Below are 72089 nucleotides of genomic sequence, written 5' to 3' on the forward strand. Positions count from 1 at the left end.
AGAAACACAGCAGGAAAATGTAAGAAATACTACTGTAACACACATTATTTACATCTAATTTAACTTCATCCTAAATGATCTTTGTGTCTTTTGCAGAGAAATTTTATGCAAATCTGTATCCGCATGCATCTGTAAATCACTGATATTAAATATTAATTCTTAAAACCACCAATAGTTTAGTCATAAATGAGATTAAGTGTGAAAGTTGTGTTGTGTTACTGTAAATAAAACGTGTAGTGTATTTACTGATGACTTAACAGACTCCCGAGGGTTAAGAAATATGAAAAGTACTCTGCTTTGAATAATAATTTGTGTCTAACGTGGTTCTTCCAGTAAAAAACCTTGTTTAAAAATCTTTTAAAACATCTAATCCCTCTCCTTCATTTACAGATCATAATCTATGAATATGTAAATGTTTATTTCAAAAGTTTGACTTCACTGTCCTCAGTATACAGTATGTGCAACAGGTGGAAGTTACATATTGGACCATGACTGGTTTCCAAACTTGTTGTGATGTTATAAAATCATGCTCAAAATAATGTGAGATTAAGATGAGCAGAGAGAAACTTTCCCCCCCTAACAACAGATTTATAATGTCAAACTTTGCTCATAATTCTGCTCAGTGAACCTCAAACAATTAATCCAAGTCAAGGAACAAGAAGAACAGCATGTTTTTGACCTGTGGAGGACTTGAAGGCATATTGGCTTTCTAATTAAAATTAATTAATCGCAATTGTAATGTACATAACACAATTATATTTCATCTTAATTTGCAACCAAGAGGTTACGCAATATCTTAAATGCAAAAAGATCATGGCATTACATAAAACTATTTGTGGCATAAAACAGTCTCTCATGAGTGTAATAATAATAATAAGTGAATAAGTATGAGCATTTGTGTCTGCCAGGTGGAAATCAAACAAGAAATTAGTTAATTAGACCATTAATCTTTAAACCTAACTCATTAATTTCTGACTCTGATGATCATAATCCTATATCTTATTTTCAGTGAGTGTCATCTCTATGTAAAGAAAGTAACCATGTAAGGTGTTTGCATCATGATTTTACACTTCAGAATTATTGAATTAACCCCTCAGTAAGTATAGAGTAACCTTTAAAACATATAAACATTCTGTGTATGCAAGATATTAAAGTAAAAAGTTATCTCTTGTAATGATGGAGCTAAAACCCTCAGTCTGTTTATAAGGACACCAGTAGTGGTGAAAGTTACTATATAATGAATAATGATCTCCCACTAAAGGGAGATCCCCCTGTAAAGGGAGGTCATTATAACCAATAAGTAGAGTGGATGCACCATTCATGATAATTTCATTTCAGCCATGGCCACATTCTGGGCTGCATAAACTGTATTAATGATATTAATACAAGGAATGTGGCTTTCCTTTTGGTGAGGAAAGTGTATTTAGAGCATAGAATATGAATGATGTGCTCAGTTTAGGAATGTAAAAGAGAGCAGACCTGAAAGTTCTCTAGGTTAGTATTACCCCACTGAAAAAGAGGCTGCTCCATGGATGACACAGTAAGATAATCAGACTAGAATCTCAAGGCTTTATCCATTTCTCCACCTCAAGTATAATGGCCGGTAATAAGGATTACTGTGAGCATGCAAGCCTCAGTGAGCTTCAATGCCAGCCATTGGTATCATGGAGGGACCAAGGGTTTTCTCCATTTAAAGGACCATATGTGAAGAGCACTGTGAATAAAATGGCCTCTGAGAAATGTCTGAGAGACAGACGCTTGCTCTGCTGTGATTTTTAAAGAATATCTGTGAATAGCAAAGTGTCTTATTTTGCTGAAACAAATCTTTTTTCAGCAAATAATAAAAAGTAATAAATGGTGGAAGATTCAAAAAATTGAATGCAGCAGAGTGGGAAAAGATCCACCGTGTTTTTTGTATGCGAGTTCAAAGAAATATTTTACTTTTGTTCTTTTTTTTTGGTTACTTTGCTGATGTGTGACCTTGCAGATTGTTAAAAGAAAAGGACAGAAAAATAAAGAAACCTCCTCCCTTGTCCCAAGTGTAGGAGTGTAAGGCTTTGGGCTGTTTTCTGGCTTCTTGCCGTTGCCATTGCCATGGCGCAGCTGCCACCTGAGATATTCCACACATGACATTTATCCAGGGGAGGGCATTGACAGATGCTTCAAAGCAGCTTTGTGGCACGGCCAAGAAAGGCCCCTCGTCACATTAGATAAGGCAGGGGACTATCATATTAACCTGCGTGCGGCGCTGCCATATTGAAAAGCACGTAGGACCAGCCAGTGCACGACTGCCTTGCCTGCAGCAAGATGCCTCATGGCACACAGCGCCCTGACAAGGAAGGAAAAGCATAAACAGCTTGACAAAATGCTCATTGCTACACGCAGACGTGTGTTTATATGGACAGGTTGGCTGTTATTGTCCCACTAACGTGTGTGCTACAGGCTGACAGGCTGCAGTCTCTGAGGTGTGGATGAAGTGTATAAGCTTGATGATGCATGTTCTCCTTGCAGTGTTTACAGTGTACAGTACAGCTGCCCCCCTTTGTATGTGGCTTTGTTTGCCATTAAGAGCTTCTGTTTCCAAGGATGTGCTGTTGAGTCCAGATATGTTTCTGTTGGGTCTGTAACAGTGTTTAGGTGGATGGTACATGTCAATGTAACAACCAGATAAAGGTCAGAACCCAAGGTTTCCCAGCGGACATTGCATTGTTATGAGATGATTGATGTTATTCACTGTCAGTGGTTTTAATGTTGTGACTGATTAATCTCAAAATCTCAATTTATTGCTGACTATAGAGTAAAATATTCTGTCTGTTAGATAAGGAGAAGTGAGCAACTTTCTACCTGCAGGTGCTCACTCTGCAGAGCAGGATTATGTCAAATTGGAAGATACGCAGTTCCCTTAAAGTTGTCAGGGTGGTTTGCAGTTGGTCAGTGGTGCAAATGTAAGTGTTTACCAAAGAACCTGAATTCTAAGCAGAGTCACTGCACAGATGTATTTTGCCATGACAAACTACTCCACAAATTAAGTGATTCCACTGAAATGAACTGAATTCAAATAAATGATGGAATGACTAAGGTCTGAGTTCATCACGTGACCCAACAAACTGAACAGAAAGTCACAATTATTTTTTGTTCTCAAAATTACATTGATTTGAAAAATATTCCCCACATTACAACGCAGAGTTAAAATAACCAATAAGACTGATGTTTCTTTCTCAAATTGTTTCCAGAAAAGGCTAAAGTATCCAGCAATGAACAAAAAACAGACAGAAAAGGAAAAAAAAAAAGTGAAATTTGTGCAGCAAAAATATGTTTTTTTCTAATGAATTTCTTGTTAATCATTTGCGACCCCTCTGAATTATCTTTGGATCCCTTGTGAGATTTGGAACCACTGTGCTCAAAAGTATAAAACCACAGTATAAGCTCTTGATCCGTCCCTTTCTCTCTTACTTAGACACACACACAGTATCTGGTACAGTAATATTATTAAAGACATTAGAGGAACGGAGTACAGTTAAGCCAAATCTAGTTCACACACACTACTCTTTCTGACAGAAACTACATCTCAGTCTAAATCAGCAGACAGACAGATAGGGTGTGTGCGTCCATTCAGGCTTGCTGCTTTTCTGGCAGTGGAGGTTTGGGTGGTGTGGGGGGATGCTGGAGGTGTGTCAAAGTAAAACTAATCAATCTTGTCTTTATTTCCTGGCATTGCCTCTGTCTGCCCCGCAGTCATGCTCCAACCAAGCGGCACAGAAGCGCCAACAACTATCCAGCAACGCTGCAAACCGCTCCCTAGGCACATGCACCAGGCGAGCATTGGGTGCTGATCAAGAGGCAAAGTCAGGGCTCATCACAAGTTCCACTTCAGTGTTTATCAACAGCTCCACCTGACTTTTACAGGCAACTGTCTCTATTGATCACATGCATACAACCTGTCGCACCGTTAAAACTCTGGTTTGTTCAGGTGTGTTCGGCATGCCAGCTCGTATCCTCCTCCCAGAAGGAGCTCTGCCTGCATGTGCAGGAGGATGGTGAGGCGACTCGAGCCAAAGGTCAGAATGACATTACTGCTGTTTCATAATGTTCAACAGCAAAGGTGTGTCAAGCCGAATCCAAAACTGCAGAACTTTGAAGCACTACTATTATATATTCTCCCTAAACTGTTTCTTTTTAGCTCTGAGTCGTGTTTATTTGTCATTATTAGAAGATGTACCCTGTAGGATGGAGACTGTCAGCAATAACATATTTTTTCCTCTTTTGCAAATGTAATACAGCCATTTCTTCACTGGCGTAAAATAACTATTGACAACAGTGAAACCTAAGTAATCTATATTGTTATAGTATCATACTATATGTGTATCCAGAGTTCTTATAGGCAAGACTTGCCACTCAGTAGTCATATTGGCAATGTCTTTGGGCAGTTATTTCAGACTAACAAGACCAGGCTCCTGTCTAAATAAATGGTGAGAAATACATAACTTTGTTTTAAATGGTCACTGGGACACAACAACTGTATGTATAGAATCACCAGTCAAATCTGATTAAAAAAAATATATATACTTTTGCTGACTCTGCTCCAAAAAGGATTAATGTGCCTTTTTTTTCATGTGCAGTAGACACCGTCTTGTTCAGATGGTGGAGCATACGTGTTGTTACATTAATATGGTGCACAGGGCATGGTTTTGCCATTCGGTGTGGTATCAAGGCCCATCCCAGGTGGTTTCACCATGTATATATGTAAAATCGCAGTACGATATAGCTGTATTTTCCATCTGGCAACACTTGTTACATGTAGCTTAACTATTCAATTATATACTTTGATCAGGACAGATTGATTTTTCAATGCATTTCTGGGAAAAAAACAAGAAAAAAAATCTAATTAAGAACATGTAATTGTATTTTAAATGCATTTCATTCTACTTGGTCATCATAGTGAATTAAACATAATTTACGGTTTATGCTCCAAGCTTTGAATATGTATTTTCTGACCTGAAAACAGGATACACACACAGGCATGAATACCTTATCAACCTGTAAATAGCTCCAGACAGACAGTACAAATAAGACCTTGATTTTTCTCTTTGTTTGAGGCAGGGTGCTGTGCAATATTGATCATTCAGGTTTGCCAAAAAGGAGAGTCAAGACACCTTATACATATTTATCACCAAAACACTCCTTTTCAGCACGCTTCTCTCCTGTCTCAAAGTGTTTTTCTTTCAGCCACACAGCCCTAGATTGTTATGCATAGAGTGACACGACCTGCAGGCGTTGCTCAGATTCTTATCGTCATGCTCTCATCTGATGGGAACGCATGCTCTGACAAAGGCCGGTCCTCCTAGATTCTGCTCATATCTGCTTTTTAACAATTCCATCAGTGCCGGATAAGCCAGCTGGCAATAAAGAAGAAATGGCAATACATAGAGGGATCTGGGCAGCATCTGCTCACAAGAATGACCGATAGCACAGTGCGGTTTGAATCATCAGAAAGTGGTTGAAAAAATGATGAGGGAGAGATAATACAGGCCATCCTGACATAGGCTTAGGACATGTCAATGATGTGGTCGGTCAGGTCAAAAAGCATGAATTATATTTAATATGACATTGCATAACTTAAAGATTAAAGCAGCCTAAGTTGTTTTTGCATACATGTATGAACATGTTTTTTAAATATCTCCATCCTTTTCAGGGCAAACTGGAGTTGTATTTCCACAACCATTGGGAAGTAGACTGTCTTATCACTTATTAGATAATATTAGAGTGAAGCCTGGTGAAGAAGGCCAAAAAAATTGAGGGTTGACATAATTGAGCCACATTTTAGTTTGTGCTAAAACCAGTAACTTTAGATTTACTATATTGGGATATTTAGGTTAGACACAGTTAACTAGCCTAGAGCTGACATTCCAAGCTATGGCCTCTGCCACTCAAGATAGTTAAAGTTAGTTAAATAGCTGCTGACCTTTTTTTAATCCGCAGAAACAAGCTGCCAACAACATTATCTTCGGGAAGTATGGCTTTTTACCAACTACCAACTTGCCAACTTGTTCCACTATGTTCACAAGCTAGTTGCTAACTGTTGCTGCCTGCTGTTTGGCACTGGACAGTAGGTTTATCAGATTGTTCACCTTCTGTGGCTGGAGATAGTGCAGATGAGAGTGAACCTAAACCTTAAAGCTGTAGAAACAAACTGAGAAGCTCCATAGAGCCGAGAGGGACTGCATCTGCCACTATGAGCGAACCCTTTCAAATTACATGTTGTCACTTGATCTGTTGTTAATATATAGATTAGAGCAGCTTTAAAGTCTTTCTTGTTTTGTCATTTCTTCTCCTAACAATATCTGCTTCTTGCTTTTTATTTTTTATGGTTATATTTCTGTGACTCTTAAATCCTGTCTCATGCTTTGTAGGGTTAAAACCCTAAGACATCGCCTCTGATACCTCAGGCAGTTTGTGATATGTCTAGGTCAATAAAATCCACAGTTGCACAGGCTCAACATATTTATAATACATAATTTTTTTTTGGATTTTTTCTTCCTGTAATTTTTCTAACCTCACTGTAAAACTCTCTTTCTTTAACTGGAGCTGGTCCCAAACCACTATTTTGTTACAGTCAAACATTAAAAAATAATCTGCTTTTTTTTGTTGTTCTAGCTTTATTGATTTACATGTTCTCCTCTAAAGAAATCGTTTTAGATGTTAGCACTGAAGCTAGACTCAGAGCCAAATGCTCCCCAACCTTTTGATGTAGCCTGTCAGGCAGTGCAGATGTGCGTTTTTTTTTTTTTTTTTTTAAACAAGTCTACGTGCATGCCTTTGAGTGTGCTAGTAGTGTGTTATGGGTTGGCCTGCTGCTGTCCACTGGTGAAGAGTACCATACTATAGCTTTTGACTCCTCCAGTGAGAGCCACTCTTAGCGCCTGGTTCCTCAATGCCCGACACACACGAGCCGCATCCTGAGTGACAGGCCGCTCCCTGCAGAGCTCGGGAGGGTAATTGGCATTCAGGATCATCTGGATGATAGGGAGGGTGGCGAATTCCATGAGACGCCGCTCCCTGCCTTTTATCCCGCGCCACAAAGTTCCCCAAGACCCGTACCCCATTTGCACAGAGAGAAGGAGAGATTGAGAAAGAGAGAGAGAGAGAGAGAGAGAGAGAGAGGAAGAGGGAGAGACTACTTTGCATGCAGTGAGTTGGCAGTAGCATCCCCGAGGGAGACATTGTCGGTGAGGGGGAAACAGCTTTCTATGCATGAGGAGAAATCTCCTTCAGGTTTGTGTTGCAGCTTTCCCCCCACTCTCCTCACAACCACCACCACCATCGCCGCCGCCCCCATCATCCTCATCACCCTCCCTTCCCAGTAACCCCCCACCCACCACCCCCATGAACCCCCCCCCATGTCTGTAGGGATTTATGACCTGTCACCTCAGCAGCTCGTGGGGATGGGAGGGTGGAGAGGAGGAAGGAAGGCACGGTAATGGCTGTGATGGTATGTGAGGGGTGGGGTGGGGGGGATGCCTCTTCACGTCACTCTGGTGAGCACGATGTATCAATCTGTCCAGGGATTTTGTCCGTTCAACCATACCGCAGCGAGAAGAATTAACAGGAGAGCGACAGGCGGGGGGGTGGGGGGTACAACGACGACAAGGTTATTGTGATAGCTACCACACCTAAACTGTCTCGCAAAACAGATCTTTCATTTCACACTCAGAAACCAACAACGAACTGACAGGAACACTCAGCCCCCATCAACATATCATTTACTTTGCTGTCAAGTGGCATGTGGTATTTAAAGAAAAAAAGATAAGATAATAGTGTGGCAATCACATGATGCAGTTTTGTTTAGAGAGGAGTGCAAAGAGACATATATACGCAGTGTGCTCTACTGTATATTTCCTCTGTGGACATTTGATGGAGGGCATTAACCTGTAGATTTCTGCCAGCTCCCATAAATTACTCGGCTGTACCTGTGCCCCTGAGGTAGATCATTAGTGTGCTTGATAGGTATAATAACGTAGTCCAGTGCATTGCCATTCCGAGGCCGTATAGTCATGACTAAAGAGCTCTCTGTGCAAAGAGAATTGAATTATGCCTTCTGTCATACAGTTACCGTGAATTTAATGCATACTGAGTTGAGAATCAATAATTTGTCAAAAGCTGCTGATACATTATTGTCAACTCTGCCAAGATGAAATTATATGGAGTTATTGAACACAAGAGACAAAACTGATTTTTCTGAAGATTGCAAACCTGCCTTTCAAAAAATATTAAATCGCACCAAATATACAGATTTAATCCTTATAAACTCCTTAGGATTTACTCCAGAGAAACCCTTTTACCCATAATCTATAGCCTGACTGCAGAAAATTCTAATAACATAACATAGACTTGCTGGTTCTTTGTAGAACCCCCCTGATAAAATGATAAATAAATGAATAATATTAATAATAAGAATAATAATTGAGACCTTGTGTGGCACAGTGGTATGTGCTGCTGGCAAAAAGACCTGCAATGGTACGTTCAAAGCCTGAAGAGGTGAGCTAATTAAAAACTGTGCTGTGTGGGCTTACTGTTTACTGGCTACTGATATAGTAACAGTTTAATGTAACTTTATCTGTGAACTTTCAGCTCAACACTGAGATGCATCAGCCTCCAGATAAACAAATAGTTAAATGTAGCTTTAAGGAGAGAAAGTCCCCAACTTAAAGGGACACTCCAACAATTTAAAATTCAAAGGACATAAGACTATTGTGTTGTCAGTATGTTGTCAGTGTTGTATTTAAGGACTTTAGCCATGTTTTATCTTAAAGTTTAGTTTTATCTGTTATATATTGATGTACTGTTGAAAAGTTTATTTTCAGTTTAGTTTCACATAATATCAGTATAATATTAAAGAGACTGTCAGTCTGTATGTCCTGTCCAGTGGCTCTCCAGATAACAGCGAAGATCTACCAGTTGTCTGTCACAGATTCCACTGCACCCGTCAAACCTGAACTGGGTGCGCGAAATATTAATGACACTCCTGCATCCAGGTCAACCAGCAAATGAGGGCTTCATATTCAGTCACCACACGTTTACCACTGTGAAACTACAGGCCAAAGAAGAAATTACATTGCCAGTTATGTTTTGGGTCTTTGGTCGTTTTATTTGTCACACTGTTTTTACATGTTCAAATTAGAATCCTTTATGGTTTGCTTGTTTTATTAAAAAAAGGCACACATTAAGTCTTCGACTAAGTGCAGAGACAACAATTATACAGTTTTGCATTGACTCATTTGTCCTCTCAAAGTTTTAAAATGAGATTCTCGGAATCTCAGAATGAACACAACCTCAGAATAAAACTACACTCTGAGACCATATTAATAAGGTGAGCTAATAGCAAATAACAGCCAGAAGAGTAAAGGGCTCAACCTTCCTTCAACCCTGAACGTAAGATAGTGAATTGCTGGGGAAAATGCTACGAGGTTAGATAAGAGCACGGTACAGATGAACAGATGAGGAGGGTTGAAGAGGGGAGCAAGGAGGGGAGAAAGACAGGGAGAGGGAGATATGATTCAGGACGGGATGAGGAGAGCGTGTATTTCTCGAAGAGATGAATTTTCAGCTCCATACCAGAGGAGCAGGAGTTACCTCTGCTGTCCTGACTTGAGTGGGAAGGTCACTCCAGTGCTGGAAAACTGGGAGGGAGAGGAGTTGAAAGTGGAGCAATGACCAGGTAGCTGCGGGGAAGAGGGAGCTGAGCAGGCGGCCGTAGCAGAGTGCAGAGCTGGTGTGGAGGTCTGTGACCTGGAGGTAGAGGTGGGGGGTGGGGGGTGGCGGCTCCTTCAGCAGCCTCATGCACCAGCAGCAGGGGCTTCACATTCAATATGAGTTGCCAGAGGTATAGCGAGCGGAGAGAGTGCAGAAGGGGGCTGACACAAGAGAATTTTGTGAGGTTGAAGAAAACGTGGGCTGAAGCATTGTGAACAAGCTAAAGGGGTGAGAAGACCTTAGCCAAAACCAATTTCTCATTCAGAGCAGCTTACAATGGGTTTTCTTACAGCTCAGGCTCACGCAATTTTGTGAAACAGAGCTTTGTGAGACAGGGTTTCTTTGTAGTTGTGAAATGCTAAAATGCCACGTTTTGGACAAGAATTGAAGATTATGTTCCCACACCACGAATTATGTCATAAGGCAATTAAGTTACACTGCAGATTAGACAGCCACAACAGCTTGTCCTCACTAAAAACAATAGCATTAGTTGTTTGTTCAACTGATTTTTTTTTCTCTCTCTGGTATGAGTATTGGGCAGTAGTAGTGTTAGAAAAACTCTGGTACCACTTGCTAATGGGGCACCTTTTATACAGGGTTTATAACAAGGTTTTATTAACACAAATAAGCAATTTAATAATGCTTTATTGATGAATAATAACCCATTAATTAGAGCACTCCCTGTATTGCTATGTTAAAAAGTATCAGTGTGGCTGGTGCTTATTCTCCTCCAGCATGACACTGCTTTGTCTTCTAAATTCTTGTCATCTGGAAGACTCCTCTGACAGACTGTTTGAACATTCACCCTCCAGAAACCTGCTGCAGAACATCGGCATCAAAGGTCACTAGTTAGCAACTCAACATTGGCGACTGCAGATTGGATTAGTGTAAGAATCTTACGGTAATGACTTATTATTATGACTTATTTCAAATTTCAGATGCTTATTAACCTTTATTGAGGGCTTAATACAATGATTCCCAACCTGGGGGATGAGACCTTGCATAGGGTCATAAATGAAATATAAAGGGTTGTAAGATCATTAATAAGAGAGAATAAGGGAAAAACTTTCTCAGGCTTTTAAGAACTATTACAATAAAACAAGAAGAGAAAAGAACTTCGCTCTTTGTCAAACTACTCGCAACTCACAGACGTTATGAAACTTGTGGTTGTGAGTCGACAGACACTGTTTTGCTTTAAAAGGTCACAAGCCAAAAATGATGGGAACTTTTGGCTTAATAGAAAAGAAGAAACGCGTGACCCTTTTTAATTACTTTATTAATGTTTTTAATTGCAGATGACTTGCTCATTTTTGCTCATATCTTAATACAACGGTTTTCATCTTGGGGTTTGGGAACAGGTTTTTTGGACTTTTCTCAAATTGTTGCTATTTTATTGTGCAGAGCTGGATAGTTTTACCTCTGGAGACCTAAAAAAAATAAATCAAATAAAACATTGAAAGAACTGCTCACAACTCATGGATGTTCAGTATGGAACCTGATGTGTGGGGTTTTGGATCACAAGCCAAAACTGGTGGGAAACCACTGGCTTAATATAAAGTAAGAAAACTGTTCCTTTAATAATGTCTTCATTGCAGATGACTTACTTCCCTTTGCTGGTGGCTTCAAACAACCCGGGGGCTGAGACATAAGATAAATCAAAAAGTAGCAAGATAAATCTTAAAGTTAAACTTTGTAAGACTGGAGATTTATCCTTTTTCCTGAATAGTTTTATTTCTTCAGGACTCTAAAAACTATTCAAATAAAACAGTCTGAGAAAGGCACATTGATCTTTTGTTGAAGTGCTCACAACTCAGACATATGAAACCTGTGGCAAGATTTCATAAGTAGACAGTGCTTTGTTTTAAAATGTCACAAGTCTGGTTTGATATAGTAACTTTATTTACCTCCTGTTCATGAATGTGTTATCATTATTAATAACAAGGGGCTTTCTAACTGTTGCTGGTGGCTTAATGATTCTCTAGCTCTGGGTTAAATAAATCTAAAAGGTGATTAAGATGGGAAAGAGAAAAAGAAAAAATGATGGCACCTCTGGCTTAATAGAGACTGAAAACCTGTGACCCCTCATTAATGATTTTACTGTCATTGCTATTAGTAGGTGACTTATGAACTTTTACCAAAGGCTTAATACAGTGTTTCCTGACTTGAGGGTCAAGCAAGATAAAATGGGAAATTAAAAAAAAAAAGAAAAAAAAAGATAAATGTTATTTGTCTTGATAATACAAGATTATGTCAATACGTGTCTTATCTCTGTGTCACTCCTCCAGCTTTCATGTTGGTACAGAACCTATATCTAGCCAGAGATACCCATAACTGAGTGTAAACTATCGATGGTTGACTTTGCTAGACTGGCGTAATGTCCCTCACCGGCTGACCTCTTCCGCCCTGCAAAGCAATCTCCGTGTTTGTCTGAGGAGACCATGAATATCTCCCACCTGCTCTAAGTAGAACGGCATCGACACGGGGCTGAGCAAGGAGACATCTTCCGCTTCAGTGGCCAGTGTGGACAGAATGATGGAAGCCACTAAGAGAAGCGATCCTCTTTTCTCTGCCCTCGGTGTCTGTCTGGCAGCCGGTCAATCGTCTGTGACTTTGTAATATACAATTGGATTCCCCTTGCCTGCCGCGACATCCTTTTGCAGATTAGACTCCGGATGACCCACCAAGGAGGCAGGTTCGAACATATTGACTCCTTTGCATATGCAACAGCTCCCTCTCAGCGGGGCAGAGACAGAGTGTGGTCGTGGGGGTGTTGCTGCAGGGACCATTGACGTAGAAGGACATGCAGCGTGCTCTTCCTTTCAAGAGTGACTCACTTGAGAGAACCTCATCCATTCCCCTCAGAGATAATGCATGCATCTTTGCAGACTGCGCCTGTGCTCACGGCCTGGCTGTGAGCACACACTGATACAGGATGTCCAGCGGTGCAGTAGAGATGGATTTTTCCTGTTTTACAAAACAATCCTCTATATACACGACAGTAAGAGGAGAGATCCTTTGAGTGAGAGAGGTGTTGCTGCAACAAGGCCTCCTACTGACTGATAGGGCTGTCCAGGTTTCATCTGCGAAAATGTTCCAAACACTGATGGGTCTTTTTGCATCTCTTTATTCCTGTCACAGACACATTCCCACACTGAAAAGCTGTTTCTGAATTGTCTGCAGTTATTGTTGTACAAAGGCTCAAAATACCTCAGAGTCCTCTGTTATCAGCTCCTCTGCTTTCTCAAGTATCTCACCTCCTTCATTTTAACAAACACACACTCCACTCTGTGTGCATACTGGAGAGATTCATAAAAGTAGTGATGTTTTATGCAAAATTTTATGTTTGTTTTAACCTCTTAATTATAGTCTGGAAGCAGTTTATTTAAAATACAGTTTAGGTGATGAAAAAAGAGCTAATTTTGGAGGCTGGTTGTCCCCGCCTCCTTTCCCTGTGACTTATTGTTGTAACTGCTTCCGACTCTGTTTAGCTATTTTTATTCCCACTTTTTTTTCTCATTTCTTTCATCCAATTTCCTCTCAGACACAAAAGGCGTCTTTGTTAAAGAAAAGGAAGAAGAATGACAAGTCCTGGATAGCTTGAAAAGTGTGTCAGCGTGTGTCATTTGGAAACATCATCTGAATATTGAGCAGGCGGACTGCGTTTGATGAACAACCCCTCCCAAAAAAAACTGCCACATCCTACATTTTATTCAATAACAAGGTCGATCAGAAGTTTTTTTTAACGAAGTGTTGCCGCCTAAAGAATTTATTGTCCCACTAGATGACACGACATCTTAACTTTATCATTTTCCCCCCACTGCGAATAAGACTGAAATGTTGAAAAGTGAGAGTCGAAAAATGCCTTATCAGGGTGACCGTGTGAGGCAAACAGAGGCCCAGCGTTGACACAGGGCCCTTGCGGGACTGACCTCAGTGGAGGCAGTGACGCAGAGCTGAAGCAGAGAAAGAATGGTCCAGGTGTGACCTCTGACCTCTGGGGGAAGTTATAACTAGAACACTGAGTTCAGTCGTGACACTTTATCTTAATTTAAACCCAGGTTGTCTCAGCCTGTATGGCCTGGACACTGAGTATTGTATGAAGGTGGCATAGCTCTTTGCTACTTTAGAGAAACTCCCCCCTGGTAACAACAGAAACAAGGTTACTGGGCTCGGTGGCAGGATTGTAAGTACATTTGAAACAAAGGAAATCTGGGAGCACAGTGTGTTATTATGGATGAAATGCTTGATATTGATTGACATTATTAAATATTTATCACTGCTGTTGTCATGGGAGGACCTTGTAACTTCAGTTTTACTGTTCGTTTTTCTTTCATGTTTTCACTTAAATAGAAATATTGCATTTTTGTGTTCTGATTGAAAAACATGTCCAACCTTGTGTTGTTGTGCGAATTCTGGTGCCTGGACCAAAGACAGGAGGGAGGGAGACACAAAAAACACGAACACCCAATTTTAACCTTGAGTCGATTTGAAAATTGAGAAAACTCAATTTAATTCAAATAAGAAATATCACTTTGGTCAAACACTACATGAATAAATGCATAGCTTAAGACCAGGCTGAAATTACAAAATGTACATCTAATAAGCGAACACCAGAATTGTTGCTGATCCCATCATTCATAAATGACTGTGGCTCAGGTGTTAACGTGGGTCTGAAATTGTTCATAGAGTCGGTGATTTGATCTCCTGCTCCTCCTGCCAGAGTGTCTTTGAGCAAAACTCTGAACTCCAGCTCTGCCGTGTGTGTCTGTGTGTGTGTGTCAATGGACTGGCATTGTGAAGCTTGGCTAGATAAGTAAGTTCTATTTACCAGCTAGATATAATGAACATGTTACACTATTAATAAAATCACTATAGATTTAAGCTTTAAAGTACAAAGGTAGCAGGTAGTAATCATCTGTTGCATTATTTTGCAAGTTTTGTCTCTTGGTGCAGATTTAATGATTCTCCATCCATGTTCATGAAGAGGTCCGTGGGGAAAAAAAAAAAAAACTTTTATTGACAAATTACTGTAGTGCATGCCTTGAATTTCAGCACAGCTATGATGCTGAACAGAGTAGGCAGCTACACAGAAAGGATGAATAGAATATAATTGCTGATTTACAATGGAGGAATACTCTCAGGCAGCTTTTTTTCTTTTCTGACTGAATGAATTTTGCAGTGTAATTTCTACTCAAAAAAAAAAATGCACAGTTGCACCAGATTATTGTCACCGAGTCATACTAATCACAAATAACTATCCCTAGTCCATGTAAACAGGGATAATGTTGAAATGTTGACATCTAGGTGAGAGGGAAATGATAACAGCAGCATTGCTTACTTTATGTGTGTCCCTCCTGTAGGAACGTGTTTTGCTCTGCTTTATCTACTTTTTTTTTTTAGATTTTTTTTGTCACTGAATGAGAAATAGTGGGAATTGTTAACAATAAATGTAATAAACTCTTAAAGCTTTTATGACAATAGCATGCAGTTATTCAGTTCTTTGATTTCACAAAAGCAGCGAATTAATTCCTCCCTCTGTGATCCTTCACAGTGTCAGAGGATTTCTCTGGTGTTTGTCATCAGACAAATGCTTAAGCTATATCCTTGGAGAAATAACTTCATTCAATTCAATGTCCCTTAATTAGTCACAAACATAATTCTGCTATTTTCTAACAACTTGGATGATGGGGTGAAAAAAAAAAAAAAAATCCTTTCATGTTTGTAAAGAAGAAGTCTGCCAAAGATTGTGGTGAAAATTCTTTGCAGTTTTGAAGCCAAACTCACTAGAATAAAGGCCTCATATTCTGTTATTTGTTTGCTGTCTATATCATATTTGCTGCATGTAAATTACCAAGAGATTTATGTGCATACAAGATACGAGTTGATGACATATTAATCAGTAGATGCTTCCAGGTATAGCCTACTTTTGATATGAATAAATATGTGAAAAACAGCTTGCAATGCAACGAGGAACAGAACATTTAACACTGTTGTTCCCTGCCAACACTCAAACAGGGGAAAATCCCAGGCTGATTAAAATCAAATGAAAACAAGGAAGACATTGCCCAAAGCTTACTAGATGTTAAATCACAACATTCTCTCCATGTATTTGATTCTTAATGTGAACCTACTCAGCTGGAAAATAAAAACAAAATATTGAACCGAGGCTCATCCTGCATGTAAATGAGATGCACGCAATTAAAGCTGTACAGTGACTTAGTGATGTTTTGTTGGAACTGTCACTGTAGTTCTTCTGTGTTTTCTGACAGTAAATTCCAAATGTACAGTGACGTTGTAAGGCATATGAGGACTTTGATACACACTTCTTCCAAACAAACAAATGTTAAAGCAGTGTCATTGTAACAATATCTCTGTATCAGTACCTTATTTGGTTTGCTACAAGCCAAAAAACCCTCCAGTCTTTGTGTGCCTCGTGCCTGTGATGGAGAAGAAAAAATATTTTTTGCAAGAACAGAAATTACCTAATGCAGATAAATTATCACTTGAACATTAACTTAATTTTCAGCAAACACAACTCTGTTTTTCACTCAGTAAATTTATTTGTGTGCTTTCTATTATCCAAACAAACACACAATAATCACCTCTCTCACTCAGTTTTATATCCCTGCTCTGTGTGCTGCAATCATGGTGGATCTCCTTCTCTCTCTACATCTCTGCTCTGTGTGCTCCGTTTGATAGTGAGTTTGTGTTGCTCAGTTACAATTACAGCCAATCAGAAAATGGTAATGATAATTAATGGCTTGATTTTGTCCAATCCAGTGGCTGTTAGGATTGTTGGTTACTTGGGAAGTGGGGAACCTGGGAAACTGCTCCATTTGTAGTCTGTACCTTACTAGCTTGCAACCATCTCGGTACATAGCTAGCTAACCACATGAGCAGTTGCTAACATAGTCTCAGTAGTACAATCACATGACAAATTTGCTTTAAAACAAGTCACTTCAACTGTAATTTCAATTAATTCAAACCAAAAGTGATACATTTCAATTTTAAGGCATGCAATAAGGTAATTACCCAGTTTTTTACCCAGTCACGTCAAAAATTGGGAACGGGAGAACCGCTAACCTGGGTCTAGATAACTAAATCTGCCCACCAACACTTCTAAAGCTCAATAATTAACCAGTAACTTCCTGAAGTTTCTACAGGTTGCCGTGAAATAGTCTGGTATAACCCCGATCAAAATGGCAAAATGGAATTGTTACACTGTAAAAAAGAGATACTATGTAGTGGGCTTTAGAGGTGCTGCTGGGGGGATTTTGTTAGCTTTAAACAGATCTAGCTGTTTGCCCGGTTTAGGTCATTATGATAGACTAAGTTCTAGCTAGCTTCATATTTAGCATATAGAGTGTACAGAGAGTGGTATTGATCTCTAAGCGCATATCCTAAAATGTCAAACTTCTCTTTTCCTTCAAGCCAACTGTCCTTGCAAGCCATAAATTCACAATTATTGTTAAATTAACTGCATAAATGATGATCAAAATAGACTTTTTTATGCTGGCAGTTTTGTACATGTGATGGTTTGTGTGCCTCTGACAGGTACAAACACACCCCATAAAAAGTAGGAAAAAAAAAAAAAACAACGAACATGATAACACCTCTGATGCTGTACTTAAAATGAAATACACTCCTGTTGTTCATGGGTGCATAAAATTTTATTGTCCAACTGATCTTCGAGACACAGTGGGGGCTCTGCTTGACTTGCCGCATCTTGTCCAGGCCAGTGAGTAATGACTGATATCCGCCCACCCCCCGCCCGTCCAACTTGACCACAACTAAGCCGCTGCCTTGGCCCCTCACTCTACAAACAGCCCACCGTCAGCCCAGGCCAAATGGGTCTAATTCTAGGTGACACATTTAGCGCATGATTTAGCTCGCAGATCTACAGCTGTGTCCCCAACACTCAAGACAAGACCGTTGGGGCGTCTCATGAGCATAATTAACCCCTTCATTATGGAAATAAGCAAAAACATTATGAATAATTGTGCCATGCTGGTTTGGTGGACTGGATTAAAGCAGATGTGGCGGCTTGCTTGGCTGACTTTGGACTGTCCATTTCACCAGAGCTAGAGATTATGACATTCAGTGATCAGGGACCTTTAAACAGGCAGCAAAAATGAGATGTAATGGTTCAAGGGGAAGGAAACCATTTCATACATTTAGGAAACGGCTCCCACCAAGGTCCCTCTACTTTACTCGTCTCACCACTTGCTATTCACCATTGAATTGTAAGTTTGAAAAAGAAATAAAATGATACTGTCAGTCCAAGGCAGACTCTTTCATCCCTTTAGCAGAAGGTAAAGACATTTTAAGGAATGTGCTGTGAGGCACACACCCTAGAAAAATAGAAACTGTGGTCTCAGTTGATACAGAAATTACTTTGAAAAGAGGACATTATATGGACCATGATGTTAACTTGAAAAGCTGACTGCTGGAGGTATCTTGGATTTTATGCAGACAGAAGCAAATAACAGGTGAAGAATCCAACCGCTGGTGCATCAAAGTGTGATGTTCAAGAGGCACTTGTATAGATGTCTTATATTGGATGTCAGATTCAGTCTAAAGACTACAGACTCGCTCTCCCACTCAGATCACAGCTTATGGATCTTTCTGCATTAGGTTTTTCAAGCATTCATAAAGTACATCAACCACCAGAAAGAACCTGTAGTAAATAGTGAATGTTATGAGGATGTAATCAGTGGAATAACGTGAAAACATCAACTCTCACCCATGCAGATATTTGTTTGATGCTTAAAGCAACAGTCCAACATTTTGGGAAATTTGCTTATTTGCTTTCCGCTTCAACTGGCATGAAACCTCCAGTAAAAATGCAATATGTTTTTTTTTTAAGCAAGCTGGCAATTAGTATTTATACAACTTTTTGAAAGATTGCTATGAAATTTTGTGCAGACATTCATGGTTCCTAGAGGCAATCCACTGACTTTTCGTCTGGCAGCCTCATGAGGTTGATATTTGTAGATAGATTGCTGTTAAATTTGGTACACACGGTCATTGTTCTTGTCAGGATATATTCTAATCTCTTCAGGGATCCCCTGACTTGGTTTGGTTTATGACCAAATACCAAATAAATGACAGTTGCAACTACAAACCACCCTTAGCAACTAACTAGTATAATACCTAGTCATTCAGCAGTGAAATTATTTCTCACACAAAACACAAAACATTTCATCACATTGATGAAAAATTATTTTGTCATTGCTCTCAAGACTAAAATTGAGCAGCCTAAAGTATAAATGCATATTTGAGGATTTTTTTGTTTTTGGTTTTTTGTTGCTCCTTCCCTCCACCCAATGCATGGTATAGACAAACTGTAACATAAACTTGAAAATGTTGTTTTGTCACAGAAAAGAAGCTCATGGATTTCAAAATGCATTTTCTCACTGAAATCCCTAACTCTAGCCCTGGCTTGAGATCAGTGCATTTAATGACAAATCATATATGATGCCATCACCTGATATTAGACTCAGTTACAGTTATTAGTGCATATTTGACCATTACTTTTTTCAAGTTAGAGCGTATGATTACAATGGTAACACGGTGTCTTAACTAATATTTTTCCCTGAAGCTCAGTTACAGTATGTTCCTCTTTTCTCCTCTGAAGAAATGAAGTCACTTTTGTTAACCTCTGATCCTGCATGTTGATCATTTATTATGCAAATGATGGACAAATTTGAGATTTATCACACTGAGCACAGTGTCAGTGACATTTATGAATGGGAAGACACAGCTGGGTGGTAGCCCTTCAGCATATGCGTGTGTGTGTGTGTGTGTGTTGTGTATGACACGAGTGTATTTAATAGGGAGTGTGGGTGTGTGTGTGTGTGTGTGTTGGGGTTGTTGGAATTCAATAAGGCAGATGGGCCTTTTTAGAGTATTATCTTTATTGCCAAAGATAGGGCCAATCTGTTTCCCCCTTTTGCCAACAATACACATCAATATGTACGGTACATATCCGTTTTGCTTACATTTTTCCATTGATATGCCTTGTTGTTGTTTTCTCTTTGCCTCTTGCTTCCACTGGTTACAACCGTTGATGAAAACACAATGCACCTGAACCCCTTTCACAACCAGAAAATGAAACTGAGAGATACAACAGGGTCGTATTGCTGGTTTCAAGAGAGAGGAGAAAGCGTGAACCTATAGTGCAAGGCTTTTACTGCAGGGATTACTCTGTTCAGCTTGACAGCAAAAGCGAGTCATGGAGCAGACAACCGGGGCCTCGGTGGAGAAAGGAGAGAACAGAGATGATCCACCTGTACTGTGGCTCTCTGAGGGCTGGCTAAGTCAGAGCTGTGTGGATTCTAAATGACACGAGCACCTCAGCTTTAAATACTACTAAGCATATTCCTCCTGTTCAGCCTGGCAGAGAGGATTCACACCTGCAAAGCTGAGAGCATAAAATATTACAATGAGCGCAGCGATGACATTTAAGGAGAATTTCTTCTTCGTTGATAGGGATAATGCAGGGCTGAAGTCAAGTTTTAGTGCCAGATGTAGCTGTCATGTGATGAGGGCTCCTGCAGCATCAACAGATGGATGTGATTTAGAAAGGAACAAGTAAATAAAAATAAACAGGAAATGAGCACAGAGAAGGAAAATATGTGAGTAAAGCGACATTTGCTGACATCTAGACAGACTTCCACAAAATTACTCCTGGAGCATTTCAATCAAGAATAATGTCCTCTGAAGAGAGAATTGAATGGATTACTATTAAAAGATTGTTGTAAATCCATGTATCCATTTATATACCTGTTTCTCTTGTGCAGGATTAGAGGGACATATTATATCATCAGTGGTAAATGCCATTAGGGGTTAATCCATCACAATTTAGGGCCAAGAAGTTACTTACAGTTTCACCATTTTGGACTCCTGTCGTTATACTATATATTGTAATTTATATATTGTATTGGATGCTACCATGATAAACATTATACCTGCTAAAAATCAGCATGTTACCATTGTCATTGTGAGCATGTTAACATGCTGATGCTAGCATTTAGCTCACAGCACTGTTTTAGCACAGCCTCACAAAGCTGCTGGCAGGTTGTAGACTCTTGTGCTCATTGACAATGGCTTCCCTTGTTGACATCACAAAAGTTAATTGCTCCGTGCAAGGCCCACCATCTGTGTTGACTGTAAATGACTTAGGTGGGATGGATGCATACTTCACTGCTGTTTGGTTAGGGCAAAATAACTCTCCCTGTCAATAAGAAGTTAGCAAAGATGAGCACATTGTTAGACTGAAAACTGAAGTGAAAACAAAGTCACAATTCAGTGTAGACGTATCAGAATAGTCTTGAATGTTCAGAAGCCACAACGGTAATAGTAAGAGAGGTAGAAGAAGAGGTGGCAGGAAAGTGGCCATACCAACAAATAGGATGAAGTAATTAGATGGAGTAATTAAGTAGCTGAAACACCACAACTTGTTATAAAGAATCTCCTGCATAAGATAAAACAACATGGGAAGATTTGATTAAACAGAGGTCACATGTGTCCTGTTGAAATGGAAGTGATTTTACACCCTGTAATCAAACACACAAAACACAAGATATGACAGTGTCATTTGTTGACACCTGTGGTCTTACCAGAAAAAAATCTTGTTCATTAAAACAGCTCTGTGTGTGTGTGTGTGTGTTGTGTTTGTGTGTGTTTGCGTGTCAGATGTATTAACATGCTGACACATAGTATTAGCATGTGGTGCCCATGTGCGTTTCTGCATTTTTGTAAATAAACACACGCATGTATGTGTTCGTGCTTGCAGGTCTGTGCATGTGCAAGCGTGTGTGTATGTTTGCACATATGTTTGTGTGTGTCTGTTGCACAGCTGAAATGTTCCCAGGCAGAAAATGAGTTATGAATATGCATTAACACATTTTACTGCATATCATCGTCAGGAATCTGCGCCAGTGACTCAGGCCAAATAAAGCCTATGACTGACCCTGGGACAAGCAGAAGCTAAGGTCAAGTCACATCACATTTATTTTTAGAGCTCTATGTTCATCTCAGAGCAGTTTGCAAAGCAACAAAGGGAGCAGCAGATACAACTGGTGACATTCTGCAAAACAAATGTGTGAGGCTGCTCGGCTTTAAGAAACAAAGTGGGTTAGAGTTCTGTTGAAGCACTTCCATTTTACATAATAACAACATAATACATTTTGAGCTATTACAGCTACAGTCCGTACACAGTCCCAACTGCTCAGAAGCAGCATGATTAAATGACCAACACCACATACTGTATGTCGATATGTTGTATGTTGATAACAGTTTTAACAAACACAGATAGCTGGCAGCCCAAACAAAGACTTGTGGATTTTCACATTTTTATGGAAGAAACAAGTTCAAATCTGCAAAAATGATTTATCTCACACTTCAATCAGAGAAAGAAAATGAAGAAGTTATGGCTTGTTGAATACTGTGGCCATGAAACAAGGTTTAAATCAGAGCGTTCCAACAGACTTCTGTAGCAGTCATGCATTCAGAATACAGGCACCAGAAAAAAATGGCACGCCTCAAAAATGCCTCACAGTCACTTAGCGCTGGATATTTAGTTCATGCAGTTATAAAATGTCAATTATGTCAGTAAATAATAATGGATGATGAGAAAATAGTATGTGTGCATGAGCAGCCATAATTACCCGAGCAATAAAATCATGTTTATTAAATTGATACTTAAATATTTTTTTGTCGTTTCATGCTTCACAGACTTCAGAGGATTATGTCAACAAGAATACAGACATCAGAAAAGTACATAAATAAATGAAAAAGTGACTTATTTAACAATTTATCTTAATGCCCTGATTTGATTTTTATAAGCTGTACATAAACACTACTGTTTATTGGTGTTTATATACAGTGTATAATGCATTTAATGTAGTTAAGAAAACAATATCAACATAAGGTCCATTTGTAGATGTTATGGAACTTTCAGTGGTATCACATGATCTTCATCAACAGATGGAGTTTACCCAGTTGTCATGGAATTGAAGGTTATGTTTGTGTTTTCTTTCTGAGCACTTAAGAACTCATTCATGCGGGCTTAAAAGCTGAGGTTCTCTGAAACGTGCAGTAGACAAAACAATCTCATCACAAGGTCCATGTAATAGGAGTAGCTGAAATGGAAAAAAAATATATGTAGAAAGACATGTCTACAAAAACAGACCATGTGGTTGAACAGCCACTAAAAAAATACTTTTTTCAAATGCTGTTTATAAGGTGAAGAATGAACTCTGAATGTCATAATAATGTAGTCGTAATCAAAAATGATTATATTGTTACATGAGGTAACTTAAGTTACACTGTCTATAGAGTTATAGACTATAGACTAAATATGAGGGATGTCACAGCACTCACAGTGTGGAGACAGTTCTGGCTATATGAGATAATAGTTTGAAGTTGAAATAATGAATTCTTGTTGCATTAAACATTGACTGTGTTTTTATGATACATCAGCATTAGTTAGCTAGCCAGGTTAATCAGCAGCTGATTGTCTGTATCTCTCTCTCTCTCTCTCTGATATATATATGTGTGTGTGTGTATATATGTGTATATATATATATATATATATATATACATATATATACACACACACACACACACCTTTAAACCTTTTAATTTTGTACAAATAAAGACACACTGAACAAAAGAAACAACTGCCATAACAGAAGCTTTGATACTAACTCTTTTGATTATTTTATTTATGCACACACATACATTAACATCCATACATTTGCACCCATGCAAACATTGTTTTACCACAGAGGAGCTGAAGGGAAATTCCTTCAAACACATTCTCAAGAAAGAAACAAACAAGTTAACAAGTAAACAATAGAGAAACAAAAAGAAGTGCAGCATTTACTTGTATGCTGTTGACAGCAGGGTTAGGGGGTATAAATACAAGAGGGCACTGCTACCTGCTACTGCCTCTAATAAATACCACTGTTTGTCCTCCTTTTACTCAATTAACAGATGTTTTGATCTGGGTGTTTTTACTTTCATCCGCCGTCAGTAATGAGACGCAAACTCCTGATACACTCTCTGTCTTTGAACTCTAGAGACCATTTCTGACAGAGAAAAACAGAAACATCACACCAACCACACACATGGAAAGAGAGAACAAGAGTCAGAGAGTGACAGAGAGAGAAAGAAAAAAATATGTAGATAACACTGAGATGATAGAGCATCTCAACGGGGGGTAAAACCTTGATTTTATATAAAACAAGGCAGCTCTGTCATCGCTCCTCTGTAGTGCACTGCTGTAGATGATGTTATTATTAATGTACAAAAACATGGCACCCTGCTGGTGTCAGTGCTATAAAGTGTTTAATATGCATTGGAGTGCATCATGAGAACATACGGTGTAATCACTGTGGTTAGTCTCACTGGAAATTGGAGGGCTGAAAGCAGGATGTTCTCTAAATGGAATGACACTTTCACAATGTGAGTTTAAGAAATGAGAACCTTTATTTATTTATTGGTATGTGACATATCTTAATGTTTTACTTGTGAAATGTACAACATTACAATGACCACATTTCAAATGCATTCAGTATGTGAAATAACTAAATATCATCACAACATCGTAAGTGAAAAACATCACATCACAAGTGAAAAACGAATCACACTACACTTGAATTTACACATCTGTGTGTTTAATCACGTTAAATTCCTGTTTACATACAAAGAATTTATCAATATATTACTTCATATATTCTCATACCTCATGCATATACATGTATATTTTGAACAAGTACGAACTGTATATGTCAAATTTACAATATCTAACGTGAAATCACAGGAAAAACTCAATTTTATGTACAATATGTACATTTTAAACACATTTCAGATAGATTGTGATAGATTCATGTAAGTGTACTTGAGTTTGTTGTACAATGCACAGTGTGTTATATTTCACACCTCTACTGTGGCATATTCACACGATACACTGCATATGTGTGTGCATAAGTGCAAGATATTTTATCTAAACACAATAGTTTTGTATGTAATATGGAATACAGAATGTCTAACTTCACATTCACATGATGCAGTCAGATGTGATTTTCAGACATTTCACATTCTCACATTTATTTATTATGATTTTTTTGTTCGTATGCACTCAACAAAGCCAAAGTGGGCTCAGATAGAGATACTAGATGCCTGTAACTACTTTATAACCCCTATTTGAAAGCTCCAAACACACACACACACACACATTGTAAGGTATGAAAAGGTATTCAGTTTTGCAGCTACATAACAACAGTTGCTCTTTGCTAATGCAGCATCAAACTAAGGATCCTAATGTAGCTTAATACTTCATAATCAAACTCCACATCAGCAAAGACTGTTTTTAAATAACCTTGCTCCTCGTGAAAATCACTTGCAACAGTGTAATTACTTACCTGATATATGAGCAAAAGTGTTCTGCATTGTCTGGAATATTTTTCTCACTGATGACGCCAATGAGGGAAAGCGAGCCGTTTCAAATTTATGGAGTCATTCAGTGTCATTATCAGACATTTTCCTTTTGAAATATCATGTTTACACAAATGTAAAGGCTTCATCCATCAAACACTAACTAGCAGAAAATAACACAAAGGAGAGAACAATAAATCAGCACTGTATTAATATGTGTGCTGCTTATTCACCAGTGGGAGAACCCCAATTATCCAAAGCTTGCATGAAACCTCACTCATGTTTAAAGGCAGCTGTAGCGTGGCACTGTCTGGCCAAGCATTTTCAAAAGGATCATTTATTAGTGATGTTTTTTAACTTAAAAAATGAAAATGCATGTGTGTGTGTGTGTGTGTGTGTGTGTGTGTGCGTGCTGTGCCTAATTGAAAGGTCCAGTTCTGAAGGTGTTTCAGTATTCCATATCCAACCACACTGACAATGAGCCTCTGAGCTGATGCTGCAAGAAAGCCTGTGCTCTGGCCTCTCTCTCTCACACACACACACACACACATACCATGTGATGGGGGTACCTCCCTGCTATCTGATTTCCAATGGCTCATGAAAGCATTTGAATGTCACTGTGGATTTTGTATAAAAGATGAGGGACACACAGTCTCCTCCATTTTGGAGGATGTAGATTATGGTGCTGTTGAACTATTGCATTATAGAGAGAGGTGTTTCTGTTATTTAGCCTGCCCTCATTGATATGAGGTGGGAAAATAATACAAACACCTGTCAGTATAACACAGGATTTACTGCATTACTGCTGTATTAGGTGGCATTATTTTTAGCTAGGTGTACCTAATAAACTGGAACCCGAGAGTCTATGCTGTGTTACACATGGACTGCTGTAGCTGTTCTTTCAGATACACCCTTTAAAGTTAATGTAATAACATGAGGCTCACACATTATTACCTGCTATTACCTGATTTTGTGCTACCTGCACACTATGATAACAATAAATAAAGTGGACATTATAATCCTATAAGAAATGTGATTAGAATATTCTAACTTTAAAAAAAAGCTTAAAAGAGGTTTGCATTTTAATTTGAATTACATATTGTCTTGTTTTAATCTCACTACACCAGGGCTTAAAAATGTTATTAAAACACAATGAACATAAAACCGAGCAGGAAACTAGAATTCAGGTGGCATTTTCATACATTCCCCTGTTGTGCTGTAAACTTTGTACTATGTTGTTTACTGATACTGCTCTTCCCACATAATGAAATTCAAGAATAATGGATGATCGATCCCAACTCACCATATTCAAAGGAGAGGAAGAAAACCATTGAGAGACTGATGAGTTCACACATTTTCAATGGAGATCTTAACATCTTAAATTTCAGAGCCAGTTTTGCCAGCAGACTGGATCCAGTATCAGTGTGTTCTATTTGGAACCTAGTTAAAAGCTGTTTGAGATCTCTTTGTAAAAAGAGCCAATTGATTGAAACGGGATGACACTTGGGTGTTGTAAATTTGTCTCCACACAAGGTTAAAGTCTCTGCCGATCTGAGGGACAAAGCCAGATGATGTGCTGCTGTAAAAGCAAAGTACAGAAGAATCACATGCTCACATATGTTTTCTGTATAAAGCTTTTATCATCTCATACACCAAAGTCAAAACTGTTTAAAATGCTAAAGGTATATTTCTCCCTGAACCTCAGCCAGCTTGGCTCCATGATTGATGATGCACAACATCCTGACATTCCTCATAGAAAGAGCTAATAAATCTGACTAAACCCTCTTGCAACATGTTTGCTGTGCATTTGAATTGGCAGCAACTGCATGCCTCACTAACAAAATGTCTTGCAGCTTTTCTCTCAATGTCTTTTATTGAGTAAATAATATGGACAGAGCACATGGTTCATTGCAGAGTATCTTTAATGTGTTATTTCCATGACAGTTTCAATCATAAGTACATGTTCACTTCCTGTTTTTTTTTTACATTAGTGTCTACAAGGCATTGTGAGTGGTGGCTGCCGCATAGCAGCAGCTGCCCAGTATGTTAACAGCTGAGTCAAAATGAAGGTGACTGGTAATGGTTATTGTTTTGTTCCTCTCTGCCATTTAATCTCCTTTCAGAGAGCTTCATTAGGTGCTGGAAGAGCAAACGACTTGTAGATAAAACTTGATCTGTAAGCCAGGGACATTCAGGACAAGCCAATCTTTATTCACCTGCTGGCCCAAATGGCATGAGCACTGGTCCAATTTTCTGTCATGAGTATTCTGTCACAGATGAGAGTGGTTTTATTCAGTTTTATTGGATTTTTTTTTTTAAAGCAAAGCAGATTTAGAAATTCATCAGTACATAGCAATTATTACAGAATGTTATAAAAACACACTAAATGCAGAAAAAAGACAAAAAAACACAGTCTTGCGAGCAGCTCTGTGAGGCTTTGTTTTAACCGTGCAGTGCTTTGAGCTAAATGCTAATGGCGTACTAGAGGAAAAGTCAGGGGATCATCAAAGTTGTTATGATTCATCCTCTGGTGACCATAAATGTCTAAAGCTTGGCACTAAAAGATATTTGAAATCTTAACTGATTTAGAAAAGAGACCACACACATGACAACAAATAATGACAGATTTCACTGTTTTATTCTTATAGTGTGTGATGTGCAACAAGAAGACCAGCACACCACACCACACACTAACAGATTCACCACCAACAACCACTCTGGTAATCTTGCACAGTCAAACGCAACTTTAGAGTAAATAACCATGGCGGACGACTATGTCTCTTGTTTGTTGTGCTTTAGTCTTCAGTCAGCTTGCTTCCTGATTGATCATTCAGTTCCACGTGACAATCCACAGACATTAAGATGCATTTTCTGGGGACCATAAACAAAATTCTGTGGCAATTGATCCAAAAGCTGCTGTATTTAGATACTTAAGTCTGGACCAAAATGTTGGACTATCTGTGAAAATTCTCAGTCATCCAGATCATGGTTATCCAAGAAGGGTTGAATCGAGGGGAACTGAGGAAGTCTTCAGCACTGAAGAAGCGTCTTGGATGAGAAGTGAAATGTCTTCAAGTATCTACAACCAAGTCCAGTTGCCCTTGATTCAACCCTTCCTTGATAAAGTAGTGGAGTAATCCACAGATCGACAGTGCCATCCGTACAGCCACTAGCATTGCTACAAACAAGCTATAAACTAATACACTACATGCTGCCAAGACTCAAGACTCAAACCAAAAACCAGAGGAGAAGCCAAGTTGGCCGCTTTAAATCCAATCTCTCCTTGTATCAAAGCCAGGAATGGCACTCTGAATGTAGATGAAACATGCCAATCTTGCCATCCCTATTTTAAGTCCACCACGGTGATAGAAGGGAAGGTAGAAAGCACTTTGGCTGTGATTTGTTTCATGTGAGGCACTAGGGAAGTGTGGAAATGTTCAGTTGTTATTAGGAAGGACACAGACGAGGAGGAGCAGGAGGAAGAGGAGGTGGAGATGGCTGCGGCTTTCGGCTATGGGAATGGCGTGAGCATATCAGGCCGAGCAGATTGTGTGGTCTGAGTGGCTATTAAAAGTGACAGGATGGAGGCCTTGGAGTTGGTGAGCCGCCTGATTACACCTCTCCTCCCCAGTCCCCCTATTGACTGTGGTTAGGATGTAGCTTTCCATTTCCTGCCGAAATAAATTAAAAGTCAGAAGTAATTTGCCTGATGGGGGGGATGCAGGTGTTTTCTCTATCTTCTTTTTTTTTTTTTTTTGTGCTTCAAAGTTTCTGAATAAAAATTCTCATAGCCTGGAAATCAATTGAACCTTTGGCTCTTTGATAAGGAAAGGGCTTATTTTCAGCCTGTGACAGTTTTGTGGCAGGGAAGCAAAAAAGGTAGGGATTTGATTAAAGGGGAGATAGTGAGAGATTGAGGTCTTGTTCTTGCCATAGGAAAGATCAAGGCACGTAATCATGTCTGCTACAATGCGGGCTCTACCGCCATGCTCCTGCTCCCTCATTGTCTCTCTCTCACTCTCTCTCTCACGCACACTCTTGATTTCTTTCTCGCACACTCACCCACACACAGCCACGCATGTATGCTGACATTTCCTCATGTGCACTTTGTAGTGACATCTGATAAGTAAGGAATGAAAGAGGGGGAATGTTTTATTTTCCCGCTCGGCACTGTTCTGTCCAAAATCCCAGTCGAACGCGCTCAGATCCCTGTTTGCCGAGCTTTCTCTGAGATCCTCTCTACCTGTCAGACAAGTGGCGGACACGCAGCACCTACACAACCTCTCCAGCATTACTACCTTTTACAAACCCATCTAAAGCGCACACCGTCGCCTACGCAGTGAGAATTTTGGTAGTTTTGGATAGATGCCTTGAGAGAACCAAAGTAAGGGCAGGGTGTGAAAACTGTTGTTAAACTGGTGAACTGCAAAGCTTTCAACCGCTAGCTGTATGACAGTGACGGCTGTATGTGGGTAGACTACTGCCATCGGGATAAATATTGCATGGTGCTACACTGGGGTAAACAATGACAAACAAAATTGTGAGATGAGCACTGTGAAGGTGTATCAAAAGAAATTTTGAATCATTGTGGAGCATTTCGACTGAAATGAGTGTAATTACTCAACAGATGAAACGGGTCGACTCTCTGAGGGATTCCTTGTGGCATTTTGTCCCGTTTTCACAAACGCCTGTCCACAAAGACTCAACAGCGCCACTTTGTCGCTTGTTGCTTGTGTTCGTGTTGCTGTCGAGTGTAAGGTGAACCCCTTGAACATCAAACAGGCTTTCATGTTTCTTTTATTTTAAATGGCAGTGTTTGTACAACACCAGGACTCTGCAGCCCTCTCCTGCTCATGGCGCAGGGGGAGCTTCCATACCCGCCCCCCACCCTCCAGGCTGCTCTGGGACTCTCATCCCGAGAGCCCAAGAGGGGACGCATGGAGGCGTCTGGTGTGGGTGGAGGCGGGAGGAGAGGGAGGGAGCGACGCAGAGAGAGATGGAGAGGGTCGAGGCGCGCAGGTTCCCTCTCGCTCTTTTGAGTGGCACAGATGAAATTCACATTAGGCGCACTATGATCAAAAAGCAGATGACTCAGTGTCGGGCCGTGTTTAGACGCTTGGCTTTACAGCTTCAAATGGCACACAGCCGCAGATCACACCAGCCTCCACCCCTCCCCCCTTTCAGAAACACACACTCATACACAAACATAGACAAAGACACACACACACACACACACACACTGTCTCTCTGGTGAGCCCATCTGGGAGCGAAAAGAGGCCTTGCTTGAAGTGCTTCCCAGTCGAGGTGACTACATAAATAGATGGAGGAAGGAGAAAAGGGGGGGGGGGGTTTCTTCTTCAGAAGATGGAAGAGAGAACGCGTTTGGGCACTTTCACCTTCGTTAATTTTAGATGTTGTTTATTCCTCTCCTTTAAGCTTTCCCAGAAGAGAGCTTATTGCCTCAGTACATATTTCCATTTTTCACCAGTGGCTGAGCTGCTGAGGGATAATTTCATCTGACTGTGATTCTGGATCCAGTGATCGGAGTTTGTTCACTTGGAAAACAGCAAAAAGGCTCTCTGTGTTTAGACACTTGCACATAAACATACTTGTGTTTCAGATACTTTTTTTTGTACCAAGAAATAACAGAAGAGGAAAATATGGCTGGGCAAAAATTCTGAAGAAAGAAGTAGAAACTTTCAAATGCAGATCACATGTTTTAGACACCAAAATGGATCAGCTTATTGTGTTTGCCCATAGATCAAAATGTAAAATGCAGTGACCATAGTCTAAATAGAGTATTAAAGCAGGTGATATTCTATAGTTTTCTTGCTGTAAACCAAATCCTGTGAAAAGAACAAAACCAACAATGCGTACAGCAGAGACATGGTTGCAGGAAGATTCTTCAGACAGGATGAAACATTTCTGCAGCCCGGACATTGAACTGTCAGCCACGGGTCTATGTCCATACTACATATCCAGCAGTTCACTCACACCATCCTGGTTGTTGTGTACATTCACACCTCCGCTAACCCAGTAACCGTGTGTGACAGCATTTACTTTGTTACCATGAGTCTCCACCCCAGTACTGTCTTCATGATCTCTGGGGACTTCAACTGGACAAGACTCTCTCCTTTTTTCACTCAGAGTGTGGACCGTACTACCAGCAGTGATGGGACGCTGGGCCTGCTGTATGTTAATGTTAGAGAGGCCTGGATATTTTCTCCACCTCCACTACTTTTTGCACATTTGTACATTTTTTCTATTCCCTTACCCTGTGTTTAGTATCATTACTATTTATGGCAGTTTTAATTCCTTGACTTATTACTTTCTCTTAACTGTGTTATGCAATTGTAACAAAGCGATTTTTCTTCAGGGATTATTACGTTTTTCTGAGTCCAGTGTTATGAGTTGTGATCCATAAAAACAAAAAAGCTGCATCTTTGATCTTTGTCAGGTAACTCTAACAGAAAAAAGAAAAAAAAAGATACTTTCTGGAAAGTGAGACTTCCCTCACAGTAGAAAGGTTGTTATCTCCAAGACAAGGGAATTGAACCAAGTTTGTTGTGGATGAAGGACAGTCTTACTTCTGGTTATGTGTCATGGGTGATTTCTCTCTGTCTCTTTCATACGGGGACTGAACTTTTGAATGTGGAATCATCATGCTCATTTCACTAAATTTCACAACACCAGAGAGAGACAGAAGGACAGAGGAGTGAGAGAGAGAGGGGGAAGGTGAGACAGAAACGAAGGAGAGAGAGGGAGCAGTGTGCCAGAGGGAGTCTATCTCCTCTTCAGCAGGAGCTGTCAGCCGGTGCCGTCAGAGTGGCTATAAACAAAAAGTGTTTTCTCCCTTAACAAGCTCAACAGGACCTTCAGTGGGGAGACGACACAGAAATGCTTACTCTCCAGGGGTGACAGCCACTGTCTGCCATCAATCAGTCAGGCTCACTGCGCTACCCGCAGACAATGCCTCAACAAGGGCACAACTCAGATTCATCACAGAGGGGAAAAAAAACTAAACAACAGGAATGATGAAATATACACATCAGCACTGCAAGTCATTTAATTTTAATGTGCGACGTGATAGGGTAGATTATGTGGGGGGGTGGGGATGCAATGACAACATCTAAAAATGAGGATTTTTCTCTTGTATGGCATTAGAATTACAAATGTCAACGTAAGCGACCCTCTGTCGGCGAGCATGCGCCAGGGCCTGCTCTCATACTGTATGCATGCACCTACACACTGACTCGCTTAGACATTATATCCTTTGAAGCGCTGTCAGTGTTTCAAAACTATGCTCTCTGTCACAGAAATCATTTGAAACACTTCTTTCAGAATGTCACAGCCCTGTTTGGGCTTTGATCAAAGCCAACAATGTCAATTTTAGGAGGAACTGCTGTGTAGTAATGCATGATGAAACTGTCAGAAAGTTGTTTCAGCTCGCTCCCCTGTGCATCTTAAAATAATCATTTGGTTGCTGCCTCCACATATGTCACCAATTTTTATTTTGCAAGGATTTCCTTGATGGTTTACAGGCATTAGCTGACAGGAAACAAAATGGGTTACATTTGTATGATAAAATATCCTATATTACGGCAGGTAATTTACATGTGTAACTGATGTTTGCTTCCTCTGATAAATGCTTGATCTGATGATTGTCAAGATGTCTTCCACAACTGCAGTAAACTCAAGTAAGCAGGCTGGGGACAAGATTGCGTGTTATATGGTTAATTTTACAGCCAATGAAGAGACTGCTACAAGCCTGTATGAGCAGGAAAGAGGCCCAATTAAACTCGCTTGTCTGGTTTGTACATAATACTATAAAACAGGCAGAGAACAGATTTGAATCTGTTGTTGTGATACATTTATCTCTAATGTAAGTAATACCGTTTTTAGTCAGTAATCAGTGATGACACAGGAGCTCAGGCTTTATCATAAATTGAACAAACATATTTAGCTATTCCACAGACCACTTTGGCATCTTTATCTCACAAAAGCACACAGTCCCACTGCTTATTTACAAATACTATTTGGCTATTCAATAACCCAAAGTTCACAAAAAAAAAAACAGTGGTCTATATCTACCACTTCTTGTGACGCTTTTTGTCTTGTTTCTTATTCCTTCAAGTGCCACTCAATGCTCAGGGCCAGATGGACACTCTTTTACAAATTATGTTTCAGTGCGACTATTTCATTTTATTTTTTTAATTTAATCATATTTATTTATTTTACCTTGGAGCCAATTAAGATGACAGGAAATTAGTCTTACAACTGCACCTTTCTTTACAGTATCCTTAATGTGACATTAGAGGTTTTGTCAGTTTCAAGTGTATTTTTATTATTAAGATATTGTTAAACCTTAAATAAAGTATAAAGCTTATGGCACTGTGCCAGCCAACCATGAGTGCTACCCATGGTTTTAATCTCTACTCTTATCCAAGATAATTTTAATCCAAGCTTAAACAATCTGAAGACTAATGATATCATTTGCGTTTGAATAGTTAACTAGTGTACAAAGGGCTCAGCAATGTATGCTTATAGCTAAAGGAGGTGGTAAATTTTTTTCTGTCTTTTGTACGTTATCTTGTCCTTTGTTGTTTCTCACCAGTCATTTCAAATCAGGCTAGCAGTTTTGCACAGCAGTAGTTTTGTTCTCAGTTTTGCTTGTGTCACCTCTCTGTCTTGCAGTGTGAAGCTTAGGTAGGTGATGACCACCAAAGACAGAGTATTAGAAGAAAGAAATGTTCCAGGACCATTTTATAATAAAAAAAAAGAGAGATAGAAAGGGCTAAACCACGCTGTGAATCTACCCACTCTGATTCATCTGTGAATGGCCTTGGTACATTGCAAAAAAAAGAAAGAAAAAATACACCTTAGATTTGGCATGACACCAGTCAGATCCTATCAGAATCAAAATATCTCAGTGTTCAGGAAAATAACACACACCTGCAAACCTCAATGCAGAAAAGAAAAGGGATTACTGGAAATGAACAGAATTTAATTTGCATTGGCAAACTAATAGTTTGTGCTTAATGTCTGGCCAAGGGAGCGGCAGTAAAGACACCAAAGCAGTTTTTAGCTTTGCTGATCAAAATAAGGCGACCCAAAAGCCCACTCACTTACTAAATCTAGATTGTGCTGTCTAGTTTTACACAGCACAACCTCTTGTGGATATCATGTTGTGACTAAATCTGTGAAGTGTCTTCTGCTTGTACAGTGTGTGCCGTCAGTATCTCTTAGGTCTTGTCAAGTGGAGAGGATTACAACAGAAGGTTTGGATGACAGCAAGTCTAGCTGCAGTGCATCTCGACTAGTTTGAGGAAAACTCTTGAAGGGTTGGTCAGAATTAATTTTCCCTGCCCTACAGTAGCTTGACTTTGTGGTTAAAGTGAGACTGTAGAACTTTTGAGAGAAAAAATACCATAAGAGTCGAGGGGGGGGTGGGGGTGTATGATGCTATGAGTCTTTCCGTCAAGAAACGTGTGTCGACTCACAAAATGTCTTGTCATTGTCATTACACTTTTTTTTTTTAAGCTGCCTCACAGCACACACACACAGAGCAGTGCAGGAGCAGCAGTGTGGCACACTGTAAACTTTACAACCGAGTCAAACCACAAAACTAACTGTGCTGGAAGTAAAGACAGTGATGGAAACGAAAAGCAGAGTGACAATGGGCAGCACCAGGCAGGGCAGTGCGACTTGTTTCTGTTGACCGCTCTGATACCCTCAGCTCCGGTGTCTGTCTGTCTGTCTGTCTCTCTGTCAGCAGCCCGGCAGGAGGGACTCTTTCTTTCATAACTGAGCTGTGACCAAGATGCCAACTTGTGAAAAACATCAAAATCATTACTGGGACTTGACTGGGCCCACTGGATTTTCTGATTGCCAGAGATAGTCTGTTTGGAAAAACGGAATGAATAGCTGAATCTTTGTATTGAATAGCCATACCCAATTCAAAATTCTGGGTTATGTACAGCCCTACTATCTAATGTTAGTTTTATGTTATGTTAAAATGAGTTTAGTGGGTGTAGTTTGCTGATTTTATCACTTATCACTTTTGCAGCTGTTACAATAGCTTAGCATTTTAGCTAAATGCTAAATACTAAACAGTAACTGTCACTTGTAGGCACAATAGTCACTGTTCAGCAGTAGTTACATTATGTTACCTCAAAGTTTAGTCTCTCTCTGTTGCTACTTTTACCACATCTATTAATTCTTTCTGAAACTGAAATGAAAGGCAGACTTTAAGGATGATGTGTCTGCGGCATTATCGAGCAATTACTCCCTCACATCTTGCTTGGCAGAGGATTGCCCATCTGAGTCTATAGATCCAACTGCTCACTGTGCCCTGCATTAGATTCCTATGAGCTTCTGTACATGGAGAATAATCCTTAGAGCAGCTGACGAGGCAGTATATCTAAACACAGGACAGCACCATGAGCCAACATAATTTAACAACACATTAATCTCTTCACTAATGCAGTCAATAGCATATTAAGTGAGCAACAAAAGCAAAATTAATGAGAAGTAATGCGACGCCAGTCGGCAAAGAGCTCCAGTGAAATCCTGAGCAGTCAGCAGGACTGGTCGTGCCAACTCATTTCTCAGCTGTGTCTCTTGCTCTCGCACAGGGATGTGCCCTTGGGTGAAGAGGTGCTCTAATTCCACACGTCATCCACAAATGCCATATTTCAAACGGCTGGGAAAATGATTTTCAGCCTTACTTAAAATACAGTCCCCATTGTGATACTAACAGGGCAGTGAAAAGACAAACTTAAACCCCAAGTCTCTGAAGACGGAGTAGTGTATACTGCAGCTCCATGAGATTCTCAGAATAGAACTACCACTAATATTATAATAACACTTTAAAGCTATGATCCTTAAGAAATCAGTCAGATTTAAGTATGTCTTAATATTATTAATCCCTTTTAGCAGCTGTCAGAAATACATCAGAACACCAGCAACTTGTGTATCTGAAAATGTGGTGTCTTTATAAATCGCTTTCCCTGTACTTCCCTGTATGCTCAAACTGGCTGTTCAAACTTTAAATTATGCGCAGTGTGTGCATGTGCTGGGCGTTGTCTGCCAATTTCAGTCAAATATGTGCATGTGTCATTTCCTGTAGATCTCCTCTGTACACATATGAATCCAGCGCAGGAATGGTGAACTCCACCACTGACAATTCAAGCTACAATATGGAGATATGACTAATGAGTGTAAATACATCTAATGGCTTTAGGAAAATAAATGCCAGCCACAAATAGTATGAAGAATTGGGTATGATGAGGATTATAACTTTAATTAGAGAATGGTAATTGATAAACTCCAGTGTCTTTTAGTGCACACTGGAACGACTGATACAACAAAGCATGGGGTCTTCAGTAATTGTTAGATAGCAGTTCATTTGGGCCTAAATAACATGTCTCAATTATGTGAACACCAGATATTTAATATTAATTATGATATAGTATTTTGCTACATGCTGTATGGGGGTGTCTCAAATGTTGTCATTGAAATACACTACACAGTAATCTGTCAGTGATCTGTCATTTTTAAGTAGGGGGTTTGAAATGATAAGGTTATGAACTGCTGTCTGCACTCAAGTTCACTGTAATAAAACACTGCAGGATCTCAGTTTTGTCATCAGCAGACAACTTGTGATTTCCACCTGCAAATGGGAGGTTTTTATGCGCTGTTAAGAGTGTAGCCTGTAATATGTACTACATCATAATGTTTACTGTAAGATGAGGCTTTTTTGCCTCAGAGGATTGAATGAAAGCATCACTGGGTGATAGTACAGTACAAATGGAAGCTCTAAGCTGTGGTATGCTGCAAAAATGCTGGACTTTCAATTTTATTTAGATCAAAAAATTAGATTACATTCAGTGGTTAGAGACTCATCATCATTTTGAATATGGAGAAATCTTAAAGTGGTACATATATCAGTAACTCTCCCCTCAATCACTACTTATCGTTGAGCAGGGACCTTAAAGGCACACCCCCAGATACTCTCACATTCTTACATGGCATTACTCCGTGTTCAGTATGTTTCAGGAGTGATTTTGTTTATTTGTGGAGTGCTGTAATAAGTGTCCTGTCAGGAAAATGTGAGTTACAGCCTTTAAACACCAATCCAGGATTTTTACCAATATCTGAGAAACCACTGAGTTTGTCTATATATATATATATATATATGATTGTGTGTGTGGCTTGAGGAGGAGTGGGGTTTTTTCTCTTCATCAGACAGAATCTACATAATGTGCCCAACAGCAAACATACATCAGAACAAGCCCACAGTGGAAACATTATGTTTACATTGAGGATAGAATAAGCCACCAGAATAATGCATGCTAACTGTGATATATACCCCAATTAAGCATTCTCAAAATTTACATAACAGAAAAAAAAAACAACTTCAATTAGCACATGAGCAATGACTGCTGGCATTTGATTGCAGGAGGGAAATACACAGGACAATAAACATAATTTACAAGATGTTTAATTTTGTGTTTGGAAAATTGAATCCACCGGCAGTGAGAAATACGCTGCATGTTTGTGGGAAGAAGCGGTCGTTGTGATTGATTGGAGGAAACTAATCTGTGTTTGTTTGCGCTGCACAAGCAACATAACCCAACCTTTAACTCTTGGATGGCAAAAACCAACAGAAGCAAAGTACATAGCTACAGCAGGAGGAGGCACACAGGAAGAGTGTAATTTTGTTGCCGTTCAACCTAATCAAGTCTACCTCTGTTGTATGCAGATCCCCATGGAAATATAGAGATTCATCATCTTTTATACTCCACGGTTCACCGTCCCTGAGTACGAGGAAATAATTTCAATTTCTCCTCTTGATGAGCTTCTACTCATGGGCAATTATCTCAACACAATAGATGGTACCTTGGTGAACAATTCTGCTGCTGTCCACACTATGAGAGAGGCAGACAGGGAGAGAAAGAGGGAAAGAGAAAGCGAGCTTATGAACCTCCTACTGCCATCAAAGCCAGAGAATGTGGGGTGGGACTAATTTGTGCTATGCAAAACATGACAGCATGTGAATTGTAATGACAACACACAAACTTTATTGCATTAGGTCATTTCCGATGACCAGATAGTAATAATGACGATAAGTACAACACAGAAGGAAAAGCAGTTCAATAAACATCACAAAAACCACAGTTCAGGTCATCAAAACAACCCTGCATCCGTAAAAATATAAATAATAGATGCCTGATGTAATTAAAATCTAGTGTATTTCAACTGATATGACTTGAACCCCATGTGTACATTTTCAGATAACACGACAGATAACAAGGAGACATACAATACTCAATAGCCATGCAAGAAGCTTCATCAGTGCGACTTGAGGGTTTAAATTCTCTAAGGGTTGGAAAATCCATATTGTAGAGACATATGCTTATGCGAGAGTCATTAGAGTCTTGGGACAAGGTGTGAATTGATGTCAAACTGCAGGGGTAAAGATGTTCTGACAGTGCTGTGGGTAGTGGACAATTGGTGTCAGGCGTTCATCCCACTCTGCTCAGGGTTTCTTGTACCAGTCTGACATAAATAAAGGTCCTTCAAATTATTGGTTTTCTCTGTTCTAACTATTCTCTCCTCAGAGGTGTGTCTCTGAGTGGGCTTGGGGTTTATAACATAGACAATGTGATTGCTATGCTCCTGGTTTGAGTCTGATTGGGGACTGTTGTTGCATGTCCTACCTCCTCTCTCTTTTTTTTTTTATCATTCCCTGTCACCTTTGTGGACCACAATAAACAATAAAGGTGACATTTCCAGAAAAATGTTTAACCCTGCATCGATTGATTGACTGATTGATTGATTGACTGATTTTTCACCACTTGCTGACAGAACATTGAGCAGCAAACGTACCATTGACATGATATCCTTAGGGAACATGCTATTTATACAGGTACTTTACAGAGCAACATTAGCATTCATCATTCATCAAGTCACGAAGCCAGAGGTTGGGATTCACTCTCCTTTTAACTCTTTTTTTTTTGTCTCCACTAACTCCTGAGGTGAAAATCTGCCTATTTAGTTTCAGCGCTTTCTTTTTTTCTCTCTTTCTTTAAAATGTATACTGTTGTATGTTGTCTGCTGAATATGTCAGACACATATTGTCGCTATATTTCAGGAAAATTTCCCTGAAACTGCAAGAATATATATTACCAACCTGCCCACATTGTTCTGACTTAGTAGCTTTGTGATTACTGATCTTCCAGTATTCAGACTTGGTTGTTTTAACGAAAGCCCAGTCCAGGTTTAGCCACAAGCTTTCAAAACTTGCCTCAGGTGTTTGTGCTCCTTATCCTTGGACTCTTCACTGGTTGGTACATTCTTTGCCCAGTAGTGCTACTTACACCTATAGCTTGTTCTCCAGCTTGCGGTAGAAATCAGACAGCAGATTCTGTTTAGTGCTCTTTTTTTTTTTTGCTGACCTCAATGTCCAGGCTTGCAACTTTCTACTCCATAAAAGCCAAATTTGTGGTCAATACATCTTGACAAGCGAACTAGATGCTGCTGTCCACTGATAATGTGTCTGTCAAAGTTAGAAATTTAGAATTTAGATTTCTCTCTCTCACATATCACAGCTAGTGGGTTGGAGTGATGCCAGAAAAAGCAGTGACACACTTGTAGCAAGCAGTAGTATGAGACAATTTGTGAGTTGACCTGGGATTTTGAAATTATCACTCAGTAACTAGATAAGCTAACATATTAAAATGTCAACCTTCCCCCAACAATTAAAGTGAGGTTGAATTTATGATTTACAATAGAATAATAGAAAGATTACACTTGCTCTCAAGGCTGCCCTGCCATGAAGACACTGTTTCTGGTACATTTCATCTGAAGCCACTCCAGTCTCATGTTAGAAAGTATAAATGAAGTGACAGACCCTCATGCACAGACACACATTTGTAGAGTGTCTAACTCGGAGCTTTTCCTGCACTTAACTGCGAGTTGTCCACTTATCTCCTCTGGGGCTCTTTGCTCCTGTGTGCGGACGCATACACAGAGACGCACGTGAAACAAGAAGTGGAAAGAGAGATGCAAACGTAAATTATCTTTTATTTTTTAAATTTTTTTCTTTGCTTTACCAAGACCATGGTAGGGGAAATACTGATACTTCTTACCATACATGTCTTTCAGTGCTTCATTACAAGGCATCAGAGAGCATAACGTCCCTGCAACTATAAAGAAACAAAGAACTGTTGCAATACCAACAAGTCCTCCAACTCATAGAACCATTTTGGTCACTTGTTCCTTCACTTAAATACGACTAACATGATGTTTCCTAAACTACTGATGACTACGACAGATGTATCGGAGTTTCATCCTCACAGTAACACTAATAAGCATATGGTTAACATTACTGAATGATCTCTGTTTTGTTAGGTTTAAGCATAAAAATGAACCTGGTTAGACTTGGGCATAGAGAGTAGCAGGTTACGTTTAGGAAGAGATCCTGGTTTTGGCTAAAATAGCTTAGCAAAGAAACAAAAATAACTGCGAGGTTCTGAACAGGAACCAAACGCAGGTCTCCCGTGTGAGGGTCCTGTGCTTGTTTGAGTCATCCATCCCAACCTCTTCCTCCTCCTAGCATGGATGTTTTTGCTATTTATACTACAAAAAAATACATGCTCCGTATTCCCAATTAAAACCAATATGTGTACTGTGGCTTTGAAGTAAACGTTGTGAATCACATACATCTTGTCACATGTGGAAAATAAATAAAGCTTGTCTTGTAGCATGGTTAGGTATTTGGTAGGTAGGTCAAATATTTGAGCTGGGCCATATAAAATTCTTGCACTGTCTGTAGCAGTCCTGTAGATTCTTCAACAGGGCAGCTCAGACAGAAGTGATGGGAGTTTTCAAAGTGTGAAATCCTCATCCACTGGCCAAAGAACATTTGAGACATTTTGTACTAATCAACATCCCTATCCATCCCCTACAGATATATTATGGTAATTTTATGGTATGGGGCATTGAAAATCTTACTAATTGCCTCTTGAGTATGTGAAGCATATAGTAATTAAAGACTATACAGCAGCTGTGAAACATCTCACATTATTAAGTGTATTTTTGAGTGCCCTGCTCGACTACGCTACAGCTGTCACAGATCTTGTAGTTCATATTACGAGCTCCATAGCCTCAGAGCGGAAGCATTATTTCATACTTGTTTGATTTTCAGGATATCCTAACTGTCTCACATGTCCGGAATCCAGGTGTGATTCTGTAAAAGTAGCGTTTTTGATTTACAGGGCCATTACCGAGCAATCCGGAGACACTGGTTTGGTGTCAAAAGAGCATATCATTATTCTGTTGTATGACAAAGCAGTTTGCCAAAGGGGACTGTAATTACATCGTTGTCTGCTTTTCAGTTGACTCCCGGCAAGGGAATTATTGGTAATCATCCATGTAATGCGGTGCCACTCAGTTTTTGACAGCTGAGTGAAACCACAGCGCTGTGGTTTTGTCCTTTAGATGTAAAATCAGAGCTAAAAACCCCATCTGTTCCCCAGGCTCAGCATGCTGTTTCTTTTGCGTGTTTTCTCACCAACATCCATGGTGCTGGGGGACAAAAGTCCCTCACATACACATTTCTACCATATCAGCAAAGAGATGTTGCCAAAAATCCAAAATAAATAAAATATATCAATAGAAAGTAATAATACAGGCTATTCCTTCGGAAGTGTGCCATTATGCCTGATCAAACACGCATACTGTAACACACAAAACACCAATAACCTCTACCTCCAAAAGGACATCATTATTATTTAAAGCATCCATCTCTGCTCTTAAACCTCTTCACCTTCTTCATGCTGGAGATGCCCTGTCCGCATGAGTGGCTTGCTGTCTTTGTGCCGCCATTTAATAAGCATTCTTTAACCTCAAGGGACGAGACCTTCTTACTGACTCTTGCAGTGCTAGACAGGAACGCTGTGACACCAAAAAACCATATCTCTTATCTGTTGGCTCCTCTGCCTGCAATCGTCAGCACAAAAAAAGAGAGAGAGAGAGAGAGAAAAGAAAAAGGAAAAACAAACTCTACTGAAGCTTCCGTCTCCAAACCGGTGGTGCTGTCAGCTCCTATTTAGAATCTGTGTTTATTCCCCGCTCAGGCTTTTTATTTATTTAACAGAAAAATATGTGTTGGGGTGGTGACTTGCAGGAAGACATGTCAAGACACACAGTGAAACCAGCAGCGTCAGGGCAGTTAACACTTCAGTAGACAGCGCTGTTGGTAAGAGTGCTCACACAGTGATTGTGTTGTGTGTCAATGTCAACAACAAACACCTTGGCAACACCATGTTTTTTTTTAAATCGTGAAGTCCATACACTAGATGTACTTCAAATCTATATTTATAGAAGCAGTTGTGGCATGTCATTAAAGAAGCGGCTTCAGTTTAATGGTGCAACCGAGGTCAGTTATTACATGACCAGCTCCAAACCCTACATCTTATTCTTTAGTACCAAAGGCTTTTTGATTACAGATAGCCAGCAACAGGGCACATTTTGACTGTGCATTGTTTGACTTTCAGCGGATCAAGCCTTCAGCAGAAAAGAGAGAGTGAGTCAGATTAATAAATAAGAATGCATAAGGGGTGAGCAGTGCTAGCGGGTCTCCCTTGGATATTGCTGAGGAGTCTGCACACCTGCCCAGACTGTCAAGCACCAGTAGGCTTTAGTGATTTGGTTTAAGGTAAATTTAGCACAGGCCACTGGGGATTTTACATCCAATTCTCTTTTTCATAATACAATAGACATTAGAGTGGAGGGGAAAGTCAAATAAATCATCTACAGGTGGCTAGTTGGGTCCTCAGTCACTGACTTTGTCAAATTAAATAGTTAGGATTCTAAAGCTGCTCACCTCACACACATGGCATATCTAAAAGAAGTAATTTTGATGCATTAATGGAGACCTCTATAAAGTGAGACACGTAGCTAATACCAGTTATTTTGTTAGATCATGCTACATATATTAATTATATATATTATATTAAGTGACAACCATTTTTGTGCAGATACAGTACAGTTAGGATTATGGAAAAATTGTGGTTGATAAAAGGCATACATTAATTGCTGGTTTGTGACTCAACATGACCTTTGGTCACGTGCAGTATTGTCCAATATGGATGTAATTACATAGATATGAGTGGAAAAACACCTGTTTTGACGATGATTTAGGTTTTGAGTCCTTACACATCAAATGACATGAGCACTTGAACAATGTATCCTGGCCTCGTGCTGCACCAGTAGGTTTCACTTGAAGCGACATTATGCGACTATTTTACCCTAACAGCTTCAGAATCATTTTGATGGAGCACTGACTTGTAATTGGGAGAATGGTGCCTCTTTCATTCCTATTTGAAGTGCTTCATGCTTTACAGCTCAGTGTCACCCACAGAAGAAGCTAGCTCAGTAATTCTTTCTTTCATCTATCAAATCCTTCAATGAATTTTGTGTTTGTTGACTGAGCGATTGATAGGCTTTGTTTTCTGTTCACGAGCCGTCAGCTTTTACAGGTTCATTGCTTCAGTACCTGTAATCACTCGGACTTGGAGCCCAACAGAATTTAATGCACCAGCATCTTGTAATTACCACTTGCGACTGCATAAACTGCTGTTGCCGCTGTTCAGCAAACATTACATGGTGTGGCTTTAAAGGTACAACTTATACAGTCATCCACTTTTGAACAATTCTGCCTTTCTACCCGTACTCTCAGATTGAATTTTCTGGTGGCTCATTGGTTTATACATAAGATGATCATTCCAAACAAACAAACAAACCAAAACAAAAAACAAAAACAAAACAAAAAAAGTAGGTACAGTTTTATGGCATCTTAAAGTTTACTTGTGACGAAAAATAGGCAAAAATTGCTCTGTAACTCTATGACTTTTTTAACACTGATAACACTAATGCACAGTTGCCATCCGTAGCGAATCTCATATAATTAGCACATCTGTGATATTTTCATCTTAACTGTTTAAGAAGAAGTTTATTCACTGCACATACCAGTCTGTCTGTGTGCAGTTTATTTGACCAATGGTAAGGCTGATGTGGCCCAAGAGTACTGGAGAGAGAGAGAAAGAGAGAGAGAGAGGTGCTGGCAGTGGGCAGCTGGAGGCACGTACACTCGTTAGCCCTGCTCGCTCTCCCTTTCAAATGGGGCCTTAATGATTTATAGATGTTTGCTTTAAAAAGTCATTGGCATTAATCCCATGGCTCATTAACCATTTAATTAAAATTAAATTCTGTGTTAGGACTAAAGCAGATTGAGAGTATTTCCTCCTGGTGGGAGGCTGTTGAATCACCTCATTTTCGGAAACGCTTCATGTGAGGGGGATATGTACCAACACACAGCTGACATGTAGGAACAACCACTTGCAAAATCAAAAATAGGACTGACTCCGCAGATTGATCACAGCCCAGATTCAGGTTACAATTGAGAACACATTTTGAATCTTTATTTTCTGCCACAATATGCCCGGCTTGATTTCATATCATTTATTGATCTGGTAAAAAGAGTAACTAAAATTCATGAAGCACAAAAACACTGAGTAGTTTTTGAAAGGCACAGGTGAGGAGTTCAGAGTTGCGAGAGGTGGTGTGTGTTTATCCTCATCAGCAGCATCGTAAGTGCAAATAAGCTTCAAGTAGACAGCAGGTCAGTCATGACCTGGTTATAGAGTAGTGTCTTTTTTCACCTGCTGGGAATTAGTTGTATAAACATGAGTGTGAACTGTGACACCACACACACCACCATACTGGCTCAGATTTTCATTTTCTAGCCGACTGCCTGAATTTCTGTTTCCAAGAAAATCTCCCTGTGCAGCTTTCCAGTGTTTCTGGTGGCAACCACACAGGCTGTTATATAACAATACACTTGTCTTATCAGTCTAAATCATAGTGGGGTGGCATCCTCAGTTGCTGAGATTTTAGATTTTCCCAAAATAATTCATGCTGATAGTGTGATCATTCTCAGCTAAAAAGAGTATGCAGTTCACTTATACACTGGTCAGTGACATTAAAACCATCTGCCTAATATCGTGTAGGTCCCGCTCACACCGCCAGAACAGCTCTGACCCATCGGGGCATGGACACAGGACCTATGGGGGTGTCCTGTGGTATCTGGCACCAGGACATTTGGCAGCAGATCCTTTGGGTACTGTGGGTTGCGGGGTGGGTCTTCCATGGAACTGGCCAACACGTCCCACATGCTCGATTTTTGGAGGCCAGGCCCAGATGAATGCCAGGATTCAAGGTTTTTTTTTTTTTTTTTTCCAGCAGAACATTGCATTGTAACAAGATGATCAATGTTATTCACTTAACCTGTCAGTGGTTTTAATGTGCTGACCAGCACCTCTAAAGTTCACCAATTAACACGTTCTGTCTCAATCAATCCATGCCTCCCAAGTAGCCATATTTCCAACTCAGTGTGAATGATAGCAGAGACTCCAGGAGGTCACAGTGCCCAATTAAGGAACAGTCAGGCATATAAACCCCTGTAGGATGGCAAACTGTCACTTTCACACCTTGAAAGTATGAATTAAACAGCATATAAAATGTTAATTATTCAGGTTTAGAGATGCTGGTAGTTGGATTTTTTATTTTATTATTATTTATTTATTTTTTTTTAACTTTGGACAGAGCCAGGATAGCTGCAGTCCCTAGTTTCAAGTTTCAATGCTAAGTGAAGCTAGCTGCTGCTTTAACAGTAATATTTTGCTAATTGGTATGACTGAAGAGCTCATTTTGCCATGTAAAACATTTGGCTGAAGCAGTGATGTGATCTCTCTGAAAATGTGTGTTCTGTAAATACACTGTATGCCTGTGTTCTGTATTTGGCCTCTAAGACAAAATTTGCTTGAGAACAATGCCCTGATCTATCATTACGTCTGACTCTTTCAGTATCTTGTGCTACCGACAGTAACAGCAACAAGTCATATCAGAGAGCTTTACTGCAATGGTGATACAGTATAATTAAGAGGTAACACTCCATCACTGGCCCTAGATTCTGTGCAGTACCTTAAATTGCTTTCTAAAGTAGGTCTATGTTACCCAATATGTGGTTTTCTCTGCGTGTTTCAACAAAGTGAAATGAACTTGGTGGGAGGATGGAAGTAAAAAAGCAAAGATTGATCGCTGTGCTCATTGGAGTAATTCAACCCCAGTCATTTTCCTCTGCAGGTTTTTATAGCATTTAAAATAGCAACGCTGTAATGGCTCACACACACACACACACGGATGTGTGCACACAGAGGTACACATACGCAAGCACTTTGCAGGACAAGATGTGGTCTAAAAGTGCTGGGAAATGAAAGAGGGTCGAAGGGATTAATTCATGTCTCCAGAAATACTCCTTTGAAAGTGTATTTGTTTGCCACCTATGTAAGCTGAGATACGGTGGTCCATTTTGGTTATCTGATCATCTCCTCCACATATCTACTCATTTAGAAGTCAGACATTTTCCAGGCAAAAACAATGTGTTGTATATGTTGCATGTAGAGTATACACTGAGCCTCTTACAGCCTGAGCAGTAAGAGGCTATAGCTCTTATCACCGGTAACCACTTGAGATGTTGTCCAAAGCACAGGCTGATTCACAGGGCTACTCACTCAAACTATAAAGCAAGTCAAGCACAGTGAGACATACAGTAGCCATAGCAGGTTTCTTAGCATATCAAATGACTTTTTGACCATTTTTGTTATATCGTTTTGTTCCTTTGATTTAAGCGTAATGTGTAAATACAGTTTCTCAGTGTTACATACCAGTCAAGACTGCCATTTAAAGTATCAAACAGCCAATGCCTATAGTATTGCATTTCCATAAAGCTTGGAGACTTAAAAGAGACAGTTTTTAAAAAATGTCAAAATTGAATCTGCATACCTGAGATATTCTGACTCAGTGTCTAGTATGGGTTAACCCCCCAAGACCCCCACCCCCACCCCCCCAAACACTGGATCCTACATTTCCCATAGTGCAACTCAGTTTCTTCCTCCTTTTCTAGGATACTGCTCATGTCTTTCAAACTTTTCCCTCAATTTCATTAATAAAAACTATGAACAATAACATTAAAATTTCTTCTTTTTTTTCATAGTAAAATGGGATGACTGATTTTGATCTCTCAAATTCTATAAAACCTATTTTTCTTACATCTGGTGGTTGCGTTAGCCTTCACTGTACTGGATTTCCTCACTCTTCACCGTGCACTGCTGATGCTGACATATGCAGCCCTGTTTTCATTCCTCGTTAGACAAATCATGTGCTATTTGTTCGTTCTAAATATTTGCCTTTGTTTGACATGGAGGTAAACCTTCTGAATAATGTAGATGAGAGATGTATTAGCATAAGAGAATGACTAATGTAGCTGCAGGTTACTGCTGTTGATGCAGGTGTGTGTGTGTGAGATGTAACACATTGCCTCGACGGATGTTGATGTATGCAAACATGGCTCAGAGTGTAAACTCTTGAAAACGGCCACCTCAGCTTGTTGTTTAGGCCAGACAATAACAGAGCTGCCGGTGGGTTATGACTTCTCCCACTAATGTCTTTGCTGAAGTCTGGCTAGTGGCCAGCAGGAAGAGGCAAACTAGCAGACAGCACCACATCAATATCCCAACTAGCCACAAGAGCCCGACTCAAACGATCGGGGACTTTAAAGGTAGCAGCTGGTGAGTTGATATGGGGCTTCCCACATTCTGCTGAGGGGCTTTAGATTCATTTAAATGATAGAGATTACTTTTAAGCGCTACACACATTAATTGATGTTGAGAGCTGGGAGATATGGAAGCTGGAGGATACAGGCTACCAGAGACAAACATGAATGGGTTTTATCTCTTCTCTTTGTTTTCTGTGACTAAACAGACGCATATTATGTCCAATCTCGCACACAAAGAAAACATCTCAAGGACATTTTGTTCCACCTATCTGTCAAAGGAAATAGGAGGTATAAATGTAGATCTTCAAGTGGTAGTTAGTTACTCTGTCACAGAGACGATATTATTTTCTTAAAGCTTCAGTGTTAGAGGGACTTTTTTTTTTTTTTTTGACATTGTATGCTTTTCAAGTATCAGTGCAGCTCACCCCCCACCCCTCCAATTGTGTTGTGCATTTGGTAAAACTCCCTTACTCCCAACCTATCTCCTTTCACTGTCTGCCTCTTGTAGGCCTCATTGTAATTCCTCCCCAGCTTGGTTTCTATCTTCCCTCACTTAGTGGCCCAAGAGGTGCTTCTAGTTCCCTGAGGAGCCTGCTGGCTCACAGTCAGAGGCCCTTTGAGCTGCCAAGTCAACTGAGGCCGTCCGTCCCCCTACTGTGTGTTCCTGCATGGAGGCTGCTGGGATGCTGGCTCAGGCCCATTGATTTACTGCCTTTGGCTAGGACACTCTCCAAGGAGCTCCCATTCTGGCTGGGATATCATTTATTTGGGACACATTTGGCAATGCCGGCATCTTGGCCCTCTTTGAAATGCGTCGTCCAGAGACAAAATAAATGAATGGTATCAAAGACGTGTCAACCATGATGCTTTTTTCATGAAGGATGGGAGGAAGGGACGGCACACTAAAGCAGTCGTGTCCCCTGTTCGGAACAGACAAAGCACCACAGCACAACAAAGCTTAACATGAATAAGACTGTTTCAGCTGTGAATGCGTGTGGAAAGCGCGCGTCAAAGTCATCCAATGGAGTTATGTCTGACATTTCATAATTTCTCGACCACTGCTGTTTGAACAAGCATTTTTATTTTGCGTCTGATCAGACAGATTTCGAGAGCATCACAGTCTGTCTGTCAAAAGTAAGCGGTAGGATGTGGCTGTGTGACAGTGCAATGTTTGTTACTTCACACTTTGTCTACTGGGCACTGAGCGACAGCCCAGGCATTCTGAGATGTCTCTCTGTTCCACTATTTTCTAGGTGAAATTTCTGTGTTGATACTTATAGACAGGGGAAAAGTGTGAAAACTGTAGTTGAGTGGCAGCATTTTGTTTTGCATTTGTCTCCAAACAGATGCATAGCTGTCATTCAAGGTCCCATTGAAGATTGCTATCAAATGTAATCGCTTCAAAGCTTATTCCCATGGATGCCCGCTTACAGATACAGCTTTTTCAGGTGTCTGTCAAAGAGATGTTGCAGAGGGGCATGCAGCAAAAGCTTCAAATATATGAATTTAAATATAGAATGGGCACAGACATTATGATTCACATCAGGCACTCCTAAAGCAACACAACACATTTGGTTTCAGCATGTTTCCAGCTGTACGTTCCATCATTAAAGACTATTGTTTTGCTTTAGAAAGGCACTTAATTTGTTTAAACAAAGTTACATTTAAAAACTGTTAAACTGTTAGCTAAATTGTCAAATAATCTATTCAGACTTGATTTGCAGCAAATCAAGGTGGAATAAAAGCAGCAATGGTTTGCATACCTACCTTGATCAAGCAGTTGTTCTCTCTCTTTTTTCTGACTCTCATCAGAGCTGCTTGGCTGCGCAGTTTAAATTTTGCTTAGCAAATTGTCTCTGAAAAAATCAATTAAATCTGACCCCAGCATTCGCCTTTGTAATATTTGGAATCAATCAGCTCATGGCTTTGTATGGATTTGCAATAGTACACCCTTCAGTCCTCTTAAGAGCAATCACGGCCTTTCAATCACACTCCATAGTCACCCCGGGCTACAAACATGTCGGCTTGGAGATGTTGCCATTTAAAAACGTTGGTCTTTCATTGAAGTGCTGGAGGAAAAGAAAATTGTTTTAAGAGCATGGGCAGCATATTAAAAATATGTTGATGCAAGTGTGAGATGTGAAATACCTGATAACTGAAGAAAATGACATGGTTTTTTTTTTCTCTGTGTATGACAGAGCACAGCACTGTGCACTAACTGAAAGTGGTGGCAATCACTGTGCTACTCTTCAAATTAATTTCCTCTGCTGACATTATGACTGTTATTTTTTTTCCCAATAAAACAGCCAGGTTAGACATGCTGAAGACTTAAACTGGCTGTGATTATCTACACCTGCCTAAGCGATAATACTGGTATCTGCACATTTCATTTTAATGGGTGAATAAGCTGTAAATAACCAGATGAAATGCACGTTCTTTGTAGACTGAGCAGGGTGCAGTATGCTCTATATGCATCGCACAGTCACAGTCTGTATCTTAAAAAGCATTTATGTCCTCTGCTGTGAAAATGAAGCAAATGTGATATTAGCAGAATTACTATTGATCCTCTGTGAAATATTCATCTCCTATTCCTGCCGAGATCAAACACAGGTTGTTTAAGTATAACATAAGCGAAACATAAAGACACTGCATGAGACTCTTTTCTATTTTGATCATATCAACAAGCGAACTCGACAAACTATACATTGTTAGAAAGCACAAAGACTCATGATTATATCCGTGTAAACCCTTTTAATATCACTGCAACAGCTGGTTACTTTGTGGCAGCAGTGCATACAAATAGAATGGTAAAATTCACACTAGTGGCTCTGTGGGGCTGTACTCAGACACAGTGGTGCATCGAGCCAAATCCTAATGTCCGCATTGCAAATTGCTCAAAATGACAATAATAATGTTTGAGCGGGGCTCGCTCAAAAACTTAAGAGGGGAATAGCTCTGCACTGTTGCCAGGCTGTTTAATGAGTCTGGTCACGGAAGCCTTTGACAGCACCTCCCCACTTTAAGAAATGTTTTGGAGCATATTTCAATGAAAAAAAAAAAGATCAGAAAAGGTTTTAACACTAACTTTAAAATAATTACGACCTTTTAGATAAATAAGAACTTTTGCTTTTCAAAGACCAAGCTCATGATGGTAATCTGAAGCCACCATTTTATTTTGAATGTTTGAGTGTTTAAACACACCAGTGACAAAGCAAGAACAGTTTGAAAAGAGGCCTGCTTTTAGGTTAGAGGCTTGATTTAGGGGTCGCACTTAATGTTAGCTTACAATACCATGTCTGTCAGATGGAGTGTGTGATGGTGGTGCAATGGATATGCATATGTGCATATGTAAGTGGTTTTAGGGGGTTATCTATAGTAAACAAGTCATTCCCACCTAACGGCTACTCTTTCCTTCCAGAGGACACAGGCAGCTGTGGCACAAACATGAGGCGTCTTGGCATGGACGCCTCATGCTCCAGTCAAAGATGACATGTTGATGCTTCACACCGCATATCATTGTCACATAATGTGTCCCTGCTGGTGACAGGCTGATGACCACAGTTACCCTGCAACCCTTGAGTTAGCTCAGCCCAGCCGACCAGAGGCGGCATTGGAAATAACACTGGACAGTGAGGTGTGTGTGTGTGTGTGTTTATAGTGGAGTCACTGTTACTTGCTTTTGAAATATGCTGTTGGTGATTTAGGCAGCTCTATGGGTTACCCATCAGCTCCCGATGGATTTTATTAAATGAGAAAGAGAACAAGTGAGAAAGAAAAAAAAAAAAAGCTTGCTGTGTGTGTGGTGAGAGTACAGCTTTGAGACTGCTGCATCACTCTTCTGTGCACATAGATAGGCTATATTCAAAGTAACACTTGTCATGTCTGTACAGTAAATATGAAGATACAGCTAGCAGATGGTTAGCTTAGCTTTGCACCAAGACTGGGAACAAGGCAGCTCTGCAATAAACCAAAGGTTAAAACCACAACCCGTCATTTCTACTCTTCAGTTTTTGCATGGATTAAATAAATTATACACAATGTGTTAATTAGTGAGATTTAGAGGTGCTGGTAGGTGGATTTTATTACCATTAGACAGAGCCAGACTAATGTTTGCTCTTTCCCCGTGCTTCCAGTCTTTGTGCGAAGCTAAGTTAACTAGCTGCTGGCTGTAGCTTTACATTTACTGTACAGACAGAGTGTTACTGATCTTCTCATCTAACAAAGCAAATGAAAATATTTCCCAAAAATGTCAAACTATTCTTTCAGAAATATATGTATCTATGTAGTTTGTTAGTAACACATGGCTCTACTGTATATATCCTTCAAAAACTGCAAGGCCGAACACTGCAAAAACAGATGATAAACCAGAAGGAGGTTGAGCATAAATTAGATTGCGAGACACATTAAACCCATTCAGATAAACAAACAGCAATCTTAGAAGGCTGTGTCTGCCCACACAAGTTGGTCAAGTTCTTGGCAACTTGAGCGCAGAACTTCGGCTCGATCCCAGGTGTTCAGTGCCAAATGGATTATTGCCTGGTTTGAGGTCAGATATGATGCCTTATTAGCTCATGAAAGAGCAGGACAGAGTGCCAGACCATTGTTCTCCATACTGAGATGAAAGGCTAGCTGGCTAATGAACATCTGCCAGCCAGCATAAGGAGCGCAGCAGACACACAGAACCTTGAATTGACCATTGCTGAGAGCAGCTGCTCTGATCAGAAAGATTTTGATGTAAATTTAAACTGAGGGTCCACCATGGAGCAGCTGTAATATCCAAGGACCAAGATTAGGGAGAAGGCATACTGCATTCCTCTTATGTGTGTTTGAAATGCCAGAGTTCATCAGGCTGCAGAGCAGGGTTCACTTGTCCTGTCTGCCGAAATCAGGATAATAAAATAAGGATGATGTAGATTTCAAAGATACAGTCACTGCCACCTTTTCAGGATATGAGAAATTCTATCTGATTTTACCTGTGACTCCTTTTGAATTTGTACATTTTCAAATGGAATATCCATGACTTGCTTTGGCCATGGAGACATAATTCATTTTTCAAACAAAGGCAACAGAGCCACATGTGAATTAAGGTAGAACTGAATGTATACAGCTTCTGCAAAATATCACATATGGCTGTTTATCAGACAAAATAGGGGATATATGTGCCTATGAAAAAACCTGCTAGGGTAAGAAGGGTGTAGTAGTATAGTTGTACCAAACGCTTATTGTTATCACTTACCTCTCTAAATCCCAATTGGTGCAGGTAAATATGTGACATCACCTTTTACCAAATGAGCTACATCTGTTTAAAACCAATAAGAAGAGCTGTATGGGCTAAAATATGTCTCACTACAAACTGAATTTGATTTACAGAATTTGAAATTGCACTTTTCATTTGAATAATTGAGTCACATAATTTGAAACTGCATTTCAAATTTGAATTATCGAATCACATGATTTGAAAGTGTATTTCAAATTTGAATTATCGAATCACATGATTTGAAAGTGTATTTCAAATTTGAATTATCGAATCACATGATTTGAAAGTGTATTTTTAATTGGAATTGTTGCATTAAGAAACTGAATTTGTGTTGCGTAATTTGGAATTGAATGTAAAATTTAGTTCTCTACACATTGCCCTGAAGTCTAATCCACAGGTTTGTATAAACGTATAATATACATATGCTTTATTCAATATAAAGATACCATATTCACAGTCATTCATCCCCATACATCATCGGACCAACAGCTCCTGTTGCTATGGTAAACAACCACCTCCCTTCATGCCAGCTCTTTCAAGTGAGCTAACTATTATGCAATGAAATGCAGTATCTCAATGCAAAAATTCAGTTCCTAGTGATACATATTTTGGTCCACAGAGCTGTTCCAACTGTAGCAGCAATATTTCTGTTCTTTATGAATGTTTTCCTCCTTAAAATGCTTATCAACAAAACCTGAAAAACGCCCTTTATGTCATGCTAAGTGCAACTGGTTAGGGACATCATTAAGTTATCCTCCACATGACTCTGAAGTCATTTACATAATGCAATAACTCTAAACCCTAAAGTGCAATTACATTGTTCATACCACCATGCACTAGGAAATGATTCCCCTAACTACAGTGTCAGAACGCATCATGAAACATATCAGAGCAGGATCTGAATGCGGCAAAGGCTACAGTGCAGTGTTAATTAGGTTACTGATACTTTCCACTGCACAATTACTCTGTCAGAGTGGCTCATCTTTCATTTCTCTGGTCACCTCCTTCCCTATTTAAGGCTTATTCTGGGAAATTTCTTCTGCCTGCCACACTTCTGAAGGTGATAAGGTAACAAGGAGGGTGAAAGCCAATGATAACACCTATGACCCAGTGTCTTTTTGATATGAAACAGTTAATATGTGCTGTGTTTAACCAGATTCATCTGGACATTGAAGGAAAAAAAGTGAGATACTTAAGCAGTTTGCAGTGGAAGGGGAAAAGGCAGACGGGGGCTTCAGGGGCAGCTCTAAGAGGCTGGTATAAACACTGCTGGGCAGCATCAGAGCTTTTGGTTCTTGGACATATGTAAATACAGGCTTACCCCGGGAGATAGAGGAGGACTTTGAGGTAATTGTTTAGAGATCCTCTGCTCACCATTGAAGGGGGCTGATGCATTTTGGGAGAAACCTAGGGGATTAAAGAGACCCTAGGCGGAATCACTGGGTCACACAGACAGAACCATCCAGGCCTGAAGCGAAAAAAAAAAACAGTCAAATCAAGGTGATGCAGTAGTTGAGTGTGTGTACTTGGCAACGTGCAGGTTTGGATGTGTGCATATGAGTGCATACATGTAAGTGTATCCCTGTGAGGGAGTGCATGAGGCAAGGGGTAATTGGTATTAGCAGTGAAGAAGCCTGCCTCAGACAGTGGGGTTATCACCTGCACTCTAAGCTAATCTCCCTGCGTTTCAGAAGCAGCTCTCACCCCACCTTGCCAAGGCACCATAGACCAGAGCCAGCTACTAGTCCATTAACTAAGGCCAGCCCTGCCAAGCCAGACCTTACCTGTGGGAGAAACTCAGCATAAAAGAGGAGAGTAATTTGACTCACTACACAAATATACGATGTGTTTCAGTACTCATGGGGGCTTTACTACAAGTGTGCAACTGTAGTGCATTTAAGGCTCTACTTCTGAGAGTTTGAAGCTGTTGCTGCAAACAGAACCATGGCCTTCTCTTGGACTGTGAGGGTGACATCATGGTCTTAACAGATACTGTTTCAAGTAAAAAGCAAAGCTAACAAAACGTTCCATCTGACATAAACTTTGACAGTAGGTAACAAACATATAGTTTCATATTCAAAAAGGCTTGGGATTTTCCCAAAAACAGGAGACGATTGTACTACATTTGTTGGAGACTATTTCTAGCTGCTGATTCATACAAATTTGGTCCTCAAGTGAGTATTTATTTAGGATGGTGTAGATGGGATTTACTCAAACCAAACTACAGTGGTCGTGATCATAGAAATGTCATCCAGTGCTACAGTGTGGCTCACTGATGTGTTTTTAATAGTTTTTGGATGATAATGAAACACAGGGGAACAAGGCATTTCAAGCTTACTCAGTACCCGTTAATAGGATCAGTTCAATGTTGGTTTTGGTCTTTTCTTTTCATGGGATTTGTTTACAATAAGAAAAATATAGAATATTGTTGGCCTGACTCTTTAGTGTGCTCTAAGTGTGCTCTTTAGTGTGCTCTAAGCTAAACAAACAGTACCACATCAAAGTGCCACTCCTCTAGAAACACCTTAAAGGTAATTTGACAAAAACAGCTAATATCTGGAACGTCGGTGTTGTCTTTTTCAGGTTAAGCTGTTTATGTGACTCTTTGATACCTGGTGATTAATGCTCCCTTTTGACATGACTAAACCAGCTGACAAAATATTCTCTACCACAGATAGAACCATCCGCCTGTGAGTATGAAACATTTCGCCCACCAGCTTCCCACACTCTGAGTGAGCAGGAAAAGGTTATGTCTAATACATGGAGAAGAAATGATGATCCCTGTAGTAATATGCAGTGTTTTTTTTTTCTTCTTGGCATCGAAATGCATTCAAGACGCCATGTAAGTCTGAATATGTCAAAGCTTTATGCCAAAGCATGCCAAAGTAGTAAGTCGGAGTGAATAAAATGTATATGGGAAACATGAAAAGTTAGTGTTGTGCTGAACAAGCACAACAATTTGTAACATAAAGAAGTTGAGAAGGGTTCAATTTTGGGACAAACTACAAACAACTTATTGTGGTTATATTAATTCCCTCTGGCAACAAAAAAAAGCCCATAAAGTAAAGGTGGGAAAAGACAATTGCAAAAGTCAACTGCTTTACTATTCTATATAACAAGTTTCCATGACTTGAAAATGATGCAATGAAGCACATTGCTTGCAGAATTTCCTTCTTTGTTGTGTGACAGTATAGTGAGAACAGGCCAAAATGACATTGAAGGGACTGTGTGTGTGAACAGGGCTTTATCCAGCTGCTATTTGCTTCTTCAACTCCAAAAAGTGAGTTGCTGCACACAGTGATACACCTCATAGTTACTTTATGGTGCTTATAGCATCTTTATTAGAATTGCAGTAATTTTCCAGTTATTACATTTTTATTCTTTAGGCAGTTCACAACACACAAAAGTGTGTCCACTCCCCTTACAATACTGTGTTTGTTTCTGCATGTAGTATGTTGAATCTCAGTGAAATTGAGACGATTGCTCGTGTAAAGAGTAATGAGATTCCATGAGAGTTAGTTGAAGCTGAATGGTGCTCATGGCTCATCACATGGACAGTGCTAGCTTAGTGCTCCAGTTTTTGCACCACTGTACCATGAAACATCCAGCTTCTTCTTTTGTGGTAGAACAGGAACCATTTGGAAAATGAGATGGTAAAAGTTGAATAATATAATGGGGTTAGGTTACTTAATGAAAACTAAATTTATTTTACATTTCAGCCCTTCTTTTAGGAGCGGCCATGGCTCAGGAGGTAGAGCGGGTCGCCCACTAATCGGAAGGTTAGTGGTTCGATGCCGAAGTATCCTGCAAAGGTATATATAGGATGTGTCATCGGTGTATGAATGGGTGTGAATGTGTTAGAGCGCTTCGTGTGCAGAGCAAGAGCTGTGTGTGAATGGGTGAATGTGACGCATAGTGTAAAAGTGCTTTGAGTGGTCGATATGACTAGAAAAGCATTATATAAGTACAAGTCCATTTACCATTTACCAAAAAAACTGAGGGACAAAAGTGCAACACTGACACCCAGGAGACACTGGATCGATACATGATAGAGAACTTTTATGAAGGCTATCTGTGTGTGTGTTTTTGTTGTATGTGTGTGCATGTGCAGGTGTGTGGGCATTGCATGCGTGTGTGCATGTGTGTACGGCGTAAGTAATAAAGGCACCGTGGCTGTGTTGCAGGGAGCCTGAATGTATGACAGCCACTCCTAGACCACAGGGGAGGAGAGGACGGCTGCTCAGAGCTTGAAATATTGAGCTCTAGCACAGGCATGTAAGCAGCTCGCCTTCAGCTCCTATAGTCATGACCCCTCTCTCAGCCCAAGGCAATTACAATGGATGAGAATCAGGAGCTCAGGAGCACAAAAAGCCTACTGCAAAAACACCACAATAAAGAATAATTTCCAATTCCACCTACACCTGAATGTATTGAAAACATATGAATGCATTCTCTTTGCACTATCTACTTATTAAACACAACAGTGCAGAGGAGGCAGCGCTGGTAATAAGAATGTGCAGGGTTTTTGCCATGCTTGAGTGAGCAATGCTGGTGTGCTGTGGATAAATAACAGAGAAGAAGAAGAAGACAAGGTTGTGCTGTACCTGGAGCAGCCGAGCCAGAGCCACAGGGCTACAGGGGCAGCATTGTGTTGTAGTGTAACAGTAGAAGGAACCACCTCTCTGCTACTCGGCTTCACTCACCTGCTTTGATCACCAACTGGAGTGTCATTCATCACCTACAGCGCTACTGAAGGCTGACAATAGTGTGTGCATGCCGTGTGCGTACGAGAGAGGGAGAGAGAGGGAGGGAGAGAGATGTGCCGTATCTGAATACCAGTATTGTCTCTCTGTTTCGTTTCAACTTTTTTTTCTGAAGTCCACACAGAATGTGAGAGGAGAAAAAAAAAAGCTCGGAGAAAGAGTGAGACAAACACAGACAGACAGAGGGAGATTTAATTTGAGCAGGTTTTCATTTGGGGAAGATTGAAAATCTAATTTTGCCACCAAATCAATATTCTGTACCCTTGACCAATTATCATATGACATTGACAAACATGAATCCCTTCTCTTTTTATTTGATTTCTTAGAAAATATTAGCATAGAAAATACATTCAGGAATTATGAATTCCTTTCAGTTGGTTTGAGAGCTGTGAACCACACAATAGAGGGTGCGAATTGTACAATCGAGGATGTTTACGCCTGTCCATTTGCATTTCACTGCTGCTAATAACAGATTACTAAATTCTGCATAAACACTGCCAGTGACCTGGTAATGACGCTGCTTCAAGCGCCAGTTCTAACTTCTGTAAGATCCTTGTTGCTTTCGGTTAGGCCTTTGATATCAGAGCTGAAATAAACCCAAGCTGCCGTTGTTAATGTTATGAAATGCCCATTGAAGTTCAAATCTCTGCAGTAACCAGAAACCTGAAGACAACAAAGTTAAGTTATTTTGGTCTGAAACATAAAAAAAATTGCTTGATAGGAGATTAGAAATAGCTAATTTGCATGGCTGCATGTTCACCACAGCCTTTTGGCCAGACAAATATAACATTGGCATTTCATCAAGGATGTTAAATTGATTATAATATTACTACATCTCTGTTGCACTCTCAATAACCACTGGAATCAGAGCGCTTTTCTTTAACAGTCGCATTTCCATTTCCAGTTTGCATACTGAATAGGTGATTTACTGTGAGGTTCTGTGGCTGTACTTGACTCAGTTTATTTACTGTACCACCATACACACCACCATTTTTTGCCTCTTTGGACCTCAAACAATTGCTTATCTCTGGATCATTCAGAAGCAGCTGGAGAACTTTGCTGGGGGGAGGCACATCTGAACTGTGTAGTCTGCTGCCACTGGGATGCAGCACCACAAATTGTAGATATTGGATCACTGGATGGATGGACTAGTTGTACAGTATACAATGGTTAGCCCTTATTTTAGGCTGGTAGGTAAAGGTTTGTTTATTCCCATGTTGTTGTACATTTTTAAATATACATATACCAATCTTGTCAGTATTTATGGCTTGCAGCAGGTTTGGACACTCCTCGGCTTAACGAACTAATCAGCCTGAAGACAGTAACCTTGTCTTTTTCACTGCGATTCAAAGTAAAATTCAAGCACTTATCACAGGGGGAAATATCAAAGATCAGCTTTGGAGGGGGGGATGCCTGGTGAGGGAGCATCTCAAATTATAGAGACCCCGACATGGAGGATCCAGCCTTCTCCCCAACAGGGCCTCCTCGCTGAACTGAAAATTCCCACTTTGCCTCTGAGATTTTGCCTCCCTCTGCCTCTGTGGCTGCATAGCTGAGGGACTGGGTGGTCTCAGTGCTTAACTATTCTGCAGCTCTGTATACACAAAAGGACAGGCGAAAAGCTGTATCATACCAGATTCATCATGTACAATGTTCACACTACAAAACATTACATTATTAGATGTAAAAACAGAAAGAAGAAAAAAGAAAAAGAAAATTGGATCCTAGGTGTAGATAACTAACTCAGTGCAAATGATTGCATTTCCATGTAGCGTAACATATTCTGAAAATAACAACATGTGACATGACTGGCTAGTAGTGACTGAGTCTGTAAATAAAGGCAGTGAAAAGTGAACACCACCACCCTAGGATTAAAAATGTTTAACTGCTTATAGCACAACAGCTTACTATTATATAATTATATTGTTAATGTAATAATAATTATTTAACAGAATTCCATATTTGTTGTAAATCCATTGTGCATTAGTTTGACACTTTGGCTGTGACGGCAGCAGCTGAACAAAAACTGTCCCCAGTAATTAAATTAACAAGGGAGCTTTTTGGTTTATTTTTGCCCAATATCCTGACTCTAGAGAGTGCCTTTGAAATCAAGGCAGGTTCCATGGTTCCAGGCCAATAGATTTTGAAATAATCACTCTGACAAAATATGCAAACGCATACAATGTCACATTACAGCAACAAGAGGAGCAGATAAGCAACTCTCAGACAACAGTATTAGTGCGGCAGTCGAGACGAAGAGAATGGAGAAAAATGCCATACCCTCAGGTACATTGTTACTTTGTTGCTTATTAAACTTGCATTGTTTGAAGTGTTTAGCTGCTGAGCTTGTTGACACAGAGGTGCCGCACGATGCATGCGAGGCAAACAACTTCTACTGCCAACCAAGAGCTGAAAGCCTACACTGGCGCAGTAATGAGCCTGGAGAAAATGTAAAGCAGGGGAAGATGAAACAGACTGTGTGATCCATCAGCTGTTCAACCTCGTGGATTTCTAACAGCTCCTCTGAGCTGCAATGAAAAAGCTGATTGACGAGTGGCACAGGGTGGACGGGGGCAGAACGGTGGCTGAGAGAAGAGAAGGCGTATCAGGTGGGGGAGAGCTCAGGGATTTTCACAAAAGCACATGTCTGAAATATTCAATTTAGCACTGATCAACAGTTGCCTTTTTCAAGCTCAGATTGAATTATCCTATATGGCAACGCCATTATGTTGGGGATTATTACATGCTCTCCAGGAGATTTGGTTTATTCATCTTGCCTATTGTTGACGATGACTGGAGCACTCCCCAGAGAGCAGCCCAGAGAATTGATTTTTGACAATCCATGATTCACCTCCTCGAGTCCCCCACTCTTCTCTGACACTCCTGCAAATCAACTTAAAGGCAGAGCCTGACAGCTCCTCACATCACACTCCATATAAACAGCCATTATTTCTTGAGAAAGCTCTTTTTGTCTTGTACGGGGGCTTCAAAGCCAGCACGTCCCTGTTAAGATGAGCCATGGTTTAGAAGGCACACAGTGGGACTCTGAAGACGGGGAGACGTACATGACGCAGAACAAGGGATGAGGCGGGACAGGCAGACAACTTTCTCTAAAGCTAGATTAGTCAGAGCTTTCGCTGTTCAGCATCGCTCGTGACAGTGTGCAGTGTTAAAGCATGAGAATGACCTCTAACATGGGCCTGCCAAGGTCACACAGTGAGTTTGCATTATCAGTTACAGAAACATAGAAAGTGATGTAATGTCACTTTCATTTCACTGTCATAACTTTTATTTTTTTATTAGCCAACCCCTCCCACCTGGTTCTCCAGACAGGTTAAAGGAATAGGTCGATGCTTTATTGACAAAGGTTGGATGAGAAGATTGATACTACTCACATATCTACATGACTTACTGCAAAGGTATAAGACAAGAAAAGTCCACACGGCCCTGAGAGGCTGTGTGTAGATATTTATGCTTTGAGCTAAATGTAAAAATCAGCATGCTGATCTGCTCAGAATGACAATGCTAACATGCTACTGTTAAGAAGGTATAGTAAAACAAAAGGTATAGTAGTACAAAAGCTCCATCTGAGAATTGTTAAGATATTTCAGTCTAGAACAAAGCTGTGGACAGACCAACACACCAACACCACTTCCTTAGAGCCATCAGTCTTTTGTTCCATATTCGTACAAAAACTGCAGTGTAGCTGAGCTATCACATTAACTTTATATGCTGGTAGGCCAGAACCATACCAGCTGTTTACCTCTTGCTAGGCTAAAGTATCATCTCATGGTATGAGATGATGATATCAATTTTCGTATTCAGCTCTTGGCAAAAAAAAAAGGTAAACAAGTGCAATTCCAAGCACTACAGATGCGAACGCTCGCACAATATACACCTGGCAATATATGAAGGATTTATCAACAACACAGTGTTTAAGAACAAATCCAAGATCCTAATCTGGGCTGGGTTTTTCTCACTGTAAATATGTGTGATAAACAGGCTTTGCCTCCAAGCAGATGCACTTAATCAATCACAAATTGAATTTGCGATGGTACAGATTCTTATTTAACGGTGTGGGGGCGATTCGACTGTGTCACAAGACATTCTGATAGATAAATGGCATAAGAATGGGCCCCCCTCCAGTCAACGCCTCTATGTTTCTGACATGGCCATTCCACGTCACACTGCTTGAAAAATGAGCTCCGTAGAGGCATGCAGTCCTGCTATGAGATTGCACTTCATAAAGGGGAACAGCACACAGGGGTGAAATTCCACTGTAGGGTTATGGATTTTCCAGTACATCACTGATAGATTGCACTAATATAACCTCAATAAAGAGTTTGAGAACAACTTTATGGATGTTTTCCCTCTTTTGTCATCTCATTTTTCTCTCCTTTGATGTGTGCGCCACTTGATTTGTCTGTTTTTTTCTCTTACTTTGTCTGGCTGTCACTCACGGGGTGCAGAGTAACACACTCTCAACACATTAGTCATGGGATGTGAACCATGGAGTGTTTCATCCAAAGTTTCACAACTAGAACCTCAAGCAGCTCATTTTGTTTGTTTTTGCTTCAAGCAGCAGCAGCAAGATGTTTTGGAGACTGTGAAGTGTACATTGCACATAAATTCCTAAACACCACCACTTGGCACAAAAGAGGAGAAGGGTACAAGCTTTTGTGTTGAATCATCACTCCAAGCTATGTCTACAACTCAGCTGCAGTTCTCTGTAATTACTACAAATAGTGAACACAAATGTGATTTGTTGAAAATGGGATTAAACTGATCCTATAGGTGCATTTTCTGCTACAGATACCATAACCTTGACTTATTTATCTCAGAGTAACATTTACCAAGGTCTCTCAGTTCTCTCAAATATTCAACAGGCATTCAAGCAAAGGATTATACATTTGAACTTTTACAGCAATTCTGCTGGATCCCTCAGTACAGAGAGTTTGTGCTGCGAAAGGGAAAATGAAACTCAAGTACTTTTGAGTTTACATTGTATGTGTTTGAACTACAAAGAAGGTGCAGGTTTCTAGTAAAAGCAGTACTATATTTACACAATGTAAACATACTACAGTAATGCTGTTACACCGTAAGCAGTGATGGAAAGCAGTTAAGTAGATTTCCTCAAATACACGCACTTCACTTAGTATTTCAGTTTTGTGTTACTTTACACTCATAGTTTCTACTACACTACATTCATTTTTTGACATCTTCAAAAACGAGCCATTTTGTTACATTCTGTGTACTTTTAGTTTTGTTACTTGAAGAACACTTTGATAATAATACTAACATACTTTGAGCATACTTTTGTATACAACTTTTAAGTTGTGCCATTGGTAATTCTGATTGTGATACTGTGACAATGCCCAATTTAATTTTTTGAATACAGACAAATAATCTGTTTGCATTTTTCTACACTTTCTTTTGTGCTCATCTAAGTATCAATGTTGGATCTTCTGTTCATACTGTACTTATCACAGTTTCACCACCGACAAATAGATATCATCGATGCTTTACATTTAATATAGTGTTTTTTCTTTCACATACACAGCCTCTTTTACTATCTCTACTCCACTGGTTGATTGTTCATTCAGTACAGTCATACAGGACTTGGTGAGCATTCATGATGCTAGTTTTTAATATACTATCTCAGGGGACAATAACTATGTTCAGGATATTTTGCAAATAAATTGAGTTCACTCAGAGGGTCATTTAATTAGTTAATCTGAAAAATCACTGACTGACTTTGATGGACCAGCTCCTTTAATTTAAAGGGAGCAGGACTACTGTTTGTCTCATTTCGAATACTGTAAGTGTGATTTAATGGAACAATGGAAAGACTAAAGACCAGGTCTAGCTGTAATGCTTTTTATTAGAGATAATAAAACATATTGACAGTATTTATATATATTTATATTTATATAAAACAAAACATTGAATATTGTCTCAGAATCTCTCAAAATGAGCCAGCATCTGTGGTCTGCACATCTGAGGTCCTGCTTGTTCAGTCACCATGCAGTACCTGCTGAGCCCATCTCCAAGTTCCATGACCGCTCGCTCCTACCACTCTCTTCCAGTCCGAGGCACTGCTGTGCCCTTTCTCAACCCGGTCAGCAGGATCTTGCCCCCCACAGCAGCCTGTTACTGCAACACACAACCACCCATCAGTCTCCCTGCTCTCTCTCTATCACTGTCCCTCCCTGCCACCTGAGGGAACAATTCAATCACCTATGACCCAATCCATCTTTTAATGATGTTCGGACACTCCAAGGCCCACCTGCGCCCCATAAAAGGCCCCTCTCACAGTTTGTATTCTCTCCTTGGCGCGTCTACACTAAAGCTGATCCTGCAGGGTATGTGTGTGTGTGGTGGACCAGATGCATGTGTGTGTGAACATCCCCTGCAGCTTTCCCCCATATTCCTTCTCTTCTGAGACCTTGACCAGTTTTTGGTTTGTTTATGAGTGCATGTTGGGAGAGTCCGGAGGAGGCGAGCAATGTGCCAGGAAAAACATATGGCACTGCTGGGATACAGACACCTGCCGTTGGACCAGTGAGAGCGCTTTCAGAATCATTAGGAATTAAAGGAACTTAATGACTTCACAAACAATGCAAATTCATTTCCTGGGTGGTTCCTTTTACCCCCAAATGGGTAACTTATCCCTTTTGCAATGCCAACTGGTGTGTCTTTGCTAAAACTGTGTGTGTGTGTGTGTGTGTGTGTGTGTTTATGGAATAGAAAGAGTCCATGTGAACGTGTAATGATTCTGCCTTTACAGCAACTGATCACCAAATTTACTAAACCCCTCCCACAAATAGTGATTGTCCAATCACAGTTTAGCAGCTGTAACTAGGCATGGCAGGCCTATCAAGCTGACTTTTAAGACCCCATTTGCAACTTTTGGAAGGTGCCCTGCTTCACAGCTGACTGTTAAGCCTGAGAAGAGCCACAAACATTTCTCAGCAAATGTGTTCCGATATGGCTGTACCTCTCTCTGCTGACTGTATTCGATTACAGAGTGAAGGGGAATCAGCAGCACATTCAATCGACCAATCAGCAGCCAGTTAGACACAATGAATGAGCTGTGAATGTGCGTACCTAATGACCAATCACTCATCCCCATTGTTTGTCTGGATGATTACTTATCCTTGTTTTTGTTCTAAATGATGTAACTTTATTATTTAAGTTTTATTTTCTCTCAGAACATTGGGCTCACAAGAGTGTGTTTATATCAGTGTCTGGATCTCTATTCATACTTCAGTTCCTCAGGTTATACAACAGCCTTCATGAAGCCTTTTTTGAAATTAGAGCAGTAATGACAGCTACTTAAAAAATTATAATAGTTAATGATAAAGCTGGTTAGGGTCAATTGCATTTGATATGACTTTTTATTCATATCTGCTATTCAAATGAGAGTGTACTCTTCTATTTAAAGTGTCACTGAATGTCAATACCAGTTACAAGCTCAGTGACCTGCTGTATCCACATCACTTTAACTATGCTACTGGATAATGGTCTAAATACAGTTACAAGCTATATAATGACACATTCAGTATCCAGATCACTTAGTATGCTATTGATAAGTCTCAAAATACACACACGAGTACACACAGCATTACTGATCGACTGTCTTTACTTCGCTAACAAAGAGTACTGATGTGCTGCAGTTGTGTGGTGTTAGGGTGAAAGACCCTGCCTCACTCTGCACTCCAAGCATCCACAATTAGTTGCTGCCAGGCCAGTCAGGGTGACTGCAAAAGACTGGACTCTTTTGCTTTATCATTTGGCGTAAGTGCTTAAGCTGCTTACAAATCCATCTTCAAGGACAAATATCACCAGGTCTTTAAATATTATGGCAATTCAACCTGCGATGGCTGGCTGAAAAAATGCTGCTAGAAAGAGGGAGTTCTTGAAAAGAAAGGAGAGCAGGAATTATTTTAAAAAATACATTATATATATATATATATATATATACATATATATAGATGCACTGTACCATAAAGCACCTAGTTGCCATAGAAATAACATCAGGCAGGATGATTTAGAGTGCCATAGCTTCCTGTTTTCAAAGCAGGAAGCTGGAGGAATCGCCATTCACAATGTTGAATAATTTAAAGCTAACTCAAAATCTAATTTGCACTTGTACAGGTTATATTTGTGCAGCTTTGTCATTGACTCCTAAAACTGTCATGACGCAAGTAAAAGAAAAAAAATCTAGTCCACACTGTAAAGACATGGGCTCTTTTCCCCATAACAATGCCTCCAGCTTCCAACACAACTGTCAATGTTTATGTGAGAAGTCAGTGAGGGATCAGCCTATGTTGCTGTACTAGTGGCTAGTGTTGATTTGTTTGGGCACATGGCCAAATATTGGCAAAGGTTGTTGCTGGGAGTTCAAAAAGTAGGGGCTGGTGACATCATGTATATCAGAGGAAGTACACCATATCAATGGGTAAGGGGAAGTGGATGTGATGGAAGTGGCAAGAAGGGTGAAAACATAAAAAGGACATCAGGAAGTGTTCTCTTAGCTCCTATTTGCTGCTCCCTGAAAATTTAATTCTTTAGTCCTAGTGATGTCAGTTCCAAATTGTTACATCTCAAATGGGATAAGTTTCCAAATATGGACTTTGTTTATCCCTTGTTGTTGCCTTTACTTAGTAACTGAGTAGTAAATGTATTAATTAACTAGAAAGATTATCATAATGCTGACTTGGCAACAGAGCTGTTAGTGTTGAATGTTGCAACAACAGAAACATTGTACTCATTGCATGCCAGACGATAGTCTGTTGCAAATCAGCTATGGAAATTATACTTTTACCAATTAATTGATTTGGCATCCACTCCTCAGATTTAACTGTTGCAGCTGTAGCTTTCATGGATGTGTAACATTAAACAGGCGGCTGGCATTGCCGAAATTTTAAAAATCACACTTCAGCAACATGTATTTGTTTTTAGCCACACTAGCAGTGTTGGGTCAACAATGGAAATGTTGGCTTGTCTCAGTCCACCACTTTGAGACTGAAATATCACAATTATTGGATGGATTGTCATGAAATTCATGACATTCGTGGTCCACAGAGGATGAATTCTACTTTTGAGATCTACCAAATATTCCCCTAACATGTGGATGTCATTGGTGGTTTTAAGTGAAATGTCTCAAAAGCTAGGAGATAAGCTGGAATGACAATTGCAATGACATTTGGTGCACACTTTTTTGGTGACCACAGGAATGAGTTGTAATCAGTTGGTAATTATTTAACACTCAATGTAGCGCCATCATCAGTTTTATTTGTCCAGTAAGTTGGTTTATGGCCAAATATCTACAAAGGTAATTAAATTCCCATCAGCCTTAGCTGCACTTAGTGTTTAATTCTAACACACGGAGCTAAGATGATGAGCTTGCTTGCTAGCGTGGTTGAAGACTTGTTATGTGGTGTCTTAATATTTTCTGCATTATTTAGATAATGCAGATTTGTTGATGTCATCTGCATATGCCAGCCATTAAGGTGATTTTTTATTTTAATTTTTTTTTTTATTTCTTGCACCATCAACTGTTTGTACAGGACACATGATGTACAATAACAGGTGTATGGTTAGGTTAGGTTATTTTGACTTTTAAATTTCTTAAGCTAAATTTTGACAGACAGAACCTTTTGCCTTATCACTTGCCTTTTAAATTGGACTGGCATGGTTATTTGGTTTTTAATTACATGTACCTAAAGCAATGAAACATTTAAGGATTATTATTGGTTTTCAATACATGTTTGAACATTCTGTAGTTGCATAGATTAATGCCAAGACAAAATTAGAATTGTGCAGGAAAATCACTGATCCAAGTCTTCTTGTATATTGCTGTTGTTTCCCCCTGTCATGTGTTGTTTTTCTCCTATGTGAGCATCATGTTTATGCATGTGCGTCATATGGGTGCAGCAGACAGATGTGTCCGCTGACTTTACACCTAATAGACGTGGGTGAGGCCTGGTAGCACATCAGTAATTGTACCAGTAAGGCTTCACCAGTGGCATCTCCCACTTGTTACAGTTGCTCCAGTTGTCCAAACCTGTTTGACAATGCAAAGCACAGGATAGTTAGTGTTCTCGTGTTAGGAGATGTGTTGCAGAGATTTGCATTTAGTGTACACTGTGAGTGTGTGCAGAGACAGAGAAAGGTAGGTTGTTGCGAAACAGAAGGGGAGTCAGTGTTTTGATTAAAAATTCATGACTGTCAGTTGCTAATTAAATAAAGGTCAACTACTCAAGTTTTATTTATTGAAACAAGTTGTTTCCTAATCCACTGTACAGGAGTCTGCTGTTGTTTTATTATGCTGGCCTAACAGCTAAACAGCTACTTTATATTGAAAATAGGCAAACTGCCTCCAGTAAAGTTAGATAGGAAACTTTAAAGGAATAAGTCAACATTTTGGAAAATACATGTATTGCTTTCTTGCTGAGTTAGATCAGAAGACCGTTACCACTCTCATCTGTCCATTAAAAACAGTAATACAAGCTTCAGAATGCAGCTGATTAGCTCGGAAAGAGACAACTCTGGCTCAGTCCAAATGTAATAAAAAACACCTACAAGCATGTCCAAAGAACATTAATTAACATGTTATATCTTGTCTGTTTAATTAATACAAGAACAGAATCAACAAATTGCAGAATTTTTTTTGTTTTACAAAGTAAAGCAAATCTACTCAGTTAAAGAAAATCCAGAAAATAGAAGTGCAGTTAATAAATGGGAATTAAATACAAAAATATGAAAAAAAAAACAAAACAGTAAAATAAAGAAATAAAACACATAAAACAGAGTAGAACTGGAAAAAGGAAACAGAAAATTTGAAAACGTTACAGTAATGAAAAGCTTCTTTAAAACATTTAAGTGTTAAGAAGTTATTTCGAGGACAGCACAGAGTTGCAGTGGTTAGCAGGTTAATTGGCAGCACTAAATTGCCTGTAGGTGTGAATGTGAGCAAGAATGGTTGTTTGTCTCCAGCCCTGCAATAGACCAGAAACCTGTCCACTGTGTGCCTCGCCTCTAGCCCAAAGCCCAGCCCCTATGTCAGACACGCCAGTGATATTAGTTTTCCCATTCAACTTTAATGAAGAAAGCAGTGGGTTTCCCAAAGTGATGAACTATTTGGCGAGATGCACCCATTCCAAAAAATCTTACCTTTTCCTCTCTTTCCTGCTATGCTATTGCTCTGTCAGTGCTGAACTTAAAGAGTAAATGAATGGCAGTCGCTGTTGTAGGATTATAATACTGTATAATATAGGTAGGTACACTAGTCTTTATGTGATGAGGGATTCCTGTACAGACTCCCACTCACAAAACAGCAGTCTGAGTACAAATAGCAATTATGTGTTATGTAATTAAATAGTGGCGTGAAGTGGATCAGTAAAATTAATGAATAAAATTATGAATAACTCCTAAATTAATGTAAATAAAGTGAATAATACAGTTAAAGAGTCACACAGTAGTGAGTGAATTATTTAAGCTCATAGTTGCTATATTTAATTATCCACAACTTCAGTGTAGGAATAAAAGTAGTAAATATGAAGGTTGTCATTCCTTCCCCTATGAATAGTTGGAAATAGTAACAGACATTTACTTAGAGTGATCAGCTATTCCCCATGTTATGGATGAAGTCCTGGAGCTGATGGAGCACAGGCTCTCCGATTAAGTGCTCTTTTTGTGAGTATATCGAACTGATTCTTGATTAACAATTGTAATCAATCCTGGGCCTTTACCCCCTCGAGCCCACTCACAGTAGGAGCCAATCTAGAAGGCTGTGAATATTTTTGAGCACATTCACCACATGCTGCCCGCTATCACAAAACCAGAGTACTTAGCACCAATCACATGAAGGGTCATGAATGCCAAATAGTGACAATCAGCAAACTGACCCAGACTGTACCCAGTGAAGAAGTGGGCTGAACATGCTCTGAATCTTTCAGAGCATGCTCTTGATTTCCCACTTAAATTTACTCTTACGTTTCTTGAACTTAAGAAAAATCTTTTTCCATTCTTTTTGACAATATCACATTCTGTATGTGCACTGTGGGTAATATGAGCTTCTGTGCTTAACGGAAGCTCATACACACAACATGACTTTTTGAAAAAAAGACCCATCAGTAGGTCTGGCAGAATTTAAGGGGACACAATACCAATAACTGACTTGATATCTCTTATTTAAATCATGAGCAAGGATTTGCAGCTTCAAAGCATTTCATCCCTCGACGGATGTGACAGGTGGTACTTTTGGGCTCGCAATAAATCAAAAGGCAAACAGCACAGTAAGCTAATTATTCCTGGGTTTTAGGGATTGTATGCTCAGAGCTGCGGACCTACATACAGTCTTTCTGCATGCTCAAATATTTGCTTAGCGATCATGTTTGTTTGGATGTGTGGCCATTGATTTGCTGTGCAAACAAATTCCATGAGCAAGACCAAAATAGCACGCTCCACTTCACTGGCTGATTCACATTAAAGGAGTGGCTGAGGAAGAAGTGTTGACAGGAAATAACACCATATCTCAAAAGCCCAACAATAGTTATAAGGCTGAGGTAATGTTGAGGGCTGTTGTGTTCCATAACTGGTCTCCCTGGGCACACAGAAGGGAGGGGCTACATTTAATGGCCCAACTAATTATTAATATGGTAATGCGTAGAGTTCAGTGGTAGAGGGGTAGCTGTATTCATGGCCACATTAACCCTTTAGGGGGCCCTGGGGCAAAAATGAGCTGCGAAGCCCTATTGACCCCACGTTCTGGATACCTTCAAGTGCCCATCAAACACATTACACACAGCAGCACGACACATGCCTGCTTAATTATATTTTGCCCTAAAACCCTAAGAACAAACCATTGCTTTCATGCTAGAATTCCACCTGGCCCCAGGTTTGCCATGTGTCAATTAGTTTCTTGTAATTTAATTAAACATTTACTTATTTAGGAATATGCACCATGCAATAACTTTAAGTAGAGCCTTTGTTATTTTAGACGATGTTTAAGCACCATGGCAATTAAGAAAGGGCCTCAAGGTGAGATAATAATGTAGGACCTGCCTCAAGGCCCTTATCAATTAAGGTTATATTGTGCTGTGCTGGTGCATATTCCCAGGCAAAACACTGTGATTAATTCAGTAAAAATATGTATGACCCATAGTGAATGATCTGGGGTCAGCTGTCTGCTCCGACCAGTCAGTAATCTATTTTTAGTTATATCTAAATAGACTGTGGATTAGTCAGATAGTATATTCTCTCGCTCTTAATATTTAATTGATTTTTTCCCCCTTCCTTAGCCCTTATAATTTGTGATTGTTATTTATTCGTGCACACAACACTCAACCCTAAACAATTGTCCCTCCACCATCTTCATCGTCTAATCTGGATGCAAATGCAACCTATTTGACCATAAATGTGAACAAATGTGGGAAAATTTGTAGCTGAGGCCTGCTGACTGCTGCATCAGCCACTATGCATACAAATTATGTTCTGGAAGAAGTCTCTGCCGCACAGTCCCTCTCTCTCTCTCTCTCTCTCTCCCTCTCTCTCTCTTTCTCTCTTTCTCTTTCTGTGCTTCTGTCTCTCAATCCCCCCTTCCTGTCTTTGGTTTCGCAGTAGCTGTCGCGTCGCTCTTAACATTGCACTCACATTTTTCTGAGGCATCACCAGGAGGGAAAGGTTGAAAATCACGTTAATGGTAGCTGAATGGCTGGGACAAAAGGCAAGAAGGGTATATTTATTCATTTATTTTATAGCTTATTAAGATTGGGTCCCAAGAACATGCCAACATTGTCTTCACAGACATGCTAATACAGGCAATGTATATATGCCCTTGACAGTAACCAGGGGTGAGCTACTGTACAGCGTGTAACAACACGTAATATATTGACTAGCTGTTTTGTGAAAAAATCCATTTTAATCTATGATGCTGTATATTATACCACATGGTGTATTAATGTTTAATAATACTAACATGCATGAGCTTTTAATTATTTCATTATGCACACATAATCAGTACAAACCCTCTATGCAGCTAATAAAATAGAACATTTAAAATGGCAGCTTTGTAGCAAGGTGTGATATTAATGGGTAACCTGTTAATAGAGTGCCTGTTCAGCAGTACCTGTTTGTTGTTAGTAATGTGGTTAATAGGGTTAAAACAGTGCCTAGTCTCAGCTTACCA

Source organism: Lates calcarifer, linkage group LG2, assembly GCF_001640805.2.
Source record: "Lates calcarifer isolate ASB-BC8 linkage group LG2, TLL_Latcal_v3, whole genome shotgun sequence".
NCBI classification, from domain to species: domain Eukaryota; kingdom Metazoa; phylum Chordata; class Actinopteri; family Centropomidae; genus Lates; species Lates calcarifer.